Below are 72,089 nucleotides of genomic sequence, written 5' to 3'. Positions count from 1 at the left end.
AATAATAATAATAATAATAATAATATGTTAATAATAATAATAATAATATACCCATATAACAATATCCAGACAAATGTATCTATTAGGCATTATACACATGCCAATAAAATCACATATTATATCATCATAAAAATAATTCCATACATATTATAAAAAAAATACTCTCAGCTAAATAAAATTACAAAAATACCCTTTCGGAGTTAGCGGATATTACAATTATCCCCCTCTAAAAGAAAATTTCGTCCCGAAATTTTACTCAAATAATTCTGGATATTATTCTCGCATATCAGATTCAAGCTCCCAAGTAGCTTCCTCAACCACACTGTTTCTCCATAGGACTTTCACCAGGGTAATTGTCTTATTTCTCAAAATCCTATCCTTTTGATCAAGAATCTTTACCGGACGTTCATTGTAGGATAAATCTTCCTGCAAACCCAGTGTTTCATAGCTCAAAACATGCGATGGGTCTGACACATATTTCCGGAGTTGAGATACATGAAATACATTGTGCACCCCAGATAATGATGGCGGTAAAGCTATTCTATAAGCTACACTGCCCACTCTATCCAATATCTGAAATGGACCAACATATCTGGGACTTAGTTTCCCTCTCTTGCCAAATCTCTTCACCGAGAGTCCTTTTCGTGGTGTCACTCGAAGAAACACATGATCACCCACTTCGAACTCAATGTCCCTCCGCTTCGTGTCCGCGTAAGATTTACGTCCGCTCCGAGCCGTGATCATTCTAGCCCTGATCTTCTGAATAGCTTCGTTGGTGTGCTGAACTGCATCTGGCCCTAGGAGTTTGTTCTCTCCCAACTCATCCCAATGCAGTGGAGACCTGCATTTTCTTCCATACAACATCTCATAGGGTGCTACCCCGATTGTAGACTGATAGCTGTTGTTGTAAGAAAATTCAATCAAAGGCAGGTATTTGCTCCATGATCCTTGGAAATCTATCACACATGCCCTCAACATATCTTCCAAGATCTGATTTGTTCTCTCAGTCTGACCATCTGTCTCTGGATGATATGCGATCCGAACTTCAATCGAGTTCCCATTGCTCTCTGTAAGCTTTCCCAAAAAGACGAAGTGAACCGAGCATCTCGATCACAAACAATAGAATACGGTGCCCCATGTAATCTCACAATCTCATTCACATAAAGTTCAGCAAAATGGTCCATGGAGTAAGTCATGCGTACTGGTAGAAAATGGGCAGATTTTGTATACCTATCAATGACTACCCAAATGGCGTCATGTTGCTTTGTAGTCTTAGGTAATCCAGTCACAAAATCCATGGAAATCTCTTCCCACTTCCATTCAGGGAGCTTCAGTGGTTGTAACAATCCCGCTGGTCTTTGATGCTCTGCTTTAACTTGTTGACATGTTAAGCATTTGGCCACAAATTCAACTACATCCTTTTTCATACCAGGCCACCAATACAATACTTTTAGGTCATGGTACATTTTAGTGGTCCCGGGATGAACTGAATAAGGTGTAGTATGAGCTTCTACCAATATCCCCTTCTTGAGCTCATCATTATCGGGCACATAAATTCGTCCCTTGAACCAAATTAATCCCGTGTCTGATATTTCATAATCTTTGGCGTTACTATTCAAAATTTCTTGCTTTAGTTCACTGAGCTTTTGATCTGTCGTCTGCCCCTCCTTAATTCTTCCTAACAAAGTGGATTGAAGTGTGACCTTTGCAAGTTGTCCTGTAATAAACTCTATACCAGCTCGTTCCATGTCTTCCACTAATTCCCTTGATACTCCTTGTAAAGTGGAAACTAGTCCGGGACCTCTACGGCTGAGTGCATCCGCTACCACATTGGCTTTACCAGGATGGTACATTATCTCGCAGTCGTAGTCTTTGACTAGCTCCAACCATCTCCTCTGCCTCATGTTTAACTCCCTCTGGGTGAAAAAGTACTTTAAACTCTTATGATCGGTGTAGATTTCACATTTCACTCCATAGAGATAATGACGCCAAATTTTTAGTGCAAAAACCACTGCGGCTAACTCTAGGTCATGTGTCGGGTATCTCTGTTCGTATTCTTTTAATTGCCTTGAAGCGTAAGCAATTACCTTCCCTTCTTGCATTAGAACACAACCCAACCCTTGTTTAGATGCATCACAATATACCGCAAATTGTCCCTCTTCTGTTGGTAAACTGAGGATTGGTGCTGAGATAAGTCTATTCTTCAACTCTTGGAAGCTTTGCTCACACTTGTCTGACCAGGAAAATTTTAGATTCTTCCTAGTTAATGCTGTTAAGGGTGTGGCTATCTTTGAGAACCCCTCAACAAACCTTCTATAATAGCCTGCTAAACCCAAAAAGCTTCGAACCTCTGAGGCGGTCTTTGGTCTAGGCCATTCTTTCACTGCAGCAACCTTAGCAGGATCTACTTTTATTCCCCCGTTAGTCACAATGTGGCCCAAAAATGCAACCTCGGACAACCAGAACTCACATTTTTTGTACTTGGCATACAATTGATGTTCTCTCAGTCGCTGTAAGGTCAAGCGTAAGTGCTCCTCATGTTCCTCCTCTGTCTTAGAATAAATCAGTATATCATCTATGAATACAATGACAAACTGATCCAGATATTCCTTGAAGACTCGGTTCATGAGGTCCATAAAAGCTGCTGGGGCATTTGTAAGTCCAAATGACATCACCATGAACTCATAATGCCCGTATCTCGTTCTGAAGGCTGTCTTCGGTATATCTTCATTTTTGATTCTTAGCTGATGATACCCTGAACGAAGATCAATCTTAGAAAATACCTTTTTCCCTTGAAGCTGGTCAAACAAGTCGTCAATCCTCGGCAGTGGGTACCGATTCTTTATAGTCACCTTGTTCAATTCTCGGTAATCTATGCACATTCTCATAGTACCGTCTTTCTTTTTAACAAATAGAACTGGTGCGCCCCACGGAGAGTAGCTAGGTCTGATAAACCCTAACTTAAGCAATTCTTCCAACTGTATTTTGAGTTCTTTCAATTCCGATGGTGCCATCCTATATGGTGCGCGGAAACCGGTGCCGTTCCGGCACTAATTCTATCACAAATTCGATTTCTCCGTGTGGTGGTAACCCGGGTAACTCCTTCCGGAAATACATCAAGAAACTCAAAGAACTACCCGTGTTTCCTCCGGCTTTCTTTCAATTTTCTTGGTGTCATCAACCACATTAACTAGATACCCTAAGCACCCACGCTGCAATAGTTGCCCAGCCTTCATTGCCGAAATAATAGGAGTGCGGGGTTTCTTTCCTACCCCCCTGAACTCGAAAGTCTCTCCATCTTCTGGTGTGAAAACAACTTTCTTTTGCTTGCGATCAATTGATGCTCCATATTTGGTAAGAAAATCCATGCCCAAGATTACATCAAAATCAAATAAATCTAATACAATCGTGTCTACAAATAATTCTCTACCATCTATCCCGACGTATATACCCCTAAGCCAACTTCTAGAGATTACAACCTCCCTGATGGTAACATGGTCCCAAACCCCACAGTAAATAATTCACTCGGTGCATTTATATGATTTACAATTGTGCTAGCAATAAAGGAATGAGTTGCACCAGAATCAAACAAAACTTTACAAGTGGTGTTGGCCATAAGAATCTGACCTGATACAACCGAAGGACTGGCCTCAGCTTCTGCTTGAGTGATGGCAAAAACTCTGGCTGGAACATACTTGTCATCTTTCTTGGGTTACTCGCTCTGTTCCCGTCCGTCCCCACAAGGGCAATTGCGTTTGATGTGTCCTTCTTTTCCACATTTGTAGCATGCTTTTGCGCGACACTCGCCGAGATGACGTTTGGTCCATTTAGGGCATTACGGAATGTTTCGCCCATCGCCGCCATTAAATCGTTGGTCGTTATCACTTTTGTACCTCTTGTCTCGACTTGGCTGCCCGTGACCGGTCCCGTCCCCGTTTCTTGTGGTCATTAGATTTGGCTCCACCTTTCTTAGATTCTCTCCGGCGGCATTTTCCTTCCAAATTTTATTTTCACTCCGCTCGGTAGTAAGAGCCATTTCGACAACTTGAGCATAGCCGAATTGACCCCGACACAATTTCCACATCTCGAGCAACCATTGGTTTCGTGCCTTCCACAAATCGATGTGCTCGCACTCTATCGCAGGGTACCAGATACGGAGCAAATTTCGCCAATCTATCAAATTTTTGTGCATACTCAGTCACAGTAAGACTCCCTTGGACTAACCCAAGAAATTCATCGACCTTTCTTGCCGGCTAACCGAGTTATAATACTTCTCATTAAAGACCCTTTTGAAATCGTCCCAGTTCATGGTATCTACATCCTTTGTTTGTTCCACCACCTCCCACCAGATACGAGCATCTTTCCTCAGCATGTAAGATGCACACTTCACTCGGTCATTCCCATCTACCCTTAGCATCGCAAAATGCTTTCTATGCGACTTATCCACTCCTCGGCCCACTACCGGTCTATGCCTCCCTCGAAACTCGGAGTGGGTGTTGTTTCCGAAATCTCTCTCGCTAACAACTCATGTCTAGCCTCTATAGCAGGATATACCACCGCAAATTTCGGTGGGTCTCTATTTTCTACATCTGCCTTATTTGGACCGGCGGCTCGGTTGACGTCTCAGCTGACGAAGTTCTTCATCCTGCCTATGAATGATTCCTTCCAGTGCGGCAATGCGCTCTTCCCATCCCTGTGGTGCTTGAGGTGGTTCATTGATCCCTCCATCATCTCAGCCTTGGCCTTGGCCTCGACCTCGACCTCGACCCACTCTAACTGACCTTCTAGGAGGCATTTCTAAACTCCTGAACCACACAAACCAATACACATCAAGATCATTTTGATCATCAATTTTACATGAAAATAATGTTACCCTCTCGCATGCAGAAATTTAAGGCAACTTAATTATAAGTAATAACCACTTACAGTACAGTGAGTCGAGCTCGTCTCATGGCGGTGAACTTTACATGTTAGGGCTAACCACATTCTTTAGGACCGTATTGCTCTGATACCATTTGTAACGTCCTCGCTTCAAGCCTCCATTGGGCCCTTACACCCACGGAATGAATGGCTCTTATACACGAGTACGCCACTCTGGCTGCTTCCTGGACTGATGACTGACCCTACAGACCAACACAAGTGTTTCCAGCATGCTTTGTCCTCACTCACACGCTTCCTGGGAAAACTTCCCAGGAGGTCACCCATCCTTGAAATTGCTCCAGGCTAAGCACGCTTAACTGTGGAGTTCTTTCGAGATGGGCTACCGAAAAACAAGATGCACCTTGTTGACATAGGTAGTACCAATCAATCCATTTAAGCCCTCTTCAACTGTGTAGTCCCATACCTACACTCTCGTAATCATCCCACTCGACCTTCCCTGTGCGATGTGGGATTGCAACTACCCGTATTTCCCCTTACGGATCACGGGACTACTGACTGTCACAATCACCCCCCCTTACGGGGTCCGACGTCCTCGTCGACCACACTTCCGGCTGGGTCAAGGCTCTGATACCATATTGTAACACCCCGATTTCCCGAGATGTCACATAGGATAGTCCGTATAAAACAATTTAATAAGATAAAGACAATCAAATGCTGCTTTATTGAAAAATATCCAAGCATGAGATCTCATTGTTTAAAACAAAATACTTTAGTACTGTAAACTTAAATAAGAACTAGTTAAGTCAAAATAATAGTTCCAAAATGTTTAGCAGTTAAAAACACTAAAAGCAAAATACTGTGCCAGCCCCCTAACATGCGGTCCACGCCTCGAGCTCTTCATTCTCACTCGCTTAGCCTTACCCTTACTCGCACACGTAGTACCCGTGAGCTAACGCCCAGTAAGAAGAGCTATGTAGGACATAACCCTCCTAACTAGTTACTTGACATAATTTGCTCTTTAATATTAATCAACAGTAATTCACATTCCATAAATATATCCACAACGCATGTTGTTCTCACATGCACCAATCATGTCTCATATCGCACATTATACTCACATACGATAATCAACTATACACTCATGTTGATCAGACATGAGGTAAACTGCCCTGCCTTGTGTTATTCTCACACTTGGCATCCAACAGGGCAATTAATTACCATAAGTTGTACTCACCCATGATAATGTTATAACCTGCAAGTGTTATGCTCACACAAGCAGCAAGATCCTAATATCATTCTCATGCTAACGATGCTCACAAAATATAAGGAAATCATAACACAATCAAATTAAATAGCAAACCAACCCAAGTTGTATGCATAACATACACCCTGTGCACAGATGTCCACTCTTCTTACCTCAGTTGCTAAGACCACACTTGCTACCTCGAGCACCTCAACGAATTTCCTTGTTGAGAACAAGATCCTAGACATTCATTAACACAACAATACACTCAAAATACATTCAAGTATGAATCTCTAAACTCATACAGAAACTTACGTAAAAATATGTAACACATAGGTCCATTTCGCTTGCATGACACACCATACATAAGCATTTATTATTTAGATTCACACAAACATATTGCATGGACTCAAACAAACATTCTTAACGTAAAACATGAATTCATACAACACATTTTTACGTAAAATTTACTAAAATACCATTTATTCTTATTAAAGTCCAAATAAATAGTTAATTAATCACCAATAATTATAATAAATACCTACAGCAACTAATAAATAATAAAACCTATTTCTTTTGACATCATAGACAGTAAATGGTATTTCAAAAATACATTTTACTATTTTAACAACACTTATCTATTTTTCATATTTAACTTAAGCATTAATTAAGTAAATTCATGAAAAATACCAAAATTGATTAAAAACCGAATCTAACTCTTCTAATACACTTCATAATCTGTAATAAGTCATAAATAATTTTCTTTGAATTTTCTAAGCAACCTAGGTATTTTTCATAATTTAAATAAGAAATAACATCAATAATTCATGAAAAATACATAATCGCCTGAAAATTCAATCTACCAATTTTATAACAGTTTATATATCATAGTCCATCAAATAAAATTAATCTAGATTTTTCTGAGCAACCTAAGTATTTTTCATAATTAATTTAATAAATAACACAAATAATTCATGAAAAATACAAAATTAACCGAAATTCGAATCTACCAATTTTGCAATAGTTTATATCTCATAACTAATCATATAAAATATATTTAGATTTTTCTGAGTAGTCTAAGTATTTTTCATAATTAATCTATGAATTATACTAAATAATTCACAATAATTCCAAATAAATTCAGAAAATTATGAAACTTCACCAAGCACCTTAGAATAAAATAAGGAATCAAAATATATAAAAATATCTAAGAAAAACACCTCAGAAACGGTCAGAACGCGGTCGCCGGCGTTCTCGTCGGTTTCGTCGCCGGTAAAGTGTAACTTTGTCTCCGATGGCTCTTGAAGCGTCCTTTCGAATGGGGAAGCTCTCCACAATGCTCAGGACCTCAAAACAATCAAGAAAAGTGGTCCGAGAAGGCAGATCGGGGTTGTCTTCTTCGTTGGCGGTGTACCGCCTTTAATGGAGTCAAAATTTTGGATTTTCGTTTTGGACGTTAAAGCTTCATTTTCTTACGTCAAAAACAATCCTTAGGGTCCCATGCACTCAAATATAACCTCCCTTGACCCAAGAACAAGCTTAAACACGTTCGAATTCGAGTCCGTAACTAAGCCGCACCTTTGAAGCTTCAAAAATGGCGAATCTCAAAACGACGACTTCCGCCCCTTATACCACGTTAAAAAGCTTCCTTAGGTCGTATATAAGTGATCCCAAACCCCCACGTTCACCCAGGTTTCACTCCGTTTGAAGAAACGAAAATTTTCGGTATCGTATACGTCGTATACGTGCTCTCTCTCTCTCGTTGGTTCTCTGTTTTGGGTGAACGAAAATAGAGTTTAAAACCTAATTTCTATCGTGTTTAAACCCAAGCAAAATATCGCATTGAACCGAAGTGGAGCGATTCCCATTCCACCAAAATAGGCGTTCGGTTCGGTTGAATCGTGTATACGTATCGCATATACTAACTGTTAATAATAATAATAATAATAATAATAATAATAATAATAATAATAATAATAATAATAATAATAATAATAATCATACGATAATAATAATAATAATAATAATAATAATAATAATAATAATATGTTAATAATAATAATAATAATATACCCATATAACAATATCCAGACAAATGTATCTATTAGGCATTATACACATGCCAATAAAATCACATATTATATCATCATAAAAATAATTCCATACATATTATAAAAAAAATACTCTCATCTAAATAAAATTACAAAAATACCCTTTCGGAGTTAGCGGATATTACAATTATATTAGTCTAACCTAATTAAAATTGAATTAGCAACATAATTAACTTTTAAAATATATGAAATTTATTTTTCATTGTAATATTTTAAAGTTAATTTTAGAAAAACACTTAGTCAATGATATATTCTAGATAGTTACTTCTAGTACTAGTTATTATTTCTAATATTAAATAGGAAAATATCATAGATTGAGAAATTAATTGTTTCCTAATTAATTTTGGTACAATCTAAGTTTAGAATATTTTCCTAGTATTAAACTAGAATTAATAATTAAGTTTCCTCTTTACTTAATTATTTGTTTCTTGAATTTAATACATTTAATTAAATTGAAAATTTCAATATCTAAGTTGATTTTCATCATGATACTTTAATATTGTTATTTTCATGTTATTTAATTAAAGTTGAAAATTATTTTAAGTTTGGAATCTTATTTCAGAATAACTTAAGTTTGACTAATTTTCAAAATATATTTTATTTTATTTTATTAATCATTTCCCAAAATTTTGAAATTGCATTTCTTTAATGCAGAAATTTCAAATTTTATTTGAAAAATAGATTAAAGTTGAAAATTATTTATTTAATTTTGGACCAACTTAAATCAATGACTTTTTCATTTAATGGTTAATTAAAATAAATGAACTAAAATATATTATAATTAGAAATTGGATTAATTAGTCCATGAAAGTCTAGATAGATATTATCTGTTTTGCTTGAAGTATTTTTCTAGTGTATTTAATTAAATAGAAAATTAATATTTAAGTTGATTTTTTAATCATGATACTTAAATATTTGAAATTTTTCTTAGATATTTAATTAAATAGGGAAATTATATTTTTTGTTGAAAATTAATTTTATTAATTTTGGGCCAACATAAAATTAGAGTAATTTTCCAGGATTTATTTTATTTTATTTTAAAGCATTTTCGAAATGCAATATATATTTATAGAAAATTAAATTTGAGTTGTAAATTAATTTAAATTAATTTTGAAACAACTTAAATTGAATAATTTTCTAAATATTTATGGAAATTATTACTAAGATGGAAATAATTCACGTTATTTTCATATCCATCTAAGTATAATTTATAAATATTAAATTAAAATTTATATTTACAATTTTTCATTCTAAATTGGAAATTTTAATTAAATAAATATATATTTAAAATAAATGGATTAAAATAAATATTAGAAGAAAATACAACCCTTCATTAAATAATGAGCTTTATTATTATTAGGATATTCGATCTCCATTGTTGGTTTTACATAGCTATTGTTTTAGTGAGTAATCCTCCCTAATGGAGGAACGTTCATTAGCAAGTTAGCACCGTTTAATCACGAAAGATAAGTAATCTTGTAAGTTTTTTTTATATAGTTTATGACCACCCTAATGGTGGCGACTGTATAAGACTTGCAAGAATATGAGACAATGGTGGAAGCTCATAAGATAGAATAGCCTTGACTCTCGCCTAAACGGGACAACGCGGATTCACATCTTGATCGAATAAAAGGTTGCTAGAATGTTTGACATTTTAGATGAGCTGACAACTCTATTCGATGAATGGTAGCTTTGACTCTCGCCTAAACGGGACACTGATATCAGTTTGTTGAAAACCTTGGAAATTATTTAGGATTGTATGTTTTAGTATTTTCACTTGTCATTCCTACTTGCTATGTGCTTCATAATTTCTGAATTGTGTATGAATTTGTATTGAACCATGTTATTTTCTGTTATTAAATTGTAGTTTAATTTCGAATCTTCATTGTTGGTCTAACTTGATTTGTTTTTCTAATGAGATAAATCCCTAATGGATTTTCACCATTAGACTAACATAATAGTGTTAGATCTCGAAAGATAAATATTGTATATGCAACACCTAGCTGTTCATCAATTGATGACACCTTAGACTAGTGTTTTACAATATGAAACAAGAAGATTGTATAAATAAGATTACTTTGACTCTCGCTAATCGGAGCATCGTTGGATTCTTATTTAAAACGAAATTATCCTAATTCCTCTTAGCTTATTCGTTTCGAATTAGATTAATGACATATCATTAGATGAATGGTCTATAAATCATATAAAGTCTTATTTTCTCTTAAGAAATTAGATGACGCATATGATTATATTCCCGGAATTCTATCCCTAAATTATATAAATCCTCAATCTTAGATATCTCCTACTTGTATAGGCAAATCATAGAGTTAGATTAGTAGTGGTGGTCCAAGAAAGAATGACTAAATATACAGTTACACTTTCACAAGTGTTTCATAACCATTTTCTATCAATGGATTTAAACTGTATGAGTTTAGTATTCTGTGACCAGAATCCACTTGCACTATTCTAAGAACTCTTTGATGTAACTAAACTTAAGTCATCAAAAGATACAACCACATATTTTATAAATCTAAGGCATTTGTATCTTGTTCATAGTGGTTTTGACAAGATCATTCTCTGCAAAGAGTTAATATGCCTATATCCACTGAAAGTAACTTCATCTCATTCGCAGATGGATGTACATTCAGGGGTGGATATGAGTTTTCGTTGTATTCTTAAAACGATCACTCTAGATTTTACCTTATGCAAAAGAAATTTGAAATGTTTGAAAAATTTCATGAATTTCTAGCAATGGTGAAGGTAAGTGGTTAAAGATCTTGCGAACTGATAGGGGTGGAGAAAAAGTTAGTAGATACGCAGTTCAAAGATCATTAATTTGATTTTGAATAATATCCAAACTTACCTCCCCAGAAATTCGAGTTGCATATTGATGATTAGTTACTAGTCATTGCCTAAATCCTTCTATGGAAAAAAAAATTTCAGAATGATGCAATGGTTGTATACTTAATGTAAATCATTACTAGATTCATGGATGACCTAATCGAAATCTTAAGAAAAGCTAGAACTGCTAACCCTGGTTTGCATGTTTGTTAGCTATTCTAAGTGATTAGGGGTGGATCATCCCATAATCATTAGATAAGAAAGTATTTGTTTAAACAAATACTACTTTTCTAAGAAAATGACTAAGTCTGAAAATAAAGTAGCAAATAAAGGAGATGTTTTTTTCTTGATTCCATAAGTGTTCTATCATCTTATTCGTTACAAGATGATCCCACTGCCTTCGTTGTCTTAACACAACTGAAGAGGTCTATACCATTTAGTTTTCTTAGACATAGTTCACGGTACCTTGTTGTAGTGGGAGAGTTTCTAAGAACTTTACCTTCTTATGACTTGGAAGACACTAGTTATTAAAATCCATTGTGAGTTTAAACAAGTAATGGATTGTCAAGATAAGAAACTAAGAAGAAAGCCAAGAGAACTATAGTTTGATCCATTCACATGGAGTAACCTAAAGTTTTCTATTACAAGGACATGATAGGAAATTTCGTTCATAAGTCTATTCAATGGACTTAACAAAACTTCATGTTCCTAATATTGTAGGTTTGAGTTTATCTAAACATATGGCTTTTGGTATACCTGGTAATTACTTACTCTAATGCAAGCAACTTACTTTAGTAAGATGCTGGAGCATTTTCTTTCCAATGGAAATCTATAGAAGCTTCACAACTTCTAAGCATAGATTTTATTTATCTAAGGAAAAGTTTCAACTATTCCAGAGAAGATAAAGCCATGAAAGAATTTCTTAAATCAACAGTGAGAGGTCTCAGATATGCTTTAGTATGCCTTAGACCAGACACCTGCTGTTGAGTGGGAGTAATGAGTAAGTATCAGATTAATCTAGGAGAAGAACATTGGAAGACAATCAAGTAAATTTTAAGATTAAGAAGAGGAACTATATGTTAGTCAATAAGGGTGGTTTCGAAACTCTTAGACTACACCACATCAGATTTCGAGACTTGCCATTGTGCTAGAAAGTCTGCTGATGAGATGGTGATTACTTTGGGGGTGGAGTAGTGATTTTGGAGAAGTGTAAAAACCTATCTGAAATCACTTGGTCTACCAGAGAGAGACTGAATGTTAAAAGTTGCAGGAAAGATACTTATTCAGTCTAAGGAAAGTTCTATACATTTGTGGCACTGTTCCAATTTTCCTTAACTACTATGGTTACTTCCTTAATAACCAAGAAGTAGTTGCCCAAAAGTATAGAATCCAGTATCCCAAGAGAGTAGACATATAGAGAGGAATTTCACATTATCAAGTACTTTGTGATTAAGGAAGAGTAATGGTGGAGAAGAGGTTGTGTTTAATTCAACCTGTCAGATCCCATTACGAGGAGTTTACTACTATTACACTTGATTGGTATATCAAGGTGTTAATGATTATTTGAAATGCACTTTTTGTTTTATATTAGTGCAAGTGGGAGTTTGTTGGGTTTTATGCCCTAAATAAAACTCATTTCAATATAATCAGATTTACTTGTTAATAAAGATCAGAAATAACATTTTATGTTGCATGGTTCACATGATTTATTTCATGATTATATGTATATAATGTATGAATTCTTTTTAAGTCCAGAACATATGGGTTGGTTAAAGATTATAGTGTTGTCAGCACAGTGGAATATAATCTTAATCATATGTTCAAAAGTTGATTCCCTGATTTGTCAGAACACTGGATTTAGACTGACATTGTATAATCAGCGATAGGTATTCTTACACCTTGGAAAAGTGTTATGTCCTTTCCAGGACATTGGTAAAGTTTACCAGTATCGGATGTATGGAGTATACATCGGAAGGGACCGATATTGAACTTTGATTAGATATGTTAAAACTTACCGTAATATCTATTCAATTCAATATCACTTGTTGATCCTAGAACAAATGATCTCAATCCTGATATGGTTAGGCTCAATCTCAAGAGTGTTATTCGTGTTCTTTGATTTGTTAAGTTAAGCCTACTTTTGGGTTAGGGTGACACTTACATTTTGGGAACACGGTAGTGCAATTGAGTGGGAGCGCTAACATAAATATGGAATCTATAGCTTCTATTTGGCAAATAGAAGTAAAGGATGATTTCCTTCGAGCTTAACCAAACGAATATAAATGGTGGAGATCTCATTTCACTTAGGTGAAATATCATTTATACAGGGTTAAGTGTTTTAAGGATAAAATACATTGTAGGGTGTTACGGTAATTTAATCCCTGTACAGTGTAAATCATCTATATAGAGGATCATTGATCACATTAGGGTTATAACAATGGATAACTAATGACGTGTCTATATCGTGGAACATATAGAGCGTTTCTATATGACTGAGAGTGCAATTCCAAGTTCTAAGTGTGGATTCAATGAGGAATTAATAAGTTAGGGAATTTACTTGGTAAATTCGGTTCGACTTATTGGAAGCTCGGTTATATAGACCCATGGTCCCCATACTAGTTGAGACCATACTTCTTGTAAGACTCAGTTAATCGATTTTAATTAATCAATTATAATTCTAAAAGTTAGACTATGTCTACTTTATGAATTCTCACAGTTTAAGGATGAAATCGTAAAGAAAAGGGTTTCTAGGTTTAATTATTAATTAAGAGACTTTGTATGTCTAATTAATAATTATTTTAAATGACAATATTATTTAATAATCTATTTTAGTTATTAAATAATTAGTTTTGGCATTTAAATGATTAGAATTGGAAAAATGGCATTTTAGGAGAAATTGAAATAAAATTGAGGAAACTGCAAAATCCAAGTGAGGCCCATCTCACCCTATGGCCGGCACCTCTTTGTGTGTTTCCCAATTATTATTTTCAATTTTAGTTGCCATGTAATTGCTAATCAAAGCCTACCAAAAATAGGAAAGTGGTTGATCACACTAAATAAGGCAGTTAATTGATTACACAGTAATTAAGGAAACTGTTTATTTGGAAAGTTGTGCTCTCCCTTTTCCCTATATAAAGCAACCTTGTTCTCTTCTCTTGCATGGATGATAAGCCACGAAATTCAAGAGAGAAAAAGAGAGAAAAATTCGAAATCCTTGTGAGATGAGTAGTGCCCACACACATCAAGTGGTATCTCAATCATAGTATGGAAGTCTATGGAAATTCTGCATCAAAGAAGGAGAAAAGAAGATCCAGGTTCAGATCTTGGTGATGCTCTGCTACAGAAAGGAATCAAGGGCTAGAGATCTGAACGGAAGGAGTCAAATTATTCCGCTGCACCCACTGTAAGGTTTTCTAACTTTATATGTGTTTATTTTCATTGTTTTAGAATTCATATTAGGTTGTTAATCCAACATACTTGTTAGTAAATCTAGATCCTGGTAAAATAATTTCCAACACCTGGCGGCTCTGATACCAAATTGTAACACCCTAACTAGCATATGTGTATTACGTGATTTTTCAAACATACTGTGCAGCTCGTTGCTAATCAACGAGGTTTATGGAAAACGTGATTAATTAAAATTTTTGCTTTTTAATTAAACTTGTAAAATATTTATACAAAAGACTCGGGATCCCGATTACAAAACCATTTACAAAAGTTTACTGATTATACAAAATACTTGTCGCCTAGCGACTAATTACAAAAATAGCCTCGCTGTCCCGATGATCGTACGCTCCAGGCCTAACCGCCCCGACATGTACAATCTTCATAGGCTCGTTCACGGTCCATCAGCTCTAGCCTTGCCTTTACCTACACATAAACATAGCACTGTGAGTCGACAGACTCAGTAAGAAAAGCATAATAATATTCATACATAAATCCCGGTCATGATCAGACGCCCATACCCCTGATCATAACCCTAACTGTCGTGTCCAACACGATACTGAGTCCCCCTAACTGCCGTGTCCAACACGGTACTGAGTTCTGAACGTTCATAGGGACGGTACTATTGACAAGTAACAGCCTGATCGGTCGAACCGGTCATACTCCGGCTGCTGGTCATACTCCAGCCTGTACCGACGTGTTACAGTATCAGCCTAATCGGTCGAACCGGTCATACTCCGGCTGATGGTCATACTCCAGCCTGTACCGACGTGATACGTCAAATAGTACGGAACCACCAACCTAAGTATCAGCCTAATCGGTCGAACCGGTCATACTCCGGCTGCTGGTCATACTCCAGCCTGTACCGACGTGATACAGTGTCAGCCTAATCGGTCGAACCGGTCATACTCCGACTGCTGGTCATACTCCAGCCTGTACCGACGTGACACAGTTGGATGGTTCGAAGCCAACATACATATCTAATGTAATCTAACAGGCTTCCTACATGCACGCTAAACATGTAATCTACATATGCATACTGTTATACTAATCTTACCTGGATTCCGAATTCAGGTATGCCGGTCAACCTGACTGGAACTATCTGCGCGGGGGATTACAGGCTCCTAAACTATAAAAATCACAACACTATAAGTGATACGCTAAATCACTTCCCGAGGACTTAAACTAGGAACTAAAAGTTACCCTATCGATAAAAAGCATGGAAATACCCCAAAAAAACATAAAAACGAGGAAAACTAAGGTTTCTGAAATTTCCCCAACCGGTAGACCAGTTGCCCAACCGGAATTCCGGTTCAAGGAATTTTCGAAACCCATCCGGAATTCCGGATGCACAACCGGAATTCCGATTCCTCGCAGGCAGAAATTCAAAATTTCATAACTCAATCAAATCAACTCCAAATCACACAAAACCTTCCAGACCTGTTCTATATATCCCCTAGAACATTTCTAAAGCATCACACTCACCCAGAATGCACATAAACAAAAAGTGCCATTAAAGCCCAAGCTTTGAGTTTTAAACTCAAACTTGATCAAACACTACCAACATGCAATCAAACCATGATTCAAACTCATAATCAAGCATATAAAAACTGCAGAAACTAAAACCTAACTCATGCAACAACTACAGCAACAATTCACCCAATTTCACTATGAAAACTCAAGCTTTTTAATAAGAAAAATCATAACTCAAGCAACCTAACTATTATGCATCACTAACAGCTCAAATATCCTTAATTTAACATGCTTAATTCTCTGAAAATATCAACAAAATACAGCAGCAACAACATCCATTTATCATGCATGCAATACACCATTTTCATCAAAATTCAACAAACTTTAAGAAGAAAAGATGAGGAGCTAACCTAGCTTGGATTAAACACACATAAACCTTGAATCCCCAAAGAAAGAGGAGCAAAGAACCCAGCTGCTCCTAGGGCCGAAAATAGAGAGAGAACTTTGAGAGAGAAAGAGTTTTGAAATTTTTCTAACTTTGTAATTTTTTTGGTAAAATGAAATAAAAAGCTAATAAACACATAACCACTTCATTTCAGCCAATAATAACATAAATAAACATATATAACTCATTTACTAAGTCCACTAAAGGACAAAATATCATTGGGGCAAAAAGACTATTTTGCCCCTCCACCTTAAAATCACATAAGTAACACTAAAGGGGTATTCTTGGGAAATTCTAAATTCCCGGCCATTCCTGACATTCCCAATGTCTAATAAACTGTCCCAAACTACTAACATACTAAGTTGTGATTTTACTGAGCCAAACACCGAGTTCCATGATACCGGGCACCGGAAATGCAAAATTATGAAAACTACTAAATGACATAAAAATGCATCTCTGAATTCAATAATAACAGTATAAATAATTATTTAAATAGCTATAAATAATTTCATAATTAAACGTGGTTAACTGTTAATTTCCAAATTAAACTAAGCGGTCTTTACAAAATGGGTTTATCGAATTAAATATAATGCTGATGGATCCATTGAAAGGTTCAAGGCAAGGCTTGTTGCTAAGGGTTTTAGTCAACAAGAAGGGGTCGATTATAATGAGACTTTTGCACCAGTTGCTAAGCTTGTTTCTGTCAAGTTGATACTTGCTCTTGCTGCCATTAATGGCTAGTTTTTGCAGCAATTGGATGTTAACAATGCTTTTCTCTATGGAGATTTGCATGAGGAAGTTTATATGACTATACCTCAAGGGTATACTCCTAAGGGGGAGTTGCCACCTAATGCTGTATGCAAGCTACAAAAATCAATCTATGGCCTAAAGCAAGCCTCTAGGCAATGGTTTGAAAAATTCTCTACAGCTTTACTTGCTGAAGGTTTTCAACACTCAGCTACAGATCATTCATTATTCATACAACAAAAAGGATCAAGTGTCATAATCCTTCTTGTTTATGTTGATGATGTGGTCATTGCTAGCAACAACATGACTGTTGTTCAGAGTTTGAAAACCAAATTGAATGATAAGTTTAGGTTGAAAGATTTTGGTGAGCTCAAGTATTTTTTGGGACTCGAAATTGCTAGAAATGATGAGGGCATTTTCTTGTCTCAAAGACACTATGCTCTACAACTCTTAGAGGATCTTGGACAACTCGGATGTAAGCAGCCAACACACCTATGGAGGTAAATCTAAAACTCAGCCAAGATAGTGAGGATGCTCTTGCTGATCCCAAGTTGTATAGACAAATAATAGGGAAGCTGCAGTATCTCACTATTACTAGACCAGATTTGGCTTATACTGTCAACAAGTTAAGCCAATTTCTTGTTGCCCCGAGAGCCACACACATGAATGCTGCCTAAAGAGCCTTGCAATATGTGAAGGGAACACCTGGACAGGGGTTGTTTTATCCAACAAAGTCTGAAATTCAGCTCCAAGGTTACACAGATGCTGATTGGGCAGCTTGTGTTGACACAAGGAGATCAACAACCGGTTTTTGTATTTTCTTGGGCAAGTCTCTGGTTTCTTGGAAGAGTAAAAAGCAATCTATAGTTTCGAGATCTTCAGCTGAAGCGGAGTATCGAGCAATGGCTAATACTACATGTGACCTTGTTTGGCTCTTGTCCATTTTAAAGGAGTTGAACATCGAACATGTAGGACCTGCCATTTTACACTGACAACAAGGCAGCCCAACAAATAGCTACTAATCCTGTCTTCCATGAGAGGACAAAGCACATAGAGATTGATTGTCACATTGTAAGAGACAAAGTGCAAGAAGGAATGATAAAGACTGCCCATATTTCTAGCAAAAATCAGATTGTTGATATTTGCACCAAGGCTTTGCTTCCTAGCCAATTTGAAGCTCTCAAGAGTAAAATGGGAATTTTTAACATATACTCTCCACCTTAAGGGGGAGTATTAGAATGATTTGTTATAAGGTGTTGAGTTAGTTACATCTTTCTGTTATTTTGTTGATTTAGTTGGTTAGGATTTTGGTTAGGCAATTAGAGTTGAAGTCAGCTACAGCTTGTATATATAACTCTGTTCATTCCTCTGTTTTGCAATAATGAAAGATGAATTTCATTCACTTTGTTTCTCTGTAATTGTTTCTCTTCTGCAACTAAAAATAATGATTCTAAATTTTTTTAAACAACTCGTATAGCTTATTGTACATTTCTGCTGCATATGATGATATACTCGGATTCCCCTACACGATGTAATGAATGATGTAACTCGAGTTTTCTAATGTGTATTTTCTTGTCATTTGGGACTTTGGGTTACCTGTTGTCGACTCATTGTTATTGATTGGAAAAAGGAAATTATAAATAAAAATAAATTGGGAATTTAACCCTGTTAACCTCAGCAAAAAAAAATTGTTATTTTTGAATAGAAAACTTAAAAAAAAAATAAAGTTTTAAAAAAAAATCACCCACTAATTTCTCATAAACCAAGAAATTCTGTTATGTAGCCACATTTTATATAGAATAATATATAGATAAAAAGAGAAAAGAAAACAAATAATTCTTAAAATTGTTTCAGTCAGATGAGTATAAATATAAATATATATAGTGTATTGCGACTCTCAAACAATTCAAGAACTTTAATAAAATACTTATATTGGGGCTTGGGAAGAGACTCATGCTTGAAGCTTGGGCATCGTGTTGTTAACGTGTTATAAAATAATATAGAATAATATAAAATAGATGAGAAAAAAGAAGAAGATACAGAGAGAAAGATAAAGTGAATGACAATTTCTCAGTTGTTTATTCCAATGGGGTGAAGACTTATTTATACAAGAGTCAAATATTAAGAAACTAATAAAAAGGAAACTAAGAAAAAAAAGGAATGTTGATTACAATTAATAGTAATAAATAAAAGATTTAGACATCCATATAATTATTAATATTTATAACAAAAATTATTATATATACTAATTTTTCTAATAAGCTTTGATAATTACTTTTAATTTATTAATAATTTTTGATGATAATGAAAATGTTATTAATAAAAAAATAATATAAAAATATCTTAAACAAAAGACAACATAGTGTACCGAAAATTAAGTTTTTGTTATGTATATTATTTTCACTTTTCATAATGTTTTGAAGGTTTTTTTTTTTTTAGAAAGAGTGAATTTTGTTATAATGTGTTGAAGTTAAAGATAATAGATAAATATTTTAAAAAAAAAAAATAATAAATAAAATAAGAATAAGAAGTGCACAAAGGAGGCAAGAAGGAGACAGATTCTTTTTTTTAAAAAAAAAATGGATGATTACACGCAAAAAGAGAGAGAATAAAATTACAAAAAAGAAAAAAATATAGAAATTATAGGAAAGAATGATAAATACCATTTTAAATTCTGTGTTTTGCAAAATTTACTAATTGAACCCTGTGTTTTGTTAAATGATAAAATTGACCCTCTATTTTCTAAAATGGTAAAAATAAGATTCTGAGCTTATTTTTTGAAAACTTTTTTTTTTATATAACAAACTTGAAGACAATTCCTAATACGAATAGATGCAGAAAATGTAACCAGTTTTGTCATAGCACTTTTATATCGGATTATAAATAAATTTTATTTTGACAAAAAAATCAATTCAGGGTCCTATTTGTACCATTTTAGAAAATACATGGTTCATTTGTCATTTAACAGAACAGAGGGTCATATTGGTAACTTTTACAAAACACAAGGTTCAAAATGGAACCCCAAAAAGAATTAAAAGAAAAAAGAAACAATTGAGGATTATAAGAAAGAGACAAAAAAAAAAAGGTTTAAATAAGGGGATTATTTCACAAATACACAAAAACAATAAAAAAAATTACAAAAATACGGTTTTACGGAATTTTAAATATTTTTACAATTTTTTTGATTTTATTGACAGAAAATACGGTTTTTTTATGTTGTACTCTTGTTAATTTTTTGTTATTTGTATGTTATTTTTTGTTGTTGTTTTGATGTTATTTAGATGTTATTTTCATGTTACTTTTATGTAGTTTTTTTATTGTTTTCATATTATTTTTATAAAAAATCGTAAAAATATAAAATAAAAAAAAAATCTTAAAACGTAAAAATGTAATTTTTTATAAAAAATAGAGTACTTTATGTAACTATCCTTAGGTATAGAGGAAATTAGACTCTACCCTTTTTATATTGACTTCTTTTATTTTTACCTTTTTTTTTTTAAAGCCTATCATTTTTACATCTTTTTTTAAAAACTTTACCAATTTTACCCGTGTCACCTCAAAATTGTAGAGGTAAAAATTTGCTTAATATTTGTGATATTTTTGAGAAGTCCAATATGCAAGTTAAACGAGCCCATCAATAATGGATCCAACAATATTGGGCCCAATAAGACAGTCAGACGGACTCACTAGGCCTTGAAATAGACTAACGAATGAGCCTATGGGCCACAAGCCGGATCGTCCCGCAATCGGGTCCGAGCCCAGCCAGTCAGCCAAACGGGTGAAATCAAGTTAATATGGAACCAGTCAGGAAGACGGTTACTACTCCCTAATAATTAGGGAAATAACCAATTTGAACGAGTCCAACGGGTGACGTGGACAGAGGGCAACGACACTGAGAACACACGATAAAAGAAACCATACGATAGACGCTAGACAGAACACATTCGATACTCACACTACTCACTGGCTCAAGCAGACAGTCGCCTTTTCTAAGCTTTTCTCTTAAGCCTCACCATCGGAGATACTCCTTTAGTCCGTCTGTCCGCTTGTCCACTCATCCGTCCGACTACCATTTATATTACATTTATTTTCCGTTATTATTATTTTTTACTATAATCGTACTGACTTGAGCTTCGGAGTCCCTTTGGCCGACACCCCACCGATGCTCCCAATTGAATTTTTGTCTCTCTCTTTGTTTTTGACAGGTTGCTGGTGCCCAAATTTCGTAATTGTAGATTTCACCCTCTACAAATATACTATCCAATATCCATGTGACTCCTTTATGTCAGGGTATTTTAGGTACAATATATATAAAAAGATATATGTTTCAATTAATTATAAAATTAGAGGTAGATTTAGTTAATTAATAAATAAAGGGAAATTTTCATGGGCCACCTTATTTTGGCAATTATTTTAAAAAATAACGTTGTTTTTGTTATGTTAAGTTTTTGTATATATAATTGCCGTTTTTTTGGTAATTTTCTATTTTTAGGATTAACAGTTTTGTTTATGTTTGCAGGTAATCGTGGAGGAGATGATGACGTGTCACGTCATTTTGTGTGTGATACATTATTAACGTTATTTTTGTAAAAACTTACCTAATATAGTATATTCCTAAAAAAATCCCATAAATAAAAGAGTTATTTTTCAATATACCCATAGATATATTTATCGAATAGATGGCAACCGTCTCATAAAAGGCCTGATCGGCATATGTCTACTAGGAAGATACATTTGGGCTCAATTTGGATTATGAATCATGAAAGATAGCCCAATAGACGTTGGGATGAATTCAATTCACTACATTTATGTTCGCAACTATTTCTTTATTATTATTATTTAATTTATTAAAAAAAAAAAAAAAAAAGAACTTTTGTTTCGTTTTAATTTTTCTTGCCATAACCGCTTAAGTTATTTGTAATAATTTATAAAGATTAAGTTGTTAATCGTGAGGTTGAGATGGCCGAGTTGGTCTAAGGCGCCAGATTAAGGTTCTGGTCCGAAAGGGCGTGGGTTCAAATCCCACTCTCAACACTTTACCCTTTTTTTTTTCTTTCATTTTATTGTTTTCATACGGTTCCCAGTTTAATTTTAGCTACTCCAATTAGTTTTTTTTTTGTCTCTTTTTCTATTATTTCTTTCACACTCTTTTATCATTAACAACAATACAATCTTCCTCATTTAGTTTGTTTATTGAGATACTTGAGGTGAAAGTATTTAAATTGTTATGTTTGTAATAACCAAGTCCTGTACTTAAATTATTTCTTTAAGAGCAAAAGTATCTAAATTATTATATTTATAGCCTATTTCATTTATGTTTTTAGTGTTTAAATCTATTTACATGATATCAAATTTTCTCATGTTCTAATATAGAAAAAAATAATTTAGATATTTTTACATTTTAAAAAATAATTGGAGTACTTACATGCCACAAATATAATAATTTAAATACTTTCATCGCTAAAAAAATAAAAACTGTTTAGTTATAATTGTAGATACTAAAATTCACAATCAATTGAAGATGATCGTACGCGGGCACCGACAACTTATAGAACAAAGAAAAGAGTAACCGAAAAATTTTGGAACACCGAGATGGTACCAGCCGAAGGGACTCTAACGGTCAAGTCAGCAAAATTGTTAACAATGTAATAAAGAAGATGATAGTAAATGACTGAACTAAGTTACCATCTATCTTGATTGCGGAAATAAGTCTGTAGTTTTTGAGATGATGAGAGAGTGAACAATAAGTAAAAAGTATTGAGATGACTGAAAATTGATGTCTCTCTCATAGACTGAGAGTGGCTCTTATAGGCGTCCATAGAAAGGCATTACTCATGACCGCTCACCCCTTTGTGAAGCGCTCCTCTCCCACTTGATCAGGGAGATCGTTATTTGCGTGATCAGTTTGACTGATCCCTTTAGAGATCGTTGGATGAGTGATAAGACTTAGTCTCGTATACGGGTAGGATCATCGTGAGCTCAATGTTGGGTCATGGATAATGTTAATGTCTGACTTGACTGTCTTATTTTAGGTCTGTTGGGCTTGGTATGTTGATCGTATCATCATAACTAGTCAAATAGTCCAACCCAATCTTGTTTGAACATTCTTTAGAAACATCGCATGTGACATTGAGCCTGAGCCCAATTTTAGCCTCTACAATAATAATCTAATAAATTAATAATAATGAAGATTTTTCTTTTTTAAAATTACTTTCTGAGATACTGCTCCATAAGATAGATTATTACGAACCATAGTTGACATTCAGATATCTACTTCAAAGAATTTTTGTCTAAAACTACCTATAGGTAGTAGAAGTCGAGTTATTTATGTGAGATGGATCCAAAAATAGAGGGTTCTAGTTATAATCTAGGAACCATTCATGTATATATTTCACAAAAATTTAAAAGAAATTGACCACATTAAAATTACTTGTTGGGGAGATCCGTTTGATACCCAAAAACTGCTTAGTAACAATTAGATAAGTGAAGAATGTTGGGGTGAACCAGAAAAGTTTGGGTAGAGCCGGATCCATAGTTGATCCTATTTTCGATAGGTTCAGTCGACAATTGAATTTAATTTTTCTCATTATTTCGTATTCGTAATTGTGCTAAAAGAAGGCCTGACTCTAAGTTGTTCACTCAGTTTCATTTCTATTTTCTCTTTTGCCACACATATAACTATAAATGTATCTGTAAGTTGTAATTGTCACAACTAAAAATTAAGTTTTTAAGGAATATATACAGTATATTAAAAAATGATTGGGCAATAATTATATTTAATTATTACATATGAGTATATTTTAAGTAATTTTGGCATATGGATAATATTTTTTTTTTGTATTATTTTTACATAGCGATTTATAATATAGTCACAGGAGATCTCTAAAGAGTTTTTAGAAAATTTTAGACATTTTTCGATGTCGAAATTAAAAGTTAAATAACTAAACTGCACATGAGCTTGTTTTGACATTTATACATGCGTACAATAAATTGTTTGAATCATAATTTTGATACCTTAACTTGTTCTAAATTTTTTGAAAATTTATAAAATAGTCAAAGTAAATTGCTTGTTATATATTTGTTTGTTCTAAAACTACCTATAGGTAGTAGTGGTCGAATTATTTATTTGAGATGGATCCAAAAATAGAGAATTCTAGTTATAATCCTAAAACAATTCATGTATATATTTCACAAAAATGTTAAAGAAATCTACCACATTAAAATTACCTGTTGGGGAGATCCGTTTGATACCCAAAAATTGCTTAACAATAGTTAGATAAGTGCAGAATGTTGGGGTGAACCAGAAAAATTTGGGTAGAGCTGAATCCATAGTAGATCCTATTAGGAGCTTGGTTATATAAGCCCATGGTCCCCATACTAACTGGGATAATATTATTTTGTAGTCTCGATTAATTAATTTATTTAATCAATTAGGATTCTAAATAATAACTATGTCTTATTTATGAATTTTACTAAGGAAAGACATAATTGAGAAGAAAAGAGAAATAGAAACTTATTTGTTAATTTGTACACTTTGTGGGTCTAATTAATAAATATATTTAAATTATATTTTATTTGATAATTATTAAATTAAAATTGGTATTTAAATAATTAGAAGAAATAAGTGATAAAATAGGAAAAATACATTGTTTCATTTAAATGAAATAAAATGGCATAAATCTAACTCTAAAGCCCATATTGATTCAACCCAAGTCTTTATTTTAATCCCATCTCTTCTAAACTTAATCCTAGGTAAAACCTATAAAAAGAAAGAGAAGAGAGCTTTGTTTGATGATAATTTTCTAATCTAGAAAATTCTAAAAAGCTCACTTCTTATGTAATATTTCGAAAGTTATGATTATGTTAAACTGGACATATTTTATTAAATATGTAATTTTATGAATATTAGGGTAGGATTATAATCTTTTTTTTCTTGAACATGAAATAGCAACTTCAATGAAATTTAGCATTCAGCATACAAAATGGCTTGAAGATCAGTCGGGACACCATTCACATGAATGCTACAATCAGAGAAAACTTGAGATCGTCTTGCTACAAATGAGCTACTCGGTTTGCTGATCGTCTAATGAAACATAAACTAACATTTTGTAGAAAGGATAATAAAATTTTACAATCATTAATAACCAACCCAATAACAGAAGTCATTTTGTAGGATAAGATTATAATCTTACTTAAGCTAATTATGAGTTAATTAGTGATCTTTGAGTAAATGAATAATTAAGCGTAACTTATTAATTACGGAGGTTTTATCGGAACATGTGGGTATTATATAATACCATTTTTGAAATAAAATATTTTCGAGTTTGGTGGTAGCGGAAACTCGATGGGTTGGTCAGAGATGTCACGACGACAGTAGTATGAGATATATTGGAATTGTATCGGACTAGTTTAGAATGTTGAGTTTTTGGTTTACTCGAGATAATTAATTTGACCAAAATACCCTTAGATTATGTTTTAATTTAAGTGCTTATGGAGGGTAAACTAGTTATTTTATTAGGTATTATATTATTTTGTCCGTAAGTGGTTTCTAGGCTGAAATTGGTTTATATTAATATGTTTATTTTATTAGATTTAATTATAAGTGTACATAATTGAAGATAAAATCAAATTAAGAAAAAACTGGTTCTCATCTACTCTCTCTCTCCTTCCCTTCGAGCCCTAGAAACTAGCTGAACCAAATAAAATTTCTTCACCAAATCAACAAAATTCTAGCTGAATTAGCTAACCCTAGGAGTTGTGCAAGTGTTGAGGTAAGCCCTTCATCTTTTCTCTTTGATTTCTAGAGTTTTTAGGTTGAGTTTATTTGGGTTTATGTGTGAATTCGGGTCTGTGGAGTTAATTGAGTTCAGAGCAAGTTTTTGTTAGGTTTTGTGCCCAAAATAAAACACATTTCAATATAATCAGATTTATTTATTAATAAAGATCAGAAATAACATTTTATGTTGTATGGTTCACATGATTTATTTCATGATTATATATATAATGTATGAATTCTATTTAAGTCCAGAACATATGAATTTGTTAATGATTATAGTGTTGTCAGCACAGTGGAATATAATCTTAATTATATGTTCGAAAGTTTATTCCCTGATTTGTCAGAACACTGGATTTAGACTGACATGGTATAATCAGCGATAGGTATTCTTACACCTTGGAAAAGTGTTATGTCCTTTCCAGGACATTGACAAAGTTTACCAGTATCGGATGTATGGAGTATACATCGGAAGGGACCGATATTGAACTTTGATTAGATATATTAGAATTTATCGTAATATCTATTCAATTCAATATCACCTGTTGATCCTAGATCAAATGATCTTAATCCTGATATGATTAGGTTCAATCTCGAGAGTGTTATTCGTGTTCTTTGATTTGTTAGTTAAGCCTACTTTTGGGTCAGGGTGATATGTACATTTGGGGAACACGGTAGTGCAATTGAGTGGGAGCGCTAACATAAATATGGAATCTATAGCTTCTATTTGGCGAATAGAAAGTAAAGGATGATTTCCTTCGAGCTTAATTAAACGAAAAATAAATGGTGGAGTACTCATTTCACTTAGCTGAAATATCATTTATATAGGGTTAAGTATTTTAAGGATAAAATACATTGCAGGGTATTACGGTAATTTAATCCCTTTACAGTGTAAATCATCTATATAGAGGATCATTGATCACATTAGGATTATAACAATGGATAACAATGGATAAATGACAATATATTATTTAATGATTAATTATAGTTATTAAATAATTAGATTTGACATTTATGTGGTTGAATGAGAAAATTGGCAATTTTGGAAAATGGGAAACTAGGAATGATAAAATAGGAAAGTTGCAAAAGTGAGAGGCTTGTTTCCATTTTTCTATGGCCGGCCACTTTGCTTCCCTTTTATCATTTTATTTTTCATTTTTAAATGCCAAGTAATTCAACCTTAACCCTATGTGGTATTCGATAAATAGAAGGTAAAGGCTTTAGGTTTGACAGAGAATTGTATCTCATTCTTCATTCTTCTCAGAGTGAATTCCTGAGCCACCACTTTCCTCTCTCTTTTCTTCTCTAAATTTTCGAAATCCCTTGAGTGAATGAGTAGTGCCCACACACATCAAGTGGTACCTCAATCATAGTATGTAAGACTATGGAACATCAACCATCAAAGGAGAGAAAGAGATCCAGATTCAGATCTTGATAATGCTCTGCTACAGAAAGGAATCAAGGGCTAGAGATCTGAATGGAAGGAGTCATAATATTCCGCTGCACCCACTGTAAGGTTTCTTAAACTCTTATGTGTTTATTTCATTGTTTTAGAATTCATATTAGGATGTTAATCAAACATACTTGTTAGTAAATCTAGATCCTGGTAAAATATTTCCAACAACTGGCACCAGATGGTAATGATTTACTTTCATGAAATATGAATTAAAATAATGTTTTATATGTTTTGTGTTGATTTGGATTGTTTCATGTGGTTTATGTGTTAGTTGATGAATGTATATGATGTACAGTACCTTTTTCCATGAAAAATATATATATATTTTTTAAAAAAATATTTTATTTGGATTCCTTGTGAAAAATTAAGCAATTTTCGTTTTTACGGAACTTAATTCCGATGAAAAACGAAAAAGGTATGAATTTTGGAAAATCGGGATTCAAGGCTGTCGAGTGGGTGCTCGTGAGCACCAGGCACTCGGATCAGCCCCCCCTTGTGCGCGCGTGTGACGAGCCTCACGCTCGTGTGCATCCTGCACATCCGCCCGTGATCATCCTGCATGCGCCGGGGTATGCCGCACGCCTGACGCTGCAGCCTCCTCTGTCCCCGCGCGTAAGGGCTGCTAGCAGCCCCTCCTGGGCTGCAGATGCAGCCTATTGGGCTGCCAACCCAAAATTGCGATTTTGGGGGTTTTTTTCCCCAAAAATCCAATTTTTCATGGGATTGTTTCCTAATAATTCATTTTTCTATTTTTAAATATTTGTAATTTGAAATATTTCCAATTTAAAAATATTTTCAATATGGAATTTTTTTTCAAATATTTCCATTTTGGAATATTTCCAATTTTAAATATTTCCTATTATGGTCAGATTTAAAATTTGTTAACTTCTTTAATATTTATTTATTATTTAATTATAAGATTAGATATTTTGATATTTAACATATTTTAAATTAAAAGATAACTTTATCTTTTTATTTAAAATATTATATTAAAATTATCTTATATGACAAATTAAATAATTAATAAATTTAAAATTAACATAGATATTTTTATAGATATACGTACCATAATATTTTTCAAATTCAAAATTTGTTATTTTGTTAAATATTTAATTATTTATAAATTATAAGTTTAAAATGATATTTTTTCTATATATATCATTTTTTTTTCTTATTGGAAATTTATAAATCATATCTTAAATATTTAAATAACTTAGATATTTTTTAGAAATTTGAATATTGCTTATTTTAGATATTTTGACATATAATTATGGTAATTATTATTTATTTATTATTTTATTCCTAAAATAATAATTATCTAACCAAATTTATTTTAAAATTGGTTTATTTTATTACTTTATTAAATTATAAGATTTGAAAGTGATATTGAAGATTCTTTCTTTCAAATCATTGATCTTATTTGATATTTAATTTAATTTGATTCAAATAAACCTAAATATTTTAAAATTAGTTTCCTTTATTTTGAGATTTTAAGGTTTGTTTTAACAACCCTAAATTTTTCAAAATTTATTTGGTTAGTTTAAGAATAATAATTTAATTATATTAATATCTTATTTCACATTTGTTACATGGACAATGTTTGTTTAATTTATATTGTTTATTCAAAAACTTTTTTAACAAACCTATTATTTATTTGATCTAAATTGCTATGATTAACTTGTTGACAGATCCAATGATCTAATTTTAATCATAGTCCAATTGTCAATAGATCTTATAAATAATTTGTAACAGGTAAATTTTGTACTTCTTTCATCTGTGTAAACCTAGTAACATGATAGGGCCCATCCAAATCATTTGACCTGTGTGAGCCTATATGTTTGCTATTGGGCTTAGATGCATATAGGAAGCCCATTTAAGTTTTACTAAGTAAATGGACTAGGTTGCTAAAATAAAATTTGACATAAGTAATATTATTTAAGCCCAATTAGATTTGGGTTTATTCAATGAATAACAATTGTTTATTTTAAGGTTAAATTCCTCTCTTTTGGGCCTTGTGTGAGAGTTGGGGGCCAATAGAAGTGGGTACGACATACTGAACCCAGCTCCCCCTCACATGAACTACCCCAATTGTGAAGGCCCATTTGCGTTATTTAAATAATTGTATTAGGTTAATTATATTAGTCTAACCTAATTAAAATTGAATTAGCAACATAATTAACTTTTAAAATATATGAAATTTATTTTTCATTTTAATATTTTAAAGTTAATTTTAGAAAAACACTTAGTTAATGATATATATTCTAGATAGTTATTTCTAGTACTAGTTATTATTTCTAATATTAAATAGGAAAATATCATTGATTGTGAAATTAATTGTTTATTAATTAATTTTGGTACAATCTAAGTTTAGTATATTTTCCTAGTATTAAACTAGAATTAATAATTAAGTTTTCTCTATACTTAATTATTTATTTATTGAATTTAATACATTTAATTAAATTGAAAATTCAATATCTAAGTATTTTCATCATGATACTTAAATATTGTTATTTTCACGTTATTTAATTAAAGTTGAAAATTATCTTAAGTTTGGAATTTTATTTCAGAATAAATTAAAGCTGAATAATTTTCAAAATATATTTTATTATATTTTATTAATCATTTTCTAAAATTTAGAAATTGTATTTCTTTAATGCAGAAATTTTGAATTTTATTTGAAAAATAGATTAAAGTTGAAAATTATTTATTTTAATTTTGGACCAACTTAAATCAGTGATTCTTTCATTTCATGATTAATTAAAATAAATGAACTAAAATATATTATAATTAGAAATTGCATTAATTAGTCAATGAAAGTCTAGATAGATATTATCTGTTTTGCTTGAAGTATTTTTCTAGTGATATTTAATTAAATAGAAAATTAATATTTAAGTTGATTCTTAATCGTGATACTTAAATATTTGAAATTTTTCTTAAATATTTAATTAAATAGGAAAATTATATTTTTGTTGTAAATTAATTTTATTAATTAATTTTGGGCCAACATAAAATTAAGATAATTTTTCCAGGATTTATTTTATTTTATTTTAAAGCATTTTTGAAAGTAGTATTCTTATACACTTCATTTTTCGAAATGCAATATATATTTATAAAAAATTAAATTTGAGTTGTAAATTAATTTAAATTAATTTTGAAACAACTTAAATTGCATATTTTTCTAAATATTTATAGAAATTATTACTAAGATGGAAATAATTCACGTTATTTTCATATCCATCTAAGTATAATTTATAAATATTAAAAAAAATTATATTTAGAATTTTTTATTCTAAATTAGAAATTTTAATTAAATAAATATATATTTAAAATAAATTGATTAAAATAAATATTAGAAGAAAATACAACCTTCATTAAATAATGAGCTTTATTATTAGGATATTCGATCTCCATTGTTGGGTTTACATAGCTATTGTTTTAGTGAGTAATCCTCCCTAATGGAGGAACGTTCATTAGCAAGTTAGCACCGTTTAATCTCGAAAGATAAGTAATCTTGTAAGTTTTTTATATAGTATTGATCACTCTAATGGTGGCGACTGTATAAGACTTGCAAGAATATGAAAAATTAGTGGAAGCTCATAAGATAGAATAGCCTTGACTCTCGCCTAAAGGAGACAACGCGGATTCCAATCTTGATCGAATAAAAGGTTGCTAGAATGTTTATCATTTTAGATGAGCTGACAACTCTATTCAATGGATGGTATCACTGACTCTCGCCTAAACGAGACACTGATATCAGTTTGTTGAAGACCTTGGAAATTATATAAGATTGTATGTTTTAGTATTTTCACTTGTCATTCCTACTTGCTATATGTTTAATAATTTCTGAATTGTGTATGAATTTATATTGAATCATGTTATTTTCTGTTATTAAATTGTAGTTTAATTTCGAATCTTCATTGTTGGTCTAACTTGGTTTGTTTTTCTAATGAGATAAATCCCTAATGGATTTTCACCATTAGACAAACATAATAGTGTTAGATCTCGAAAGATAAATATTGTATATGCAACATCTAGCTGTTCATCAATTGATGACACCTTAGACTAGTATTTTACAATATGAAACAAGAAGATTGTATAAATAAGATTACTTTGACTCTCGCTAATCGGAGCATCGTTGGATTCTTATTTAAAACGAAATTATCCTAATTCCTCTTAGCTTATTCATTTCGAATTAGCTCAATGACATATTATTGGATGAATGGTCTATAAATCATATAAGGTCATTCTATATTTTCTCTTAAGAAATTAAATGCCGAATATGATTATATTCCCGAAATTCTATCTCGAAATAATATAAATCCTCAATCTTAGTAATCTCCTACTTGTATGGGTAAATCAACTTAGAGTTAAATTAGTAGTGGTGGTCCAAGAAAGAATTACTCATCATACAATTACACTTTCACAAGTGTTTAATAACAATTTTCTATTAATGGATTAAAACTGTATGAGTTGAGTATTCTGTGACCAGAATCCACTTGCACTATTCTAAGAACTCTTTGATGTAACTAAATCAAGTCATCAAGAGACACAACCAAATAAATCTATGGCTTTGTATCTTGTTCATAGTGGTTTTGACAAGATCAATCTCTGCAAAGAGTTAATATGCCTATATCCACTGAAAGTAAGTTCATCTCATTCGCAGATGGATGTACATTCAGGGGTGGATATTAGTTTTCGTTGTATTCTTAAAACGATCACTCTAGATTTTACCTTATGCAAAAGAAATTTGAAATGTTTGAAAATTTTCATGAATTTCTAGCAATGGTGAAAAACCATTAAGCTAAGTGGTTAAAGATCTTGCGAACTGATAGCGGTGGAGAAAAAGTTAGTAGATATGCAGTTCAAAGATCATTAATTTGATTTTTGAATTATATCCAAACTTACCTTCCCAGAAATTCGATTTGCATATTGATAATTAGTTACTAGTCGTTGCCTAAATCCTTCTATGGTAATATAATTTCAGAATGATGCAATGGTTGTATACTTAATGTAAATCATTACTAGATTCATGGATGACCTAATCGAAATCTTAAGAAAAGCTAGAACTGCTAACCCTAGTTTGCATGTTTGTTAGCTATTCTAAGTGATTAGGGGTGGACCATCCCATAGTCATTAGATAAGAAAGTGTTTGTTTAAACAAATACTACTTTTCTAAGAAAATGACTAAGTCTGAAAATAAAGTATAAAATAAAGGAGATAATTTTATTTCTTGATTCCAAAAGTGTTCTTTCATCTTATTTGACATATGATGATCACACTGCCTCTGTTGTCTTGACACAACCGAAGAGGTCAATACCATTTAGTTTTCTTAGACATAATTCACGGTACCTTATCGTAGTGGGAGAGTTTCTAGGAACTGACCTTCTTATGACTTGGAAGACACTAGTGATTAAAATCCATTGTGAGTTTAAACAAGTAATGGATTGTCAAGATAAGAAACTAAGAAGAAAAGCCAAGAGAACTATAGTTTGATCCATTCACATGGAGTAACCTAAAGTTTTCTATTATAAGGACATAAAAAGGAAATTTTCGTTAATAAGTCTATTCAATGGACTTAACAAAACTTCCTGTTCCTAGTGTTATAGGTTTGAGTTTATCTAAACCTATGGCTTGTGGTATACCTGGTAATTACTTACTCTAATGCAAGCAACTTACTTTAATAAGATGCTGAAGCATTTTCTTTCCAATGGCAATCTATAGAAGCTTCACAACTTCTAAGCATAGATTTTATTTATCTAAGGAAAAGTCTCAACTATTCCAGAAAAGATAAAGCCATGAAAGAATTTCTTAAATCAACAGTGAGAGGTCTCATATATGCTTTTGTATGCCTTAGACCAGACACCTGTTGTTGAGTGGGAGTAATGAGTAGGTATCAGATTAATCGAGGAGAGGAACATTGGAAGACAATCAAGTAAATCTTAAGATTAAGAAGAGGAACACCTTGATATACAAATCAAGTGTAATAGTAGTAAACTCCTCGTAATAGGATCTGACAGGTTGAATTAAACACAACCTCTTCTCCACCATTACTCTTCCTTAATCACAAAATCCTTGATAATGTGAAATTCCTCTCTATATGTCTACTCTCTTGGGATACTGGATTCTATACTTTTGGCAACTACTTCTTGGTTATTCAGGAAGTAACACTAGTAGTTAAGGCAAGTTGGAACGGTGCCACAAATGTATAAAACTTTCCTTAGACTGAATAAGTACCTTTCCTGCAACTTTAACATTCAGTCTCTTTCTGGTAGACTAAGAGACTTCAGATAGGTTTTTACACTTCTCCAAAATCACTATTCCACCCCCAGAGTAATCACCATTTTATCAGCAAAATTTCTAGCACAAAGGCAAGTCTTGAAATCTGATATGGTGTAGTCTAAGAGTTTTAAACACACCCTTATTGACTAACATGAAATGCACATTTTGTTTTATATTAGTGCAAGTGGGAGTTTGTTGGGTTTTGTGCCCTAAATAAAACTCATTTCAATATAATCAGATTTATTTATTAATAAAGATCAGAAATAACATTTTATGTTGCATGGTTCACATGATTTATTTCATGATTATATATATAATGTATGAATTCTATTTAAGTCCAGAACATATGAATTTGTTAATGATTATAGTGTTGTCAGCACAGTGGAATATAATCTTTATTATATGTTCGAAAGTTTATTCCCTGATTTGTCAGAACACTGGATTTAGACTGACATGGTATAATCATCGATAGGTATTCTTACACCTTGGAAAAGTGTTATGTCCTTTTCAGAACATTGGCAAAGTTTACCAATATCGGATGTATGGAGTATACATCGGAAGGGACCGATATTGAACTTTGATTAAATATATTAGAATTTACCGTAATATCTATTCAATTCAATATCACATGTTGATCCTAGATCAAATGATCTTAATCCTGATATGATTAGGTTCAATCTCAAGAGTGTTATTCGTGTTCTTTGATTTGTTAGTTAAGCCTACTTTTGGGCCAGGGTGATACGTACATTTTGGGAACACGATTGTGCAATTGAGTGGGAGCGCTAACATAAATATGGAATCTATAGCTTCTATTTGGCGAATAGAAAGTAAAGGATGATTTCCTTCGAGCTTAACCAAACGAAAATAAATGGTGGAGTACTCCTTTCACTTAGCTGAAATATCATTTATACAGGGTTAAGTGTTTTAAGGATAAAATACATTGTAGGGTGTTACGGTAATTTAATCCCTTTACAGTGTAAATCATCTATATAGAGGATCATTGATCACATTAGGATTATAACAATGGATAACTAATGACGTGTCTATATCGTGGAACATGTAGAGCGTTCTATATGACTGAGAGTGCAATTCCAAGTTCTAAGAGTGGATTTAATAAGGAATTAATAAGTTAGAGAATTTACTTGGTAAATTCGGTTCGACTTATTGGAAGCTCGGTTATATAGACCCATGGTCCCCATACTTGTTGAGACCATACTGCTTGTAAGACTCAGTTAATTGATTTTAATTAATCAATTATAATTCTAAAAGTTAGACTATGTCTACTTTATGAATTTTCACTAAGCAAGGGTAAAAAAGTAAATAGAGAGTTCAAAGGATATATTTATTAATTGAGAAACTTTGATTAGTTTTTATTAATAAATAAAATAAATGGCAATATATTATTTAATGATTAATTATAGTTATTAAATAATTAGATTTGACATTTATGTGGTTGAATGAGAAAATTGGCAATTTTGGAGAATGGGAAACTAGGAATGATAAAATAGGAAAGTTGCAAAAGTGAGAGGCTTGTTTCCATTTTTCTATGGCCGGCCACTTTGCTTCCATTTTATCATTTTATTTTTCATTTTTAAATGCCAAGTAATTCAACCTTAACCCTATGTGGTATTCTATAAATAGAAGGTAAAGGTTTCAGGTTTGACAGAGAACTGTATCTCATTCTTCTCAGAGTGAATACCTGAGCCACCACTTTCCTCTCTCTTTTCTTCTCTAAATTTTTGAAATCCCTTGAATGAATGAGTAGTGCCCACACACATCAAGTGGTACCTCAATCATAGTATGTAAGACTATGGAAAATCAACCATCAAAGAAGGAGAGAAAGAGATCAAGATTCAAATCTTGATAATGCTCTGCTACAGAAAGGAATCAAGGGCTAGAGATCTGAAGGGAAGGAGTCATAATATTCTGCTGCACCCACTGTAAGGTTTCTTAAACTCTTATGTGTTTATTTCATTGTTTTAGAATTCATATTAGGATTTTAATCAAACATACTTGTTAGTAAATCTAGATCCTGGTAAAATATTTCCAACAGTTTTTAGGTTTAATTTAAGTTTGTTTAAGTGTGGATTTGATTATTCTTTGGCTGCTAGGTCTTGATTTGAGTGAATTGAGTTCAAAAACTCAAATTTCACTCAACTATGGTGAATTTGTTATCTTGATGTATTACTGAGTTTTAAAGGCTTGAATATGTTATTTTTATATTGTTGGTATGTTCTGGAAAGTTTCATTAGGACTGGAGGAGATTTGGAAAAATTGGAGTTTTCCATTTCTGCAGCAAGAACCGGTTAACCAGTTCTACAGGGCACTGTGGAACCGGTCAACAGGTTGACCAACGGGGGAAAACCTAATTTTTTGTAATCAATTTCCTGTTTGGGGTGTTTCTCCAGAACCTAGATTAGGGTGTTTTATCGATGTTTAGGATGTTTCTAAACCCGTATTGATTATGGTTTTTCCGGTTTTGAGTTTTGGGCCTATTTTGGGATTTGGTTAAGTTGTCGTGGCATAGGATCCGAGATCAACAAGCATCATTCCATTCAAGTCAGCCCGCACAACTGACTATTGGATTAAGGTAAGAAAAGTCAATTGCATTGCTTAGCATGTCAAATAAGATACGATTATTATCGTTTGTGATCCGATTATAATTGAGGTAAAGATACGGTAATTATCGTTGTTTGGAATGAGTTATTACTCACTTTTGGAAGTCGTAAATAGGTTTCTTACTTGTCGGTTACTTAATTAAGTAATGATAGTGACATTGATGCTCGTTGGTATCGAGTGGTAAGAATGCTTTATAAAGCATCAAGGTCGGTTTGTCTTGTAAGACAACTAATTGATTATCTTTACTGCATTACACTTGAATGATTGTTTAGTCTATATGGTGCATTGTTTTAAGATCATGCTTTATGTGTTGATTATGTTTTATCTGCTTTTCTTGCTTGGTCTTTGTGACTCATGGGTGCTCTGTGGTGCAGGTAAGGGAAAAGGGAAATTGGACCAACCATGAGTCAGAGGTCTCCCAGTAATGTACATATCCACTGTCGTGTCTTAGCTTTCAGTGGACGAGATCCATCTTTTGTTCTCTTTTGAAAATGTGACAGCATTTTGTAAAAAATTGCTTTGTAGTAATTTGTAAAAGTTTATAATTAAGAGGATCCTCGAATATTGTTGGTATTTTGAATGAAAAGTTAGGTTATGTTTTAAATAGTTTTACTAAAAGTTTTAATTAAACCACACTTTTCTTAAATTATTAGTTTATTATTATAAACTAATTAATAAAGTACATACGTGGCGCCCTTACAGGTTAGGGCGTTACATCTTCTTCTCTTTTATTTTTGAAAATTCAGAGGCTATTTTCTCTTAGATTTCTTCATGAAATTTCACGCTCATTGGTGTTGAGAATATGCCAACTCATATTAAACCAATACTCAACATAGTAAGGAAGACTGTGATGAACAAGGAACACAATCGAAGGAAGAAAAGATCCAGGTTCAGATCTTGATGATACCCTGCAACAAAAAAGATCAAGGGTTAGAGATCTAAATGGAAGGAGTCATATTATTCTGCTGCCATCACTGTAAGGATTTCTTAATCCCTAATGTGTTTATTTATCGTTTTGGAAATTTCATATTTAGGGTGTTAGATTATAGAATTATAATCAGCATACATGTTAGTAAATCTAGATCTTGGTAAAATAATTTGCAACAGATTCTTCATGATGGTGTTGAAATGGGCTGAAGGATGTCCAACTAGTACCTAATCTCAAAAGAAATTTGATCTCTATTGATATGTTAGATGATTAAGGATTTCTTGTTAAAATTAAGAAAGGAATCATGAAACTTTGTAGAGGTTTGATGGTGGTGATGAGAAGAAGAAAATCAAATGGGATTTATCCTCTGGAAGGTATTACGGTGAAAAACAAGAAGGCATGTGTTTCAAACAAGCACGTTAATGAAACTGAAGAATGGCACAAGAGACTTGGCCATGTTAGTGAAAGAGGGTTGCATGAACTGAATAAGTAGGGATTACTTGGAAAAGTAAAGCTTGAGCAGTTAGAATTCTGTGAGTACTGGTTCTTGGTAAAGCTTGTAGAGTCAAGTTTGGAACTGGAAAAAGGGATACCAAGGGAGCCCTGGTTTACGTTCACAGTGACTTATGGGAATCCTCGAAGGCACTATCACATTTCGGGAGCAGGTATTTTCTTTCAATAGATGATTACTCAAGAAAGTTATGGGTATTTATTTTGAAGAATAGGATGGAAGTTCTTGAGAAATTTAAGCACTAGAAGATAATGATTGAGAACTAAACTTGAAGGAAAGTGAAACAACTAAGAACTGATAATGGTCTGGAGTACTGTTCAGATGAGTTTGATGTGTTCTGTAAGAAAGAAGGAATAACAAGGCACAAACCGTGAGGAAGACTCCTCATCAAAATGGACTCTCAGAGAGGTTCAACAGGACCATCCTGGAAAAAGTTAGGTGCATGCTATTGAGTGCTGGATTGCCCAAAGTGTTCTGGGCAGAGCTGTGTCCACTACAACTTATTTGATAAACAAATGTCCATCAACAACACTGGATTTCAAGACACTGGATGAGGTGTGGTGAGGGAAGCCAACGAGTTATGAACACTTGAAGGTATTCAAATGTATCAGTTATGCACACATCAGGCAAGACAAACTTGAGGCAAGGGCCTTAAAGTGTATTTTCTTGGGGTATCCAGAAGGAGTCAAAGGATATAGACTGGGTGTCTTGATCCCGGAATGAAAAAATGTATAATTAGTAGGGATGTGACTTTTAATGAATCTGTTATGGGATTTATTGACAAACCTGCTAGAAGTCAAGCCAATACTGACCGAGATGAAATTAAAGCTCCAGGAACTGAGCATGAGGTGGAGCCTCCTAGAAAGATGGAGACTGAAGCACCTATAGATCACAAAAGTGATGACTCGAAAGATGATTCCAAAAGTCATAATCTGAAAAGTTATAAACTGGCTAGAGACAGAACACAAAGAGAAGTAAAGGCTCCAAATAGGTACGAACATGCTGATTTAATTGCTTTCACATTTCATGTTGCTAATCAGATTGTACATGAAGAGCCTACTAGCTATGCACAAGAAATGAAAAGCAAAGATCAAAAGAAATGGAATGGAGCTATGTCAGAAGAGATGCACTCCTTGAAGAAGAACCAGACTTGGGATGTAATACCAATGCTGGAAGATGGTAAATTCATCGAATGCAAATGGCTGTACAAATGGAAAGAAGGCATTCCAGGTGTGCAAGAGTTACGATGTAAAACAAGGTTGGTTACGAATGGATTCTCTCAAACTGAAGGAGTCGATTATGATGAGGTATTTTCTCTGATTGTTAAGCACAAATCGATTAGAATTCTGTTGGCACTTGTTGCATGTCAAGACCTCGAACTAGAACAATTAGATGTTAAGACTTCCTTCTTGTATGTACATCTTTATGAAAGAATTCTAATGAAACAGCCTGAAGGATTTGAAGAGGCTGGAAAGGAACACTGGGTGTGCTTGTTGCGGAAGTCTCTGATGGTTTAAAACAATCTTCGAGACAGTGGAACAGGAGATTTGATGATCATGTGACCAAAATATTGGTCTGAAGAGAAGTAAGTTTGATCCTTGTATATATTTCTGAGAGAGAAATAGAGATACTTTGTATCTGTTGCTGTACGTAGATGAGATTCTGATCGCCAGCAAGAGTGTACAAGAGATCAAGCACTTGAAGCTCCAGCTAAAGACGGAGCTTAAAATAAAGGATTTAGGTCCACCTAGTAAGATCTTAGGCATGCATATAAGAAGGGAAAGACGAAAAAGACTACTGTAATTGAATCAGACGAGCTACATCAAAAAAGTTCTAGATACCTTCAAAATGATAACTTTAAGGGAGTAAATACTCCACTTGCACAACACTTCAAACTGAGTGCTACTCAGATGCCAAAAGATGAAACTAAAAAGTTAGAAATGTCGAGAGTTCTATATGCTAGTGCAGTTGGCTCACTGATGTATGTCATGGTCTGTACGAGACCAAACATAGTATATGTACTGAGCATGGTGAGTAGATTCATAGGAAATCCTAGAAAGGAGCATTAGGAAGCCTTGCAATAGATTCTAAGTTATTTGAAGGGAACTGCTAAGAAGGGATTGATATTTTGCATGAATAACCGGTCAGAAGACTTAGATGTTATCAATGGTTATGTGGACTATGATTATGCAGAGTGTATTGATACCCAGAAGTCTTTGACCGGATATGTGTTTACTATGTTTGGAACAACTATTAGTTAGAAAGTGAACCTTCAAAAGGTTGTGGCGCTAACGACAACTAAAGCTGAATATATGGCTTTGACGGAAGCGATCAAGGAAGCCCTATGGTTAACTGGGTTGATGGAGGAGCTGAAGCTCGATCAAAAAGTTATTACTGTTTATTGTGACACTCAAAGTGCAATTCAATTAACCAAGAATTGTGTGCACCATGAACGTATTAAGCACATTGATATCAAGCTTCATTTCATACGAGAGGTTGTGGAGAAAGAAGTTGTGAAGATTGCCAATGTTCCAACTGAAGACAAGCCTTCTGATATGATAACCAAGGTAGTGCCAAGTAATAAGTTTGAGCATTGCCTGAAGTTGATTGGAGTCAGCTGAGCCTGGAGAGGCTGAGGGGACGACAACATTTAAATAATAATTTATCAAGCGACTTCAACTTGAAACCAAGGTGGAGATTTGTTGGTTATGGTTAAAATTTTTTTCATCCGGGATTGGAAGCTGTAAATCTAGAGAGCAGATACCAGAAGCTTAGTATGTATCCGAAAAGCCCTATGTGGAATGTCTTGTAGAATCTAGAAAGTACTTTCAGATAAGCTTGTTCTGTGTATGGAATATCTCTCTCTCGGATATATTGTTATTAATATCCAAAGGTACACTCCCGGACAACTTATTGTTAGTCTTGAAGGTCCATCCAAGTAGGAAGCCATGTACGTATCCGGAAGGCTTGTGTGTTTGCAATACTCTTCCAGATTGTCCGTGTTGAAAGCGCATTTTTTAAGATGACATGGATTAATGTTGTTGGTGATAAGTTGGATCATTTAAGGCAGTGTAAATGTGCCACAATGATTTAGGAGATATTTTTTGCAAGAATGTAAATCTATAAATAGCTGTAAATCTTTGTAATTTGGGTGTGAATCAGACCATATTTGCTTGAGTGAAAATCGTGATAGTGTAAGGTAGAGTCTAAACTAGAGAGATAAACTTCTTCTTGTAATCTCTAGGAAGTTTGTGAAGATTCTTGTAATCTTGTAAACACTAATATCAATAAAGATATGGTTGTTGCTGTTCCAATTGATATGTAGAGCATTGCGCATGGCTCGAACTCGTTAAATCTAGTGTTGCTCTTTTTTGTTTTATTGCTTAATTCATTATATTGAATTCTCGAGATCTCTTGGTATATTATTTTTTGATTGTGTTGCGTGTTTGCTGGTTTAGTAAACTAAATCGTAAGTTATTAATTGTTTCCGTTTCACTCAATAGTATTCTTCTGGCGTCTACTCAAAGCACACTAATAGAATCACCTAGAGTTCTTATCTCTCAGCTTAAGCCAATATTATTGGACCACCTCTTAGTCTAATTTTTTATCGCTCAGCTCAACAGTATTTTGGTAGATGTTGTAAAAAATTGTATACGCAAGTGCACGCAATCGTTAACAAGTAATAAAGTGATAAATCGAGTATCGTCTCCACAGGGATTAAAAATTGAAATTAATTTATAAAACTGATTACTCACAAATTAGTTTTAATAAAAATAAAATAAAGTGTTGAGAATATGTTAAAGTTAACAAACGCAAACTATGAGAAAAATAAGCTAGAACTATTAAATTGGCCTAAAAATGCAAAGTTGATATAATGGTGCAAATGAATATTGTTGTAAATTGATGATGTCAACTAGGAATTTAAAATATCATAATCCTTTTTCTAAAGTATTTATGGTTTGAATTCTCTAATTAATTAGCATATTCCTATGCCCAATTAATTTTAAGAATACCAATTTAAGCACAATTCCTTCAAGTCATACATGGTAAATAACATATTCTTATGCCATTTACAAACCACATTTTTCCAAAGTGATATTCATGCATCATTCAAGCAATTCCACTAACCCTATTTTTTCCAAAATCAAGATTAGCTAGTACTTACTAATGGTGATCAAGCAAAAGTAAGCAATTGCACAATAAACACACTTGAATGAACAAAATCAATTCACTAAAACATAGCAATAAAATATCAAATCACAATTCAAGTCAATAAAATAATTTTAGCAAAAGAAAAATTAACTCATAATAGACTGTGCAAAAATTACAATATTCCAAATAAGAGAGGGATGAAAAGAAAAACTCATATTGGAGTTGTCACAATACTTCAAGCTTTCTTTGCCAAAATCCTCTTCTTCTTCCTCTTAATTTTTGCAAATCTCCAAAATAAAAATGCTAGATTAAAAGCCTAAATAAAATTCTCTTTTTTACTTTTTTTCTTTTTTTTTTTCTTTTTCTTCTTCTTCATTCTCTTCTTTTCTTACTGTAGGTGTTCCTTGGATTGGAGTAGCACCACTGCCGCCCCTTTTTTCTTCTTTTTGTTTCACGCCTCCTCTGCTTCTTTCCTTCTGTTCATCTCATATATGCATATATCAACTAGCCCTCTCTTTCACCAATCAGGTCTCCTTCTCTTGGGTGATGATTGTTAAGGCCCAACTATAAAAGAAACAAAATGATCAGCCCATCCTTTTTTTCATTTGTCTTTTCTTTTCTTTGTAACACTTTGATGAATTGATGAATTAAAAGCCTAATATGTTAATTATTAGCCCACTATAAATAATTATCAATCAATTTAGGCTTTAGTGGTTCCAACAACACTTTGATGAAATATTAGTTCTATAATTTTGACCCATGTGATAATTCCAAAATGTGTATTTAAACATTCTACAAAAATACACAACATTGAGATTAACACTTATAAAATGGAAAACTAAAGTAATTTGATAAAATATTACAAAATTAATCAAAAAAATATTAAAATTAAGATTTATGGAAAACTAAATAAAACTAAGTAAAAATTATTTTAATAAGCTAAAAAATACTTGAGAACAAAACTAATTTAATGGACAAAAAGAGCCAAATAACTCTATAATCATAGAGTTATCAGTAGACCCCTATCTGTTTTGGTATGCAGGAGAGTTTTTTAGTCTACTTTTTAATCATGATCGTGTACGATGTAGTTATTTAAAATTATCAATTTTTTAAAAATTCTAAATAATTTGTAATACTAAAAACAAAGTTTAAATATTTTGCTACACACATAATTTTTTTTATACACGAAATAAATAATTGTTTGATTTTTAACACGATAAGTTATTTATTTTTTTTTAAAATTTATATATAATTTTAAATAGTTACAAGTACATAATTATGAAAAAAAAAATAAAGTAAAATTGTTCAGTTAGCAAAATAGATAAAAGATCTATCCAAACATTATAGAGGTGTATTATCTTTTTGTGGACAAATTAAATGCTTCTTTCTCAACTAGGCCAAACATTTACTAATTTCATTCATAACACAAATAATGAAAATAATAATAACAATAAAGAAGAGAGTCGGTTTTTTTTTCGTATAAGTGGAAGAGTTTTCTTATGAGATTGCGTTGTCAAGTGTCGATACTAATTCAAACCCACCAAAAGTAAAGTACATTTCTCACACTTGTCAGGTATCATAATTCTCTTCTCTTTTGTCTACCATTAAAAGAAAAAAAACCCACAGAAATAGTCAATTTCTTTTTCCCAAGAAAAAAAACCACTGCCCATCCCTGGTTTTTCTACGCCCACAACATACATCTAATCTTTCCCCAATATTAGTTCCAAGTTCCAACCTCCATCTGACCCTTTTATTTTCAAAATTACTTCACTACCCTTAACTCTAAACCAATTATTATTATTAATTCTTTTACTATGGGCAATGGCAGTTTGAGTAATTAAAGCATAAACCAAGGTTGAATCTAAAATCATTCTCCTTATAAAAATAACAAAGCCACTGCTCACTGATTGTGCTGACTAAACTAAAAACACCATTAAAAAGCTTCCATTCCTTCTTCTTCCCCTAGCCATGCACGCAGGAGCCTCCTCTTCTTACCTTAGAAATCTTCAATGGGCCCAACCCAACGGCCCAATAAGCCCAAAAACACTCCCACTGAACCCCTACGTCAGTTTCCGAGTCTCCGCCGTGGCAGCCCCACCGCCGCAGCTAAAGTTTCAGAGAACGCATTCGATGCCGCCAGAGAAAGTTGAAATCTTTAAGTCGTTAGAAGGTTGGGCCTCCAAATCTGTTCTGCCATTGTTGAAGCCCGTGGACCAATGCTGGCAGCCTCAAGATTTTTTACCCGACCCGGCTAAGACTAGAGAAGAGTTCTTTGATCAGGTCCGTCAATTGCGTGATCGGACGGTCGAGCTTCCAGATGAGTTTTTCGTTGTGTTAGTTGGGGATATGATCACGGAGGACGCATTGCCTACGTACCAGACCATGATAAATACCCTGGACGGCGTTAAGGACGAGACCGGAGCTAGCTCAAGCCCATGGGCCCAATGGACTCGGGCCTGGACCGCCGAAGAGAATCGCCACGGTGATTTGCTTCGAACTTATCTGTATTTAACGGGTCGGGTCGATATGACCATGATCGAAAGAACCGTCCAGTACCTGATTGGAGCTGGCATGGTGAGAAGAGTTTGGTGTTTTCGTGTCGTTGTTCTTGTTTGTTGTCGTTTCAGTGTTTGATTGTCGTTTTTTGTTTTTATTACAGGATCCGGGAACAGAGAACAGTCCGTACTTGGGATTTGTGTACACGTCATTCCAAGAACGTGCCACGTTTGTGTCACATGGCAACACAGCACGCATGGCAAAGGAGAGCGGGGATCCAGTGTTGGCGCGTATATGCGGGACCATTGCATCCGACGAGAAACGCCACGAGAATGCCTATTCCAAGATCGTTGAGAAGCTTCTAGAAGTGGACCCCAACAATGCCATGCTGGCAATCGCTGATATGATGAGGAAGAAAATAACAATGCCGGCTCACCTTATGTACGATGGACGGGACCCTATGATATTTGAGCACTTCTCGGCTGTGGCTCAGCGGCTCGGTGTGTATACGGCTGATGATTACGCTGATATCTTGGAATTCTTGATCGGGCGGTGGAGGTTGGAGAAGATGGTGGGGTTGTCGGCTGAGGCTCAGCGAGCTCAGAACTATGTTTGTGGGTTGGCGCCCAGGATTAGGAAGCTGCAGGAGCGAGCCGATGATCGGGCGCGTAAGATGGAGCCACAAAGTGTCAAGTTTAGCTGGATATTTAGTAAGGAAGTCCTCTTGTAAAAAAAATGGAAAAATGAGAAAAAAAGAAAGTTTTGTTTTTGTTTTTGGCCCACCAAAAAAAAGTTTATAAATACTATTTAAATCTGAACTTCTTTTTTTTTTTTTTTGAATAGTTTGAGTTTTGGTTAATTTTTTTTTTTTTTGATCAACTACTAGTTTTGGTTAATTAATAATAGAAATTTATGTAAAAGTAGTGCTAAAAATAGAGTTGTTTTTTTCCTCATAGGAGTGTGAAGTACCTTTGTCAATTTTCCATTGTGCTCCTTTATTTTATTTATTAGGAAACAAGTCGTGCTCTGTGTGCTTCTAATCAATTCAACATATTTAAAGACAAGATGAGATTGAAAGATATTTACAGTCCAAGGGGAGTATTAAACTTGATTAGTGAATTGATTAGTTAATTAGGTTGTTAATTGTCGGTTAATTAGTTGGTTAGTGTGTTTGTTTCTCTAATAATCTCAGCTGGTATATAAGTTGTTGAACACTTTGTATCGTTTTAGTTTTGATAAATAAAGTTCTGTTGATTCAATTCTCTCTTTCTTCCTTCCTCTGTTTCAAAGCTCATTTGAGCTAATAACTTATGTAAAAAAAATTATTAATCGTAAAAATATTTAAAATTTCATACATTAAAAAATTAAGAAAGATAATTATGATCAAATATACTATCAAGACCAAAATTAAGGCTGCGGAGTGATAATCTTAGAAAGAAATAGTTTAATCTCATTTGGAACATGCAAAGTAATCCAAAGCATCATTTCATTACTTGGTTAGCCTGGAAGAGGCTTCAAACTTTGAAAGGCTGCTTAATTTTAGTTACATCCACACAGCTAATTGTTTGTCTTGTAAGTTTGAAAAGGAAACTCATCAGCACCTATTCTTCAACTGTAGGAGCAACAAACAGGTTCATTCTTAAATGTGTAACTGGGCTAGTATGAATATCAATCGAAATGAGCTTGAGCACAGTCTAAATTGGGTGAAAAAGTGTAGGCGGTCCAAGCTTAAAAGATACATTTATACTGCTCTGATAAATACCTTGGTGTACTATATTTGGAATGCCCAAAATAATACACTTAGCAATGATAATGTATATGTCACGAGATAAAATTCACAGGGGCACTTTAGTCATTGTTTCTCCACCTCCAATTATGTTGGAATGTAGCAATCCCTAGAATGATTTTCTCACCAGCTGTCAAATCTTTTTTTCATTAGAATAGAATCTCTTTTATTCCCTTTTGATTGTATTTCATTGACCACGTGTCAATCATTGGTTGTGTAATATCATTGTACCCTGTACTGGTTTGCTGCTATATATAAAAATTATTCTCATCAGCTACAATTGAGTTGATTTCATTTAATACCCTGTTCATTAATAAAATTTACTTGGTATCATAGCAAATTTAGGCTTGCGCCATGTCTACACCCCAAGATCAAACTTCCCAAACACAGCCTCAAACTACAACTCATGGACGAAATCAATCAGCTCCAAAAACTACAGTGGTTACTACACCACCAGCACCTTTCTCTGCTCCGATTGCAAATCCTTTTAGCAATACGTAGAGCCAGCCATTCTCCTTGAAACTCGACTGCAACAAATTCCCATTATGGAAGACAATGGTTGCCACTATTATTCGTGGTCATCGACTGGAAGGGTATTTCAACGGTACTCGCGCGCCACCTCCAGAGTTCAGACCAGTTGCTCCTGCAACAAATGGAGACACAGATGATGTTGGGTTTTATGCCCTAAATAAAACTCCATTTTAATGTAATCCATTTTATTCAACATCAATAAAGAAACAGAAGTATTTTTCATTCATTTGTATATGTTTTGGTTCATCTTATCAATTGCTTGTCTATTTAATTTATAAATTCATCTGAAACCCTTTTCACATACTTGATCCTATTTATTGTGTTGTCAACACATTGGAAAGTAAACATGGCTATGTGAATAAAGTTTCCTAGATTTATCAGACATAGGGTTTTACTGATATGATAATCTACAACAGAGTTTACTTGCATTTGGAGAAATGCTATGTTCTTTCCAGAGCATTAGTTAAAGTAAAGCTCAGGTTGAGTGCATGGAGTATGCATCAGAAGCGACCGATATTGAACTTTGACTTAGATTTATTAAACTTACCGTAATATCTATTCAAGTCAATATCGCCTAGTTGATCCTAGATCAAATGATCTTAATCCTGTTATGATTAGGCTCAATCTCAAGAGGTTATTCGTGTTCTTTGATTTGTTAGTTAAGCCTACTTTTGGGTCAGGGTGATACGTACATTTTGGGAACACGGTAATGCAATTGAGTGGGAGCGCTAACATAAACATGGAATCTTGGGAATAGTAAGTAAAGGATGATCTCCTTCGAGCTTGACCAAACTAAAATAAATGGTGGAGTACTCATTTCACATTAGCTGAAATATCATTTATACGGGGTTAAGTGTTTTAAGGATAAAATACATTGTAGGGTGTAACGGTAACCTAATCCTTTTACAGTGTAGATCATTCATATAGAGGATTATTGATCAAATTAGGATTATAACAATGGATAACTAATGATGTGTCTATATGGTGGAACATATAGAGCATTCTATATACTGAGAGTGGAATTCTAAGTTCTATGCGTGGATTCAACGAAGAATTAATAAGTCAGTGAATTTAGGTTATAAATTCTTGATCTGCTTATTGGAAGCTCGGTTATATAGACCCATGGTCCCCCCACTAGTTGAGATAATATTGATTGTAAGACTCATATAATTGGTTTTGATTAATCAATTATAATTCTCAAATTAGACTATGTCTATTTGTGAATTTTTCACTATAAGTAAGGGTGAAATTGTAAAGAAAGAGTTTTAGGGGCATATTTGTTAATTATGATACTTTGTATGGTTCAATTAATAAATATGATAAATGACAATATTATTTAATAATTATTTATAGTTATTAAATAGTTAGAATTGGCATTTAAATTGTTGAATTTGAAAATTGACGTTTTTGAGAAAATGAGATGCAGAAATGATAAAACTGCAAAATTGCAAAAAGTGAGGCCCAAATCCATATTGCGTAGGCCGGCCACTTTTATAGGGTTTATCATCTGATATTTTCATTATTTTAATGCCAAATAATTCAAACCTAACCCTAGTGGAATGCTATAAATAGATAGTGAAGGCTTCAGGAAAATTACACTTTTACTTCTGATTTCCTTCAGAGAAAAACCTGAGCCTTCTCTCTCTATACCTAGCCGCCACCATCTTCTCTTTCTTCTTCCTTGAAATTTCGAACCACTTAGTGATTAGAGTAGTGCCCACACACAGCAAGTGATACCTCAATCATAGTGAGGAAGATCGTGAAGAAAGACATTCAACAAGAAGGAGTTTCAGCACTAAAGAAGGAGAGAAAGAGATCCAGGTTCAGATCTTGATAATACTCTGCGACAGAAAGGATACAAGGATTAGAGATCTGAACGGAATGAGTCATATTATTCCGCTGCACCCAATGTAAGGTTTCTAATACTTTATATGTGTTTATTTCATAATCGTTTTAGAAAGTTCATATTTAGGGTGTTAATCAACATACTTGTGAGTAGATCTAAGATCCTGATAAAATAATTTCCAACAACTGGCCTCAGAGCCATGGTAATTGATTTCCTTGCAAGAAATTTGGACTTAAAACGATTTGTTTGATGTTTTGGATGGTATCATGTTGTTTTGAGTGTTGTTTGATGATTGATAGATGTTTGTGAATTTTCGTGAAAAATAATTGAATATCTGTTTCTGGAATTATTTTTATTGGATAGTATAGAAAAAATTAAGCAATTCACTTTTTTATAGAACTCAATTTCGATTTAATTTGAATTAGTTATGATTTTTTGAAGTTTCGAAAAATGTGAGGGTGGTGCAACTAGCCACGCGCGCGCATGAGGGGCATCCCTCGGACAGCACGCGCACAGACAAGATTTTGTCTGAAACTGAGGCTTGCGCGCGCGGAATAGGCTGCATGCAGCCTCCTGCGCCGGCGTTTCTCGGTCAAGCACCCTGATGCGGGCGCGGGGACAGTATGCAATGCATACTGTCCGTACAGCTCGCAATTTTTTTGTTTTTGTTCGTTTTTTCATGCTATTCACTACTACAAAAAGGGGTATTTTTGTCGTTTTATAAGTGACATATAAAGATTTTGCGTCAGTCTACAGAACCGACGTGTAATCCGTAGACGTAAATAGTATTTTATTTGCGTCGTTTTTAAAAAGACGCAAAATACAATTTTCGTCATTTGAAAACCGACGCTAAAAAATTACTTTTCTATTTTATTTTGAGCGTCGGTTAAAAAGTGACGCTAAATGTGTCATGGCATTTTAAAACTGTCACAAAAAACTTATTCCGTCGGTTTAAAAATGTCATATCTATTACGAAAAAACTTTTTTTTTACCTATTGCGTCACTTATAAAATGAAGCACAAATATAAGTAAGGGAAAATTGCAAACTTTTCATGCAATTTTCCCCACCTGCATTATCAAATTTTAGAATAACTCTATATAATAGTAAATACATAATACAAAAAAAATTAAAATAACATTTTTAAAACTTATATTAAATTAGTAATCGATTCTATTAACTAATCACACAATACCAAAATTGTTAATAAAATCGATTCTAAAACTTAAATTCCATGTATATCGTAAACTAAATATAAACTAATAATATATGCAAAAGATAACAATAATCATAAAACTTGTTACTCATGTATTATATCAAAAGTGTAGTAACCTTAAGTACTTAATCTATAATCAATGGCTTCACAAATTCGGCCAACTCATCCCGTACGGCATTGATCTCCTCGTTACTATAGGGAGCGTCTAACTTGAACTATAAAATAAAAGATCAAAAAACATTAATCAACATATTAAAAGTATATATAATTAAAATACAAACTAAATAGAGAAGAGTAGTTATTCATGTTTACATGATTTTTCAAAAAACTTGCAGGATTAACAACCGTCATGAAACTCTGAATAATCTTCATAACATAATAACCACATTGTATTCCATCCGGCAGTTGTCGACACGTGTATTGGTTGATTTTTACTGGACCCTTGTTTCGTATATTTTTTTCGATCCTGTACATGTCCACAGCACTAAACAAAAAAGAAATTAATTAATGAATTGATTTGTAACATAATCTAAATTTAAAAAATTATAACTTACTTTTGGATACATTTCATAATATCAGTTCGGATAAAGTCATTCGTCGAGTCAAGATATGCAACACTTTGAGTATTGGCATGAATCATAATTGTCAACCAGTGATCACTACAGAACAAAACATGTTAATTCAGTCAACTCACTAATCGATCCATTAGTTTGTTACATTTATTAATATAAAAACATACTTACCCTGAATTCCACGGACATATCAACCATTGTTCAGGTTGCATACCCATCATTCGCCGACATAGATTCTCCGAACGTTGTTTCGAGCTTACCGGGCCTTCGCCTGATACCGGCTGTGATTATTAAATGCATATGTATTCCTCAACCCACCAAGATTAAGTGTGTGTTCTTGCAAATAACTAAATTAAAACAGATTATTAATAAACAGTTGTATATATAATTTTTAACTTAGATATTAACTTAGTTATTAACTATTATTGATGAAAATTTTTCTTAATTATCTAACTTCTATCCTTGGAGAGAAAAATCCCAATTTTTGTTATCATAAAAAAAGGAAAAAGAGAAAGAAAGAAAAAAAGAAAGAAAACATTAATTTCATAATCCACCCCAAATATATGAATAAATATACTGTGGTGTGTACACTCTATACCTTAAATTGGAATAAAATATACTGCTTCTAATTCATTTGTTGTATTCTACTATGTATATACCAAAAAAATGACAAACAGAATTTTTTTTTGATGAAATATTTCATTATTGAGCTTCATATAATATAATAATAATAACACTTTTTTTTGATAATAACCACAATAATAATTAAAAAAAAATGACTATCTACTTTTGAGTAATATTGTTATTTGTTGAACAAGTTGTCAATTAGAGGGAAAACATTATAGTGTTAAATGAGCAATGCTATTAGTAGAATTTACCAATGAAATTTAACCACATTAACATGTGACATTTTTTCTCCAACAAAAGCAGTCATTAATTCTTTACTTGTCTTTTGCTTTGAGGGCTTTATGCAAGAACCTGAATTTCAAACAAAAGAAGGAAAACAAACACACCAAACAAGTGAAAATATTATTTCTGCTCTAAATTACAGGAGCATTTAATCACTTGTTCTAATTTCGTTAAAGTTCATCAAAATATAAACTTGCATAACTGACAAGCAGGCCACACTTCAAACAATGTCAAAAACCAAGAATTTACTTTGATACCAATTACATGGACTTAGTTTTTTGTTATGAAAATTAACCATCTTTATTCATCAAAACTAATAAAACCAAATACATGATTGAGTTTCATCTGGTGTTAACTTTATCACTCTATTACATTATCCATTCTGTTAGTAAAGAAAAAAAAAGCCAAGAAGTTGAGAAACTGAGTAGTGAGTAGAAGCAAACTTTGAGTAATTTAAAGCTTTCAAACATAGGATTATGATGACATAACTAATCTTATTCATAATTTAAATTAAACACATCGTCTAATTAACCACAAAGCCTAAGACTGATGTGCAAAACACTCTCTCCAATTCCAGTAAAACCAAGTAATCTATCTCCGATTCGGGCAACTTTTCGACTCCATGCCAATGCCTGAACAATTCAACACCATTACAAAATTTTCCAAGGAAATTTCAATGTAGCTAGCTAGTTTAACTTTTATCTAATCTCAAGATGTAACTTCTTGAATTTGAAGGTTCTTTCTCAATATATGTATTCATTTCAAGGTTTCAATGAATTCAAATGGCTTTTCTATCTTTCCTATAGTCAATGAATCCCCATAAAAATAAGCCAAATGGGTTTTTGTTTTCATGTCCTAACATGTCATCATGCAATTTTTTCAAATTTAGGGATTTTCAATTTCATCAATTATGATTAACACTAATCACCTATCAAAATAACATAAAAATCCAAAACAACCCAATTCAACAGTCATATCAATAATGAAATGGAAAAAAGATAAAACAAGGTAAAATCCCTAAAACAATCATATTAGCTAAATAATATTAATCAAACAAAAGCAAACATTTTTCCCAAATTCAATCACAGATTAGACAAAACTAAATGAAACCCAATTCAAGAAATCACATAAAAATCCAAAGCAACCCAATTCAGCAATCATATCAATAATGAAATAGAAATATAAAACTAAAATAATCAAACAAAACCTAATTCAGCAAATCACATAATCATCAAAAAAAAAAAAAAAAAAAACCAAAACACAGTGAAACTGAGAGATAAAGGAAGAGACTTTACTGTACAAAAGCTTGTCAATCAGAATGAGAATGGTAATAAAAGTCATCATAATCAACGGTGGTGGAAGAATCATCAAAATCACCATCAGAAGAGTAAGAATAAGAGTAGAATGAATCCGGTGGAGGAAGACAAAGAAAAGTCCATAGACAAAGAGCAAAACGACCCAATTGCTGCAAAGGGAAACAGAAGACGAGATCCAATAGCTGACGGCTACTGAGTTAGCACATATGCGTATTTTTTGAGAAAAAGTTAAAAGCATATTATAATTAGAATAAATAATTTTTTGTAAAATAAATCACTAAACACATACAACAAAATAAACATGGCTCTGCCATTGATTTCATAGACAACTATTTTTAATTTAAATATATTATATAAATATATATATGTGTATATAAAAGAAATAACCCCAGACTCTGCCATTGATTTCAATACCCCTCGGAAACATTCAAAATTGTCATAAAATTCCTCACAGTATATACAAATCATATTCTAAATCTTAATAAAACCTAGTTTGAAAACCCTAATTTCAAATTAAAGGGAGAATCAGATAATCAAAACTAGCAATGTAAATCTTTCAATCTAAATGTATAACATTCAAATCTGAAACCCCCAAATCAGAAGCTACCAATGGTATAAAATGATAAATTATTTTTTGATGATAAAAATGAGAGACTGAGAGAGAGAGATAGATTATAGTTGAAAAAAAAAAGAAAAAAAGAACGACAGAGAGATGGAACGAGAGAGACTTACGGAGGTGGGAGAGGAGACCTACGACGGTGAGCTTCGAATCGCATCGGCCCCGTTCGAAAATGTGTGTCTCTATGGCCGGCTCATAATCTCGCCCGTAGCTTCAGACATTCAATCGAAAGAGAGAAAGAGAGGGGAAAGAGAGAGACCTTCAGACTGAAATCGCAAGAGAGAAAGAGAGGGAAAGAGAGCTGTTCAGAGAAAGAGAGGGAAAAGTGAAAAATGATATAGTGTATTCGACTGTTTGTAAGTGAACAATATGAGAATCTGCGTCGTTTTCTCACACTCACAATCGTTTTTAGCGTCATTTTTAAAACGCCACACAAAGCTTAAGTGAGGCTTTTAAAATGACGCTAATAATGAATGAATTTTTTAAATTTCTTTGACTTTTACCGTCGGTTGGGTAATTAGTGACAAAGATAGAACCGACGCTATTTGTTTATTTTTTGTGACATTTTAAAAGTGACGAATATATCGAATATAGTACTATTCACGTCGGTCAACGCGATGAACAGTCGCGTTGACCGACGTGAATAGTGAATTTTGTGGTAGTGATTTCATGGAATTAACTTCCGATTTTTTGTGTAGTTTTGTATTTTGATTTTTACTTTTCAATTTTCAAATCTAATATCAGAAATAAATTAATTTGAATTTTTTAAATTTAATTTTAGATATTAGTTTAATTTGAATTTGAAAACAAGTAAATATCTATCTTTTTGCTTGATTTTATATCTTATTTTTAAATTTGATTATTTTATCTTATCTTTTAAATTTAAAGGTCAGATATTAAATATTTTTTAAATTATTATTTTTTTTTAAATATTTGACCTTATTTAAATTTAAAATAAGATAACTATAATCATGATATTTTAAATAGAATAAGATATTTTGCTAACTTTTAAATTTTGTTATTTTATTTATTTAAATTAAATCATAAAATTTGAAAAAGATATTTATTTATCTTTTTTTTATTTTTATTGAATATTTCATTTATAAAATAACATTAAATTTTTTAAAAGTAGTTAGCAAATTTTGAAATGATATTTAGGTTAGTTGAAACCTAATTTTTCAAAATTGTAGGTTTAATTTTAAATATTATTTTATTAATTATTTTATTAATTTCGAAAATATTTTTTAAAATTCGAAAATAATTTTTTTTTATTTAATTATTTTTTCGAAATTTAATTATTTAAAATTAAATAAATCCTACATCCAACTATCCAGCTAATCTTGTTGCAGGAGTATGCGTTTTAGCTTGTTTGTAAGTTTTATAAAACCTATTATTGCTTGATTGCAAATAGTCATGGTTAACTTGTTGACAAATCCAATGATCTGATTTTAACCCATGGTTCAATTGGTCAAGTAAATAATTTGTAACAGGTAAATTTTACAATCTTCTTTCATCTGTGTATGACCTAGCAACATGATAGGATCCATCCAAATGTGTGCCTGTGTGAGCCTATATGTTTAATTTTGCTATAGATGCATATAGGTTATTGTTGCTAAATAAAATATCATAGTTTTTGATAGATTTTATTTAGGCCCATTTAGTTTTTGGGCCTATTCAATTAATAACAGTTGTTCATTTTAAGGTTAAATTCCTCTCCTTTGGGCCTTGTGTGAGAGTTGGGAGCCATAGTAGTGGGTACGACATACTGAACCCAGCCCCCCCTCACATGAACCACCCCAATTGTGAAGGTCCATTTGCCTAATAAAATTGATTAGCAACATAATTAATTTTATTTATTTTGAAATTAATTTAAGAAAACCATAGTTTAAAGAATTTTATTCTAAGCTAAACTATATGTATTTTCTTGTATTTAATTAAATATAGAATTATAACCAACTAGATTCTTTCTGAAGCTTAATTTGAATTTTTCATTAAATATTCCTATTTAAGTTGAAAATTAGTTATCACTAACTAATCAACTTAAATCTTAATATTTTTTGAATTTCAAATTTCAAAATAAAGTTGAGGAATATTTAAGTTGAAAATTAGTTATCACTAACTAATCAACTAATCAACTAGATTCTTTAGATATTTTTTAAGTTGATATTTTTTCAAATATTAACTTAAAATGGAATATTTTCAAATTAAGTGGTTACAACTTAATTTTTGATATTTAGTGAAATTTAAATTTGAAAAATATTTAAGTTCTAGATTTTTTCTAATACAACTTAAATTAGATATTTTTTTTTTCAAATTTTGTGGAAAAGATACTTAGTCAAATAAGATATTTTCTAGATAGTTATTTCTAGACTACTTATTATTTCTAATATTAAATAGGAAAATATTATACATTGTGAAATTAATTATTTAAATAATTAATTTTGGTAAAATTTATTTTAAGTATTTTTTCCTAGTATTAAACTAGAGATTAATAATTAAGCCTTCTCTACACTTAATTATTTATTTTTTGAATTTAATACATTTAATTAAATTGAAAATTAAATATCTAAGTTGATTTTCATCATGATACTTAAATATTTTTTTTCATGACACTTAATTAAATAGAAAATTATTTTTAGTTGAAATTTATTTTTTCAACTTAAATTTAAATAATTTTCAAAATATATATTTTTTCTTTATTTTATTAATCAATTTTCGAAATTGCATTTCATAATGCAAGTAATTTTCAATTTATCTTGAAAAATAGATTAAGTTGTAAATTAATTATTTATTTTAATTCATGGACCAACTTAAATCAATGATTTTTTCATTTATTGATTAATTTAAAATAAATGAATTCAAGTATATTATTAGAAATTGAATTAATTAGTCAAAGGAAAATCTAGATAGGTGATATTTTTGCTTGAAGTATTTTTCTAAGTAATTATTATTTAAGTATTTCGAAATATAAAGTTTTATACTTTCTTTTTTAAAATACAATAAATATATTCTCATGAAAATTTATTTTGAGTTGCAAATTAATTTAAATTAATACAACTTAAATAATTTTCTTAATATTTATATATCAAAATTACTACTGAGATGGAAATAATTCAACTTATTTCAATCACCATCTAAGTATAATTTTATAAATATTAAATTAAATTCGAATTTATAATTTTAATTCTAAATTCGATATTTAATGAATATATTTTATTATAAATAATAATGAAAATACATTTAAAAGAATGAGCTTTATTAATAAGATATTCGATCTCCATTGTTGGTTTTACATAGCGTTTGTTTTAGTGAGTAATCCTCCCTAATGGAGGAACGTTCATTAGCAAGTTCGCACCGTTTAATCTCGAAAGATAAGTAGCTTTGTAAGTGTTTTATATGGTATGGATCACCCTAATGGTGGCAACTGTATTTGACTTGCAAAATATGAAACAATGGTAGAAGCTCATAAGATAGAATAGCCTTGACTCTTGCCTAAACGGGACAACGTTGGATTCTAATCTTGATCGAATAAAAGGTTGCTAGAATGTTTAACATTTTCGATGAGCTAACAACTCTATTCAATGGATGCTAGCTTTGACTCTCGCCTAAACGGGACACTGATATCAGTTTGTTAAAAACCTTGGAAATTATTTAGGATTGTATGTTTTAGTATTTTCACTTGTCATTCCTACTTGCTATATGTTTAATAATTTCTGAATTGTGTATGAATTTATATTGAACCATGTTATTTTCTGTTATTAAGTTGTAGTTTAATTTCGAATCTTCATTGTTGGTCTAACTTGGTTTGTTTATCAAATGAGATAAATCCCTAATGGATTTTCACCATTAGACATACATAATAGTGTTAGATCTCGAAAGATAAATATTGTATATGCAACATCTAGCTGTTCATCAATTGATGACACCTTAGACTAGTATTTTTACAATATGAAACAAGAAGATTGTATAAATAAGATTACTTTGACTCTCGCTAATCGGAGCATCGTTGGATTCTTATTTAAACAACGAAATTATCCTAATTCCTCTTAGCTTATTCATTTCGAATTAGCTCCATAACATATCATTGGATGAATGGTCTATAAATCATTTAATGTCATTCTATTTTCTCTTCAGAAATTAAATTATGCATATGATTATAATCCCAAAATTCTATTCCAAAATGATATACATCCTCAATCTTAGAAATCTCCTACTTGTATGGGCAAATCTGACTTAGAGTTTAAATTAGTAGTGGTGGTCCAAGAAGAATTACTCATTATATTTGGTATAAATTTAAGTCTTTGACTTTAATTTTAGATTCCAAACAGAAATTTTCTTATATTTCTAATTCCAGAATACAATACAGTTACACTTTCACAAGTGTTTAATAACCATTTTCTTTCAATGGATTCAAACTGTATGGAATATGAGTTTAATATTCTGTGACCAGGATCCACTTGCACTATTCTATGAACTCATTGAAGTAACTAAACCTAAGTCATCAAAAGATACAACCACATTTTATAAATCTATGGTTTTGACAAGATCAATCTCTGCAAAGAGTTAATATGCCTATATCCACTGAAAGTTGTTCATCTCATTCGTAGATGGATGTACATTCAGGGGTGGATATGAGTTTTTCGTTGTATTCTTAAAACGATAACTCTAGATTATACCTTATGCAAAGAAATTTAAAATGTTTGAAAAATTTCTGATTTCTAGCAATGGTGATTAACGATTAAGGTAAGTGGTTAAAGATAGGGGTGGAAAAATAGTTAGTAGATATGCAGTTCAAAGATCATTAAATTGATTTTTGAATTATATCCAAACTTACCTACCCAGAAATTTCGATTTGCATATTGATGATTAGTTACTAGTCATTGCCTAAGTCCTTCTATGGTAATACAATTTCAGAATGATGCAATGGTAAATCATTACTAGATTCATGGATGACCTAATCAAAATCTTAAGAAAAGCTAGAACTGTTAACCATGGTTTGCATGTTTGTTAGCTATTCTAAGTGATTATGGGGACCATCCCATAGTCAATAGATAAGAAAGTGTTTGTTTAAACAAATACTACTTTTCTAAGATAATGACTAAGTCTGAAAATAAAGTAGAAAATAAAGGATATATTTTTCTTGATTCCAAAAGTGTTCTATCATCTTATTTGACATATGATGATCCCACTGCATCTGTTGTTTTGACACAACCGAAGAGGTCAATACCATTTAGTTTTCTTAGACATAATTCACAGTACCTTGTCGTAGTGGGAGAGTTTCTAGTAACTCACCTTCTTATGACTTGGAAGACACTAGTGATTAAAATCCATTGTGAGTTTAAACAAGTAATGGATTGTCAAGATAAGAAACTATGAAGAAAAGCCAATAGAACTATGGTTTAATCCATTCACATGGAGTAACCTAAAGTTTTCTATTACAAGGACATAAAAGGAAATTTTCGTTTATAAGTCTATTCAATGGACTTAACAAAACTTCCTGTTCCTAGTATTATAGGTTTGAGTTTATCTAAACCTATGGCTTGTGGTATACCTGGTAATTACTTACTCTAATTCAAGCAACTTACTTTAGTAAGATGCTGAAGCATTTTCTTTCTAATGGCAATCTATAGAAGCTTCACAACTTCTTAGACATAGATTTTATTTATCTAAGGAAATGTCTCAACTATTCCAGAAAAGATAAAGCCATGAAAGAATTTCTTAAATCAACAGTGATAGGTCTTAGATATGCTTTTGTATGCCTCAGACCAGACACCTGCTGTTGAGTGGGAGTAATGAGTAGGTATCAGATTAATCCAGGAGAAGAACATTGGAAGACAATCAAGTAAATCTTAAGATTAAGAAGAGGAACTATATGTTAGTCAACAAGGGTGTATTTAAAACTCTTAGACTACACCACATCAGATTTCGAGATTTGCCTTTGTGCTGGAAAATCTTTCTGATAAGATGGTGATTACTCTGGGGGTGGAATAATGATTTTGGAGAAGTGTAAAAACCTATCTGAAGTCTCTAGGTCTACCAGAAAAGGACTGAATGTTAAAGTTGCAGGAAAGGTAGTTATTCAGTCTAAGGAAAGTTCTATACAACTGTGGCACAGTTCCAACTAGCCTTAACTACTAGTGTTAATTTCCTGATTAACCAAAAGTAGTTGCCAAAGGTATAGAATCCAGTATCCCAAAGAGAGTAGACATATAGAGAGGAATTTCACATTATCAATGATTTTGTGATTAAGGAAAAGTAATCGTGGAGAAAAGGTTGTGTTTAATTCAACCTTTCAGATCCTATTACGAGGAGATTACTACTACTATACTTGATTTGTATATCAAGGTGTTGAGATTATTTGAAATGCACTTTTTGTTTTATATTAGTGCAAGTGGGAGTTTGTTGGGTTTTATGCCCTAAATAAAACTCCATTTCAATGTAATCCATTTTATTCAACATCAATAAAGAAACAGAAGTATTTTTCATTCATTTGTGTATGTTTCGATTCATCTTATCAATTGCTTGTCTATTTGATTTATAAATTCATCTAAAACCCTTTTCACATACTTGATCCTGTTTATTGTGTTGTCAACACATTGGAAAGTAAACATGGCTACGTGAATAAAGTTTCCTAGATTTATCAGACATAGGATTTTACTGATATGATAATCTACAACAGAGTTTACTTGCATTTGGAGAAATGCTATGTTCTTTCCAGAGCATTGGTCAAAGTAAAGCTCAGCTTAGGTGCATGGAGTATGCATCGGAAGGGACCGATATTGAACTTTGACTTAGATTTATTAAACTTACCGTAATATCTATTCAAGTCAATATCGCCTAGTTGATCCTAGATCAAATGATCTTAATCCTGTTATGATTAGGCTCAATCTCAAGAGGTTATTCGTGTTCTTTGATTTGTTAGTTAAGCCTACTTTTGGGTCAGGGTGATACGTACATTTTGGGAACACGGTAATGCAATTGAGTGGGAGCGCTAACATAAACATGGAATCTGGCGAATAGTAAGTAAAAGATGACCTCCTTCGAGCTTGACCAAACAAAACTAAATGGTGGAGTACTCATTTCACATAAGCTGAAATATCATTTATACGGGGTTAAGTGTTTTAAGGATAAAATACATTGTAGGGTGTAACGGTAACCTAATCCCTTTACAGTGTAGATCATTCGTATAGAGGATCATTGATCAAATTAGGATTATAACAATGGATAACTAATGATGTGTCTATATGGTGGAACATATAGAGCATTCTATATACTGAGAGTGGAATTCTAAGTTCTATGCGTGGATTCAACAAATAATTAATAAGTCAGTGAATTTAGGTTATAAATTCTTGATCTGCTTATTGGAAGCTCGGTTATATAGAACCATGGTCCCCCCACTAGTTGAGATAATATTGCTTGTAAGACTCATATAATTGGTTTTGATTAATCAATTATAATTCTCAAATTAGACTATGTCTATTTGTGAATTTTTCACTAAGTAAGGGCGATATTGTAAAGAAAGAGTTTTAGGGGCATATTTGTTAATTATGATACTTTGTATGGTTCAATTAATAAATATGATAAATGACAATATTATTTAATAATTATTTATAGTTATTAAATAGTTAGAATTGGCATTTGAATGGTTGAATTTGAAAATTGGCATTTTTGAGAAAATGAGATGCAGAAATGATAAAACTGCAAAATTGCAAAATGTGAGGCCCAAATCCATATTGCCTAGGCCGGCCATTTTTATAGGGTTTATCATCTGATATTTTCATTATTTTAATGCCAAATAATCCAAACCTAACCCTAGTGGAATGCTATAAATAGATAGTGAAGGCTTCAAGAGAATTGCACTTTTACTTCTGATTTCCTTCAGAGAAAAACCTGAGCCTTCTCTCTCTATACCTAGCCGCCACCTTCTTCTCTTTCTTCTTCCTTGAAATTTCGAACCACTTAGTGATTAGAGTAGTGCCCACACACAGCAAGTGATACCTCAATCATAGTGAGGAAGATCGTGAAGAAAGACATTCAACAAGAAGGAGTTTCAGCACTAAAGAAGGAGAGAAAGAGATCCAGGTTCAGATCTTGATAATACTCTGCGACAGAAAGGATACAAGGGTTAGAGATCAAAATAGAAGGAGTCATATTATTCCGCTGCACCCAATGTAAGGTTTCTAATACTTTATATGTGTTTATTTCATAATCGTTTTAGAAAGTTCATATTTAGGGTGTTAATCAACATACTTGTGAGTAGATCTAAGATCCTGGTAAAATAATTTCCAACAGTTGAGTCATCTCAACCTACAATGGAGTCGAACCCAGAGTAAGAAGCATGGCTTGTGCACGATCAACTACTGATGGGCTGGATCTATGGATCCATGACTGAAACTATTGCAGCAGAGGTCATGGGATGCCAATCTGCCATTGAGCTATGGAGTACCCTTGAGGAACTTTATGGAGCACACTCAAGAGCCAACATGGATGATCTCTGAACAAAGATTCAGACGACTTGCAAGGGATCTCAATCCATGACTGAATACCTCAAGCAGAAACGGATTTGGGCATATTCCTTGGCTTTAGCAGGTAATCCTTACCCCGAGAAACATGTAATATCGAATGTTCTGTCTGGTTTAGATGCAGAATATCTGTTTATTGTTGTGCAAATAGAGTCTAGAGAGCATACAACTTGGCAACAGTTGCAGAATATTCTCCTTGGTTTCGATGGCAGGCTTGAGAGGCTAAATGCCTTTTTGAACAACAACAAGCAGGTCAACAACCCCACTGCTAACTTTGCTCAAAGGCCATCTGGTTCAAACAACATGAATCCCTCTGGAGCTTTTTGCAGATCCAACACAAACCAGACAAATAATTAACACTTGTTGCTACACCTGAGATGCTGAATGGCGACAACTGGTATGCAGATAGGGGTGCGAGTAATCACCTCACTACATATCCAAACAAGGTGCAAAATAAGATGGAGTATAGGGATAAGGAACAAATCACCATAGGAGATGGTAGTAAGCTTCCTATCTCACATATTGGAACAGGTTTTATTAATTCTGAAATTGATAAACCACTGCTATTACACAATATGCTGCATGTTCCTACGATTTAAAAAAACTTGATAAGTCTTTCTAAGCTAACAGCCGATAACAATGTCTCAATGGAATTTTTCTCTAATTTTTTTTGTGTGAAGGAGCAACCAACAGGGAAGGTGGTTCTGCAAGGAATAATTAAAGATGGTCTCTATCAATTAAACACTCATATCACCAAACAACCAACAAGGTCTTCCTCACCCTTTTCAGCCATAGCAGTCAGCTCTCCTCAATCCAGTCAAGTTTTTCCAAGTTTTCTAAATGACATTTGGCAGAGAAAATTAGGACATCCCTCTACTAATGTTTTAAATCAAGTTCTAAAAGTGTCAAATGTAAAAGTTCCTATCAATGAAAATTCAAGTTTTTGTGATGCTTGTCAATATGGTAAATCTCATGCTCTTCCTTTTTCAAAATCTACATCCAAGGCCACTACTGTTCTTGAACTGATCTACACCGATCTTTGGGGGCCTACTTGTTAGAAATATTTTACCAGGATCTTGATTTACTACCAAGTATGTTTGATTAACATCCTAATATGAATTCTAAAACAATGAAATAAACACATAAGAGTTTAAGAAAACTTTACATTGGGTGCAGCAGAATATAATGACTCTTTCCATTCAGATCTCTAGCCCTTGATTCCTTTCTGTAGCAGAGCATAATCAAGATCTGAATCTGGATCTCTTTCTCTCCTTCTTGTTGGTGCTGATTTTCCACAATCTTACATATTATGATTGAGGTACCACTTGATGTGTGTGGGCACTACTCATTCACTCAAGGGATTTCGAAATTTAGAGAAGAAAAGAGAGAGGAAAGTGGCGCTCAGGAATTCTCTCTGAAAAGAATGAGATGCAATTATATGTTGTTTCCTGAAGCCATTACTTTCTATTTATAGAATGCCCTCTAGGTTTATGTTAGAATTGTGTGGCATTAAAATAATGGAAAAATAAAATGGTAAAAGCCTATGCATAGTGGGCGGCCCATATAAGGAAATTGGGCCTCACTTTGCAACTTCCCATTTTGTTATTTCTGATTCCCATTTTCTCAAAAATGTCAATTTTCCAATTTAACCTTTTAAATGTCAATTCTAATTATTTAATAACTTAAAAATAATTATTAAATAATATTGCCATTTAATATATTTATAAATTTAGACATATAAGGTATCTTAATTAATAAATAAACCTAGAATCTCTTTTCTTTACAATTTCGCCCTTGCTTAGTGAAAATTCATAAAGTAGACATAGTCTAACTTTTAGAATTATAATTGATTAATTAAAATCAATTAACTGAGTCTTACAAGCAGTATGGTCTCAACTAGTATGGGGACCATGGGTCTATATAACCGAGCTTCCAATAAGTCGAACCGAATTTACCAAGTAAATTCCCTAACTTATTAATTCCTTATTGAATCCACTCTTAGAACTTGGAATTGCACTCTCAGTCATATAGAATGCTCTATATGTTCCACGATATAGATACGTCATTAGTTATCCATTTTTATAATCCTAATTTGATCAATGATCCTCTATATAGATGATTTACACTGTAAAGGGATTAAATTACCGTAACACCCTACAATGTATTTTATCCTTAAAACACTTAACCCTATATAAATAATATTTCAGCTAAGTGAAATAAGTACTCCACCATTTATTTTCGTTTGGTTAAGCTCGAAGGAAATCATCCTTTACTTTCTATTCGCCAGATAGAAGCTATAGATTCCATATTTATGTTAGCGCTCCCACTCAATTGCACTACTGTGTTCCCAAAATGTACGTATCACCCTAACCCAAAAGTAGGCTTAACTAACAAATCAAAGAACACGAATAACACTCTTGAGATTGAACCTAATCATATCAGGATTAAGATCATTTGATCTAGGATCAACATGTGATATTGAATTGAATAGATATTGCGGTAAATTCTAATATATCTAATCAAAGTTCAATATCCGTCCCTTCCGATGTATACTCCATACATCCGGTGCTGGTAAACTTTGTCAATGTCCTGGAAAGGACATAACACTTTTCCAAGGTGTAAGAATACCTATCGCTGATTATACCATGTTAGTCTAAATCCAGTGTTCTGAAAAATCAGGGAATAAACTTTCGAACATATAATTAAGATTATATTCCACTGTGCTGACAACACTATAATCATTAACAAATTCATATGTTCTGGACTTAAATGGAATTCATACATTATATATATATAATCATGAAATAAATCATGTGAACCATGCAACATAAAATGTTAGTTCTGATCTTTATTAATAAGTAAATCTGATTATATTGAAATGAATTTTATTTAGGGCACAAAACCTAACAAACTCTCACTTGCACTAATATAAAACAAAATGTGCATTTCAAATAATCTCAATACCTTGATATACAAATCAAGTGTAATTGTAGTAAACTCCTCGTAATAGGATCTGACAGGTTGAATTAAACACAACCTCTTCTCCACCATTACTTTTCCTTAATCACAAAATCGTTGATAATGTGAAATTCCTCTCTCTATGTCTACTCTCTTGGGATACTGGATTCTATACTTTTGGCAACTACTTCTTGATTATTCAGGAAGTAACACTAGTAGTTAAGGCAAGTTGGAACGGTGCCACAAATGTATAGAACTTTCCTTAGACTGAATAAGTACCTTTCTTGTAACTTTAACATTCAGTCTCTTTCTGGTAGACTAAGAGACTTTAGATAGGTTTTTACACTTCTCCAAAATCACTACTGCACCCCCAGAGTAATAACCATTTTATCAGCAGACTTTCTAGCACAAAGGCAAGTCTTGAAATCTGATGTGGTGTAGTCTAAGAGTTTTAAACACACCCTTATTGACTAACATATAGTTCCTCTTCTTAATCTTAAGATTTACTTGATTGTCTTCCAATGTTCCTCTCCGGATTAATCTGATACCTACTCATTACTCCCACTCAACAACAGGTGTCTGGTCTAAGGCATACAAAAGCATATCTGAGACCTCTCACTGTTAATTTAAGAAATTCTTCCGTGGCTTTATCTTTTCTGGAATAGTTGAGACTTTTCCTTAGATAAATAAAATCTATGCTTAGAAGTTGTGAAGCTTCTATAGATTGCCATTGGAAAGAAAATGCTTCAGCATCTTACTAAAGTAAGTTGCTTGCATTAGAGTAAGTAATTACCAGGTATACCACAAGCCATAGGTTTAGATAAACTCAAACCTATAATACTAGGAACATGAAGTTTTGTTGAGTCCATTGAATAGACTTATTAACGAAAATTTCCTTTTATGTCCTTGTAATATAAAACTTTAGGTTACTCCATATGAATGGATTAAACCATAGTTCTCTTGGCTTTCTTCTTAGTTTCTTATCTTGACAATCCATTACTTGTTTAAACTCACAATGAATTTTAATCACTAGTGTCTTCCAAGTCACAATAAGGTGGATTCCTAGAAACCCTCCCACTACGACAAGGTACCGTGAATTATGTCTAAGAAAACTAAATGGTATTGACATCTTCGGTTGTGTGAAGACAACAGAGGCAGTGGGATCATCTTGTAACGAATAAGATGATAGAACACTTATGGAATCAAGAAAAAAAAATTATCTCCTTTATTTGCTAATTTATTTTCAGACTCAGTCATTTTCTTAGAAAAGTAATATTTGTTTAAACAAACACTTTCTTATCTAATGACTATGGGATGGTCCACCCCTAATCACTTAGAATAGCTAACAAACATGCAAACCATGGTTAACAGTTCTAGCTTTTCTTAAGATTTTGATTAGGTCATCCATGAATCTAGTAATGATTTACATTAAGTATACAACCATTGCATCGTTCTGAAATTTAGGCAAATCGAACATCTGGGGAGGTAAGTTTGGATATATTTCAAAAATCAATTTAATGATCTTTGAACTGCATATCTATTAACTATTTCTCCACCCCTATCAGTTCGCAAGATCTTTAACCACTTACCTTAATAGTTTTTCACCATTGCTAGAAATTCATGAAATTTTTCAAACATTTCAAATTTCTTTTGCATAAGGTAAAATCTAGAGTGATCGTTTTAAGAATACAACGAAAACTCATATCCACCCCTGAATGTACATCCATCTGCGAATGAGATGAACTTACTTTCAATGGATATAGGAATATTAACTCTTCGCAGAGATTGATCTTGTCAAAACCACTATGAACAAGATACAAAAGCCATAGATTTATTTGGTTGTGTCTCTTGATGACTTGATTTAGTTACATCAAAGAGTTCTTAGAATAGTGCAAGTGGATTCTGGTCACAGAATACTCAACTCATACAGTTTGAATCCATTGATAGAAAATGGTTATTAAACACTTGTGAAAGTGTAACTGTATAATGAGTAATTCTTTCTTGGACCACCACTACTAATTTAACTCTAAGTTGATTTGCCCATACAAGTAGGAGATTTTAAGATCGAGAATTTATATCATTTCGGGATAGAATTTCGGGTATATAATCATATTCGTCATTTAATTTCTTAAGAGAAAATATAGAATGACTTTATATGATTTATAGACCATTCATCCAATGATATGTCATTGAGCTAATTCGAAATGAATAAGCTAAGAGGAATTAGGATAATTTCGTTTTAAATAAGAATCCAACGATGCTCCGATTAGCGAGAGTCAAAGTAATCTTATTTATACAATCTTCTTGTTTCATATTGTAAAATACTAGTCTAAGGTGTCATCAATTGATGAACAGCTAGATGTTGCATAAAAAACCGTGTTTTTGCAAATGTCAGTTGTATATAAGAAAATATAAAAACTGTAATCGTTTGCAGCAGCAGAAAGTAATTCTGCTACAGCAAAACAGAACAGGCAGAATATAAAATATTTGCAGAAAAATAAATAACTTGACACAAGAGATTTATACGTGGTATCAGTGTTCTCCCGAACACTCCTAGTCCACGGGGCCACGCCCAGAGAATGAAATCAATTAATAAAGTATCAAAATTACAAAGACAATTGACTTAAACAAGTTTAGACTCCCTCTAAAGTATTGCCGCAATCCTTTGTAATCCACTTTATGAATCTGACTTCTTGAAACACCTTCAAGCCCGAACTCCCTTCGTCTTTGAAGTGTGAGTGCTTACTTTCTCCCGAAGTAAGGCTTCAACAAGTCTTCTCCCGAAGACCAAGTGCTTACTTCCTCCCGAAGTAAGGCTTTATCAAGTCTTCTCCTGAAGACCAATCTCTTGTTCAGTCAAGTAGTTCTTCACAACCTCTAGGATAGATAGAGTAAGAACAGAAATAGAACAACTAGAACCTAGATGAACAACTAGGCTCTCACAAAACAAAGAAAGACTCTCTTCTCTCAAAAGATAAATGTAGAAAATGAATAATGGAAGAGGTAATTCGAATGGTTGCTCTCTAGGCTCTATTTATAGAACATAGAAACCAAAGAGGCAACCACAAGTTCGAATTAGCAGCTGTACAAAAACTTTCCAAAGAAAACACGATCTGCAGCATCAGATTCGGATGCTGACGCAGCAGATCAGAACAGAAACGGGAAACTTGCTATAATCGGGTCCGATCCTTTATTAATGCTTGATTCCTGCCAAAAACAGATTAGATATTCTGATTGTATCAAGATACAATCGAAATCAATAAGGAAAAGGCAATAATCAAAGTTTCCCTAAAAAAGACAACTTTCCAAAAGAGAATTCCTTCTCTTTTGAGAAGATTTCAACAAAGGAAAGTTCAGCTGAAAGTGCAACTTTCCAAACAAGGAAAATGGCAACTACAATCCGAATTTATAAGGTAAGAAATCGAATATGAATGCATAACAATCTTACCATAAATGGAAAAATTATTTTGTCAACTAACTTGCCAAAAAAAGACTTTACAATCTCCCCCTTTGGCACTTTAGATGAACAAAATAATTTTTAACATAAATTACCTGCAAGTTAAAGTTAGCAAGAGTAAATAACAACTCCCCCTGAGTAACACACTCGAAATTGTAAAACAACAAAACAGCATGCTAACTTTTAATCCAAATAAGTTCACAAGTACCAAACACAACTCCCCCTGGAAAAAGGGTCTAGAGTTGATAAAAACAAATTGAATGCTCAATAAAATGCACATTAATTAAGAAATATTTTGACAACTAAATTGCCAAAAAAGGACCTAACAATCTCCCCCTTTGGCACTTTAGATAATCAAAATATTATTAATTAACAAACACCTACAAAACAAAGTTAGCAAAATAAACATAAAAACTCCCCCTTAGAAGCACAACATTAAACCAAAATAAACAGCTAACTTTGACCAAAGATGAACACAAACACAAACCTCAACTCCCCCTAGACAGTTGAGTATACAATTACTCCCCCTTTTTGTTTATCTATAAGGGCCAAAGACAAAAAGAAATGAAAATATAGAAATATGTCCAACAAAAACAAAAAGAAAGAAAACTTATGCCCCATAAAGCTTGATCAATGATGACAACTGCTTGGACATCTCTTGCTGAACCTCCTCCATGGCAGCAAGACGATTGGAGCAGCAAGAAGAGCATTTGAGGGGGCTTGTTTAGATTCCACCATTTTCCTTTTTGGGATGCCCTAGGTTCTTTGTTCTCACCATTTTGATCTGAAAGAGACAATGAACAGCAAACAAGCAAGAGAGACAAAGAAATAGAATCGGGTAGGTGGTGAGAGTGAATGACAAAAATTGGTTGAAATAAACATGGGAGAGTTTAGCAAAAAGGAAACCAATTTCAACATATTTGAGAAACCACCAGCCCACGATTACAAAAGGAAACTGCCCACTCCTTGCAACTTCTTTCCCCTTTTTTTTAAAAAAAAATAAAAGAAAACTAGAATTACCAACAATATTTCCAAAAATAAGTCAATCTTTCAAGATTAAAGACACATTACCATATAAAAGATCAATCTTTAAATGGAAACATATCAAAAATAAATCAAAGAAGAATGAATGTTGATACTTACCATTTAGGCACAAGGTTTCCTTAACCCATGAAGCAAGTCACACGCCTCCCTCCCCTTTTTTTTATTATTTTTTTTTATTAAAACCGAAAATAAAATACAATGTGTACAATAAATATATGTGATTCGAATCAAGCAAAGAAATCAAATATCATTGACAATTGACAAAATAAAATACATGTTATGCTTTTTAAGGAAAATAACTAATTAGTATCTCAGGAAATAATCATACTTAATTGATGTTGAGGAAAAAGATATGCATGTTACTGAAAATTGTGAACCAGGATTATCAATTTAATTTTAATAGAGGAGACTTACAGATTTGAACACACTTGTCAGACATAAGTGTGTGCAGTGAAAATAGGATCATTGTCCTTGGCAAGATTTTTCATTTTCGCCTTTTTCAATTTGATCCCGCAACTGGATGCTTTCACACCATACTGAAGGTAGCCCTTTTCTATGGTAGTGCATCCTCATCATAGTTGCTAATTACAATGTTCCAGCTTACTCAACAGATGGCTTTCACACCTCAGTATGGGTAGCTCTATTCCAAATGAGTGGCCCGACAAGACTGAAACAAAAATTGCTCAACTCTGTATAAGTACATTATTTAATCCTAGACACAAATAAAGAGTAACATGAACCTTTTAACACAACATCACAAAGTATGATCAGACTGAGATCCTAACTAATTATAATCCAAAAGCATAAACATGATTTGTCAAAATACAATGATAGGAGATTAAGAGCTAGAGATGAATCACATAACACTATTGTACAAAAATTATGAGCATGATAAAATTAAACAATGCAAACTCCCAAAGATTTTCTGAGGGAGTCAAAGCGACTTGCATCTAGGGCCTTTGTGTAAATATCAGCTAATTGTTTTTCAGTATCAACATATTCTAATTGCAATGATTTATTTTGAACAAGTTCCCTGATAAAGTGGTGTCTTATATCAATGTGCTTTGTTCTAGAATGTTGAACAGGATTTTTGGAAATATTTATGGCACTAGTATTATCACAAAAAATAGTCATAACACCCAATTCAAACCCATAATCAATCAACATTTATTTCAACCACAATAGTTGAGTACAACAACTGCCAGCAGCTATGTACTCAGCTTCGGCAGTGGACAAGGAGATGGAATTCTGTTTCTTGCTATGCCAAGATAGTAGATTATTCCCAAGAAAGAAACACCCTCCACTTGTGCTCTTTCGATCATCAGCATTGCATGTCCAACCTGCATCACTAAAACAAGCAAGATTTGAATTAGTATCTTTCGAGTACCAAATTCCATAATCAGGGGTGCTATTAACATATCTAATAATCCTTTTTTCAGCTGATACATGAGATTCCATAGGATTACTTTGATATCTAGCACACACTCCCACACTGTAACAGATATCAGGACGACTAGCAGTTAAATACAAAAGACTTCCAATCATGCTACGATAGAGTGTAGTGTCTACCTTTACTCCATTCTCATCTTTTGTTAATTTCAGTGTGGTGCTCATTGGAGTACTTACCTGCTTAGCCAATTCAAGGCCAAATTTCTTGACAAGGTTCTTAGCATACTTACTTTGAGATACAAATGTACCTCCTTCCATTTGTCTCACTTGAAGACCCAAAAAGAAATTAAGCTCACCAACCATGCTCATTTCAAATTCACTTTTCATTTGATCAACAAATACCTGCACTTCATGGTTAGATGTAGAACCAAAAACTATATCATCAACATAAATTTGAGCAATGATAAAATCAAATTTTATATGCTTGATGAAAAGAGTTTTATCCACACTACCTCTGTGATAGTCATGAGAAAGTAAAAATTGAGTCAACCTTTCATACCAAGCTCGAGGAGCTTGTTTCAAACCATACAAAGCTTTTTCAAGCTTGTATACATGGTCTGGAAATTGAGGATCTTCGAATCCTTTTGGTTGCTCAACATAAACTTCCTCATTCAAAATACCATTTAGGAAGGCAGATTTCACATCCATTTGAAACAATTTAATATTAAAAATACAAGCAATACACAAAAGTAAACGAATTGATTCTAATCTTGCAACAGGAGCAAAAGTTTCATCAAAATCAATACCTTCTACCTGTGTGTACCCTTGTGCCACCAAACGAGCCTTGTTTCTCACAATTGTACCGAACTCATCACTTTTATTTTTAATAACCACTTTGTTCCAATTACATTTATACCTTTTGGTCTTCGGACCAAAATCCATACCTTGTTGCGAACAAATTGGTTGAGTTCCTCTTGCATTGCATTGAGCCATTCCTCAAAGGTCATGGCTTCCTTCACATTTTTCGGTTCATATTGAGAAACAAAACAAAGAAAGCTGATTAAATTAACATACCTTCTGCGAGTTACCATGCTTTCTTCAGGATTTCCAAGAATGAGATCTTTTGGATGATTCAATTTGACTCTGGTGCTTGGTTCTTTCTGAATAGAATCAGTGATGATGTTTGGATGAGTCAAGATAGACGGTTCTGGTTCTCCAGTTTCAGTTGCAGTAGCAGATTCGTCATTTGCAGCATTAGAAATGGGTTCTGCTGCATCAGGATCTGCTTTTGCTGCTTCTGGAGGAGCATCCATGAGACTATCTATCTTGGCTTCTGTGGAAAACTCTGAAAAATCTCTAAAATCATCAACAACCACATTAGCTGATTCCAAAACAGTTTGAGTTCTCATGTTATAAACACGATAAGCTCTACTGTTTAAGGAATATCCAATAAACACACCAACATCACTTTTAGCATCAAATTTACCAATATGCTCACGATCTCTATAGACATAACACACACATCCA

The 72,089-nt window shown here is 32.8% G+C and overlaps 2 protein-coding genes, 1 long non-coding RNA gene and 2 other non-coding genes across 5 annotated transcripts in view; 3 read left to right on the top strand and 2 right to left on the bottom strand.

The window, feature by feature from the left end:
* LOC133031806 (uncharacterized) overlaps positions 1-3,712 on the bottom strand; it is a 6,280-nt gene extending 2,568 nt beyond the window's left edge. The window contains exon 1 of the long non-coding RNA XR_009684886.1: positions 3,628-3,712. This is a non-coding gene — a long non-coding RNA (uncharacterized LOC133031806). The remainder of the gene's footprint in view (positions 1-3,627) is intronic.
* Positions 3,713-18,679: 14,967 nt separating this feature from the next.
* LOC115703419 (small nucleolar RNA snoR60) lies at positions 18,680-18,750 on the top strand. The gene has a single exon (XR_004009185.2). It is a non-coding gene; the product is annotated as a small nucleolar RNA snoR60 (small nucleolar RNA).
* A 3,388-nt stretch (positions 18,751-22,138) lies between these two features.
* TRNAL-AAG (transfer RNA leucine (anticodon AAG)) lies at positions 22,139-22,219 on the top strand. Its single transcript has one exon. It is a non-coding gene; the product is annotated as a tRNA-Leu (tRNA).
* Positions 22,220-43,792: 21,573 nt separating this feature from the next.
* LOC115705664 (stearoyl-[acyl-carrier-protein] 9-desaturase 6, chloroplastic) lies at positions 43,793-45,217 on the top strand. The gene is made up of 2 exons (XM_030633064.2): positions 43,793-44,477; positions 44,563-45,217. Exons 1-2 carry the CDS (start codon positions 43,872-43,874, stop codon positions 45,127-45,129), a joined length of 1,173 nt encoding a protein of 390 aa, XP_030488924.2. The 5' UTR covers positions 43,793-43,871; the 3' UTR covers positions 45,130-45,217.
* A 4,472-nt stretch (positions 45,218-49,689) lies between these two features.
* On the bottom strand, positions 49,690-50,573 carry LOC115724898 (uncharacterized). Its single transcript, XM_061105673.1, has 4 exons — positions 50,520-50,573; positions 50,331-50,435; positions 50,089-50,260; positions 49,690-49,991 (listed from the first exon to the last, which is right to left on the bottom strand). The coding sequence occupies exons 1-4, from the start codon at positions 50,567-50,569 to the stop codon at positions 49,902-49,904; spliced, it is 417 nt and encodes a 138-aa protein (XP_060961656.1). The 5' UTR covers positions 50,570-50,573; the 3' UTR covers positions 49,690-49,901.
* Positions 50,574-72,089: the final 21,516 nt, after the last annotated feature.

The sequence above is a fragment of the Cannabis sativa genome, chromosome X, assembly GCF_029168945.1.
Source record: "Cannabis sativa cultivar Pink pepper isolate KNU-18-1 chromosome X, ASM2916894v1, whole genome shotgun sequence".
Lineage (NCBI taxonomy): Eukaryota > Viridiplantae > Streptophyta > Magnoliopsida > Rosales > Cannabaceae > Cannabis > Cannabis sativa.
This window is presented reverse-complemented; position numbering and strand designations above follow the sequence as displayed.

Excerpts from the sequence above, each read along its gene's own strand:
- LOC115705664 (XM_030633064.2), top strand. The coding sequence starts at position 43,872 with ATGCACGCAGGAGCCTCCTCTTCTTACCTTAGAAATCTTCAATGGGCC. Across the intron at positions 44,478-44,562 it reads ACCTGATTGGAGCTGGCATG|GATCCGGGAACAGAGAACAG; the intron begins GTGAGAAGAGTT and ends TTTTTATTACAG.
- LOC115724898 (XM_061105673.1), bottom strand. The coding sequence starts at position 50,569 with ATGATGGGTATGCAACCTGAACAATGGTTGATATGTCCGTGGAATTCA. Across the intron at positions 50,436-50,519 it reads ATATGTCCGTGGAATTCAGG|TGATCACTGGTTGACAATTA; the intron begins GTAAGTATGTTT and ends TTTGTTCTGTAG. Across the intron at positions 50,261-50,330 it reads ATTATGAAATGTATCCAAAA|TGCTGTGGACATGTACAGGA; the intron begins GTAAGTTATAAT and ends TTTTTTGTTTAG.